Source organism: Zingiber officinale, chromosome 7A (genome assembly GCF_018446385.1).
Source record: "Zingiber officinale cultivar Zhangliang chromosome 7A, Zo_v1.1, whole genome shotgun sequence".
Classification (NCBI taxonomy): Eukaryota; Viridiplantae; Streptophyta; class Magnoliopsida; order Zingiberales; family Zingiberaceae; genus Zingiber; species Zingiber officinale.
In genome coordinates, this window is record NC_055998.1 from 8,565,664 (window position 1) to 8,636,654 (window position 70,991).

The 70,991-nt window shown below is 38.5% G+C and overlaps 5 protein-coding genes and 1 long non-coding RNA gene across 10 annotated transcripts; 3 read left to right on the forward strand and 3 right to left on the reverse strand.

Annotated features, from left to right (window-relative positions):
- Positions 1-5,274: 5,274 nt before the first annotated feature.
- On the forward strand, positions 5,275-8,076 carry LOC122000913 (autophagy-related protein 8f-like). Its single transcript, XM_042555413.1, has 6 exons — positions 5,275-5,461; positions 5,655-5,694; positions 5,788-5,843; positions 7,312-7,364; positions 7,547-7,665; positions 7,744-8,076. The coding sequence occupies exons 2-6, from the start codon at positions 5,655-5,657 to the stop codon at positions 7,848-7,850; spliced, it is 375 nt and encodes a 124-aa protein (XP_042411347.1). The 5' UTR covers positions 5,275-5,461; the 3' UTR covers positions 7,851-8,076.
- Positions 8,077-8,144: 68 nt separating this feature from the next.
- On the reverse strand, positions 8,145-19,642 carry LOC122000914 (oxysterol-binding protein-related protein 2A-like). Of its 3 annotated transcripts, XM_042555416.1 has the most exons (12): positions 18,735-19,006; positions 18,472-18,634; positions 18,300-18,379; positions 15,922-16,275; positions 15,178-15,268; positions 14,271-14,716; positions 11,662-11,817; positions 9,821-9,988; positions 9,515-9,655; positions 9,198-9,428; positions 8,991-9,104; positions 8,145-8,682 (listed from the first exon to the last, which is right to left on the reverse strand). In XM_042555416.1, the coding sequence occupies exons 4-12, from the start codon at positions 16,063-16,065 to the stop codon at positions 8,488-8,490; spliced, it is 1,686 nt and encodes a 561-aa protein (XP_042411350.1). In that variant the 5' UTR covers positions 16,066-16,275; positions 18,300-18,379; positions 18,472-18,634; positions 18,735-19,006; the 3' UTR covers positions 8,145-8,487. The 3 variants fall into 3 exon arrangements, with proteins under 3 accessions (XP_042411350.1, XP_042411349.1, XP_042411348.1); XM_042555415.1 differs by having other exon boundaries at positions 18,472-19,006; XM_042555414.1 differs by lacking the exons at positions 18,300-18,379; positions 18,472-18,634; positions 18,735-19,006 and adding an exon at positions 19,161-19,642.
- Positions 19,643-23,299: 3,657 nt separating this feature from the next.
- Positions 23,300-28,431, reverse strand: LOC122000916. Of its 3 annotated transcripts, none has more exons than XM_042555419.1 (7): positions 28,129-28,431; positions 27,954-28,046; positions 27,583-27,765; positions 27,364-27,450; positions 26,914-27,253; positions 24,243-25,717; positions 23,300-23,677 (listed from the first exon to the last, which is right to left on the reverse strand). In XM_042555419.1, the coding sequence occupies exons 3-6, from the start codon at positions 27,715-27,717 to the stop codon at positions 24,252-24,254; spliced, it is 2,028 nt and encodes a 675-aa protein (XP_042411353.1). In that variant the 5' UTR covers positions 27,718-27,765; positions 27,954-28,046; positions 28,129-28,431; the 3' UTR covers positions 23,300-23,677; positions 24,243-24,251. The 3 variants fall into 3 exon arrangements, with proteins under 3 accessions (XP_042411353.1, XP_042411352.1, XP_042411351.1); XM_042555418.1 differs by having other exon boundaries at positions 27,355-27,450; XM_042555417.1 differs by having other exon boundaries at positions 27,325-27,450.
- Positions 28,432-52,524: 24,093 nt separating this feature from the next.
- On the forward strand, positions 52,525-56,836 carry LOC122000917 (clathrin light chain 2-like). The gene is made up of 3 exons (XM_042555420.1): positions 52,525-53,098; positions 55,904-56,057; positions 56,144-56,836. The coding sequence occupies exons 1-3, from the start codon at positions 52,623-52,625 to the stop codon at positions 56,555-56,557; spliced, it is 1,044 nt and encodes a 347-aa protein (XP_042411354.1). The 5' UTR covers positions 52,525-52,622; the 3' UTR covers positions 56,558-56,836.
- A 955-nt stretch (positions 56,837-57,791) lies between these two features.
- LOC122000918 (sphingolipid delta(4)-desaturase DES1-like) lies at positions 57,792-60,935 on the forward strand. Its single transcript, XM_042555421.1, has 2 exons — positions 57,792-58,215; positions 59,722-60,935. Exons 1-2 carry the CDS (start codon positions 58,051-58,053, stop codon positions 60,559-60,561), a joined length of 1,005 nt encoding a protein of 334 aa, XP_042411355.1. The 5' UTR covers positions 57,792-58,050; the 3' UTR covers positions 60,562-60,935.
- Positions 60,936-62,575: 1,640 nt separating this feature from the next.
- Positions 62,576-67,245, reverse strand: LOC121999904. Its single transcript, XR_006116820.1, has 4 exons — positions 67,111-67,245; positions 66,958-67,030; positions 65,276-65,373; positions 62,576-63,086 (listed from the first exon to the last, which is right to left on the reverse strand). It is a non-coding gene; the product is annotated as an uncharacterized LOC121999904 (long non-coding RNA).
- Positions 67,246-70,991: the final 3,746 nt, after the last annotated feature.

Here is a 70,991-nt window from a genome sequence, read left to right on the forward strand (position 1 = left end):
GGAGACTAATACTACGTTAGCCAACCAGCTCGGGAACTGCACCTCGCATATATGGGCGGCCTCCAGAAGTTTTTCCACCTCCACTCGGATGATGGAATTCTGCTCGGCGCTGAAGTCCCTTTTTCTTTTCTTTACGGGCCGTGCGTCCGGTCGGACATGTAGCTCATGCTGCGCTATGCTCGGCGAAATTCCAGGCAGCTCATGCGTTGACCAGACGAAGACATCGTGATTCCTTTGGAGACATTGGATCACCTCCTCTTTTTGATTCGCCTCCAGATCGGACGCGATGAAGGTCGTAGCTTCTGATCGGGTCGGGTGTATCCGCACTTCCTCTTTTTCTTCATAAACTAAAGAGAGAGGCTTTTCTGTGATGGCGTTTACCTCAATCCGGGGCGTTTTCCGAGCGGAATTGGCTTCTGCTCGGGCCATCTCGATGTAGCATCGCCGAGCGGCCAGTTGATCTCCCCGTACTTCTCCCACTTTGTCTTCTACGGGGAACTTGATCTTCTGGTGGAAGGTGGAGACGACCGCTCGGAATTCGCTGAGCGCCGGTCGTCCCAAAATGACATTGTAGGACGAGGGAGAGTCGACCACCACGAAGTTTGTTGTCCTTGTCCTCCTGAGCGGCTCTTCTCCCAGCGAGGTAGCCAGCCGGATATGTCCGACCGGCTGAACTTCGTTACCCGTAAACCCGTATAGCGGAGTTGTCATGGGCAACAGCTCGGCTCGATCAATTTGCAGCTGATCGAACGCCTTCTTGAATATGATGTTGACTGAGCTCCCTGTGTCAACAAACACGCGGTGAATAGTGTAATTGGCGATTACCGCTTTGATGAGCAGAGCATCGTCGTGGGGTACTTCAACTCCTTCCAAGTCCCCGGGCCCGAAACTAATTTCGGGTCCTTCCGCTCGTTCTCGGCTACAGCCGACCGCATGAATCTGGAGCTGCCGGACGCTCGCCTTTCTAGCTCGGTTGGAGTCTCCTCCGGTCGGCCCGCCAGCAATAACGTTGATCTCGCCTCGGGAAGTATTGCTTCTATTTTCCTCTTCCCGAGCGGACGGTCGAGACCGTTCTCTAGACGCTCGGCGATTCTCCTGCCTTGGAGAACGATGCCGATCGGGAGTCTGTTGCCGTGGCCTATCAGCTCGCGTCCGATCGGCTTCATGAGTTCTCTGTTGCCTGTCGACTGAGGGAGACCGTCGTCCGGCATTCCGGGGCACAGGATGAGCCACGAAGGGAAGACTTCGACAATCCCTTGTGTTGTGCGTATCCGTCCGGTGGAAGGAGCAGAACATCGGGGTCCATCTCTTCTTTGGCTTGGGGCGGGCGGCAGCTACCTCTTGCACATGGGACATGGCGTGGGGGGATCGGATTGCTTCGGCCCTTGGTCCTCTAGGCGGTTGATGAGCGGCGTGCTGTTTCCGCTCGGCTGGAGTTTCCTTTTTCCTAGCCGCTTGCGCTTCTTCCACGTTGATGTATTCGTTAGCCCGGTGTAGCATGTGATCGTAATCTCGGGGCGGCTTTCGGGTGAGTGATCGGAAAAAATCCCCATCCACTAGGCCTTGTGTGAAGGCATTCATCATGGTTTCCGAAGTGGCCGTTGGAATATCCATCGCCACTTTGTTGAATCGCTGGATGTAAGCTCGGAGCGATTCACGGGCTTCTTGCTTGATGGCGAACAGGCTCACACTCGTTTTCTGGTAGCGTCGGCTGCTTGCAAAATGGTGGAGGAAGACCGTTCGGAAGTCCTTGAAGCTTGTGATGGATCCGTCCGGCAACCTCCGAAACCACCGTTGAGTCGATCCCGAGAGTGTGGTAAGAAAAACTCGGCACTTTACTCCATCTGTGTATTGATGGAGAGTAGCTGTGTTATCGAACTTACCCAGATAATCATCTGGGTCAGTTGTCCCATTATACTCGCCGATCGTCGGAGGCACATAGTGCTTCAGCAGAGGATCTCTCAGAATAGCCTCTGAAAATTGGCGATTAATCATCTCGGGTGATGCGTCCGCTCGGGGGGCTTTCCCCTTTCTGTCATCTCGTCTAGGCATCTCATCCGAAGAAGATCCCCTATCTCTATGAGCTGGTACGGCTTCAGGGGTGCGGAATAGGGCTAGATGAAATGCAACGGTGGTCGGTGGTGCTTCCGCTCGACCACCAGACGCTGATGTTGCTTGTTGCTCCGGCCGCTCGGCTGTGGCTTTCTGTTTTTTCTCCACGAGTTTGGCGGCCCTTATCTCTATCAGAGCGTCGAGTTCCTCGTTCAAAAGCGTCACCATGTGTTGTCGCCCAGCCTCGTCCATTGCTTCCGATCGGATGCAGGAGCGTTCCCACAGACGGCGTCAAATTGATCCTGTCCAAACGCTGAATCAACGGACGCTGGACACGTGGCGCTCTCCGGGTCGCCGATGTAGATCTCCGGCTAGTCTCACGAAGCTCCGGCGAACCTGCACAGAAGTCGGGCCGGGAAGGGGTTCCCGGCGGCGACCCTCCGACGCTCAAGTCAGGCAAGCAAGCAACAAAGCAGCGGCTCCAAAAATCGTAGAATGCGTACCTCCGGCGAAGTCTGCGGCTCTTTATATAGAGCGGTGAAAGAGCCTCTACACGCCCACCGAGGCGCGTACGTGTCCGCAGCCCATACCCCGGTATGTGTTTGTCAGAAAGCTTACCTGACGCCATACCGCTACAGTCCAACCATGTCTTCGATGGGACAACAGAACACCTCGTTGTCAGACTTGGAGTATGGCCTAGCCATAGGACTTGACGGCTGTCAGAAGATGTTCTTGTCGCTGGACGAAAAGCGTCGTCCGGACGGCCCTCATCCCCTGCGCCGGCCGGGCGGCACGCCCATCACGTCCCGCCTGTCATTTGCATTGATATGCTGGGGAGACTTCCGGGGGTGCTACGTAAGGACTGTTAGCAGTATGTCACCTTCTCTTAGGCCTTCCGCTCGGCTCTTAGCTATTGTTTCATTGAGCGTCGGAACCCCGATCCCTGTCAGGGTGCCTTTTACTATCAGATGTTTACTGGCAGACCGATCGGCTTGCCCTTTTCTCATGAGTCCGGTCAGCTCACCCTTCTTCGACGGACCACCTGACCTTTTGACCTCCACGTGGCGTTGACCCATCGTTAGGGGGTCCCGGGCTCTTACCACCGGATCAGAAGGGATGAATGGGAAATCGCAGACCAGCTGTGAACTGGTCGCGGAAAACACAAAAGGTTCCGCGCGGCGGTTTGTGTGGCCGAGCGGATGGAGTAGGTAAGATGATTTCAAAGTCAGATAGGATGTCAAAATTATCCATCAAAATATCGGCGTCGCGCCGATCGAAGCGCGACTCCATGGTAGTATACCATGGGCCGAGGCTTGGTCAAGAGGTTGGGAGGAGCTAGCCATTGTCCGAGCGGACGAAATCAAAAAAGGCAAAGGTAGAGGATAGGAGAAAGAAGACAACAAACGAAATGATGCCCCGAGGATCGAAACTCGGGAAAGAAATGCAAAGAAAACACAAGAACCAGAGAGGGAAAGAAGGAGAACCTTACAACGAAGAGGAAGATCGAGGAAAGCGCACCGGAGATTGCCGAAAACAGAAGAGCAAGATCGCCGGAAATCTGGAACGCGAGAAGCAGCGGTAAGCACGCGACAGCAGGAATGCGGCGAAGGTGGAGAAAGCGAAGGCTTTATAGGGTGGAACCCGAGCGGCCTCCACCGTCGGATTCAGGTCGCGAGAACCGAAGCACGCATCGGGCCGTCCATTTCAAAGCGCCTCGGTCTCGTCGCCTATGACGCCGCCGCCGTACGATGACGGCAGCAATGCCACGTGGCATTCCACCACGGGAAAGCATTTAATAAGCGCCTTATCGAGGCACAGAGCGCGTGCTTGGCTTTAATGACGGAGATTGGCGCGAATTCCGAGGAGATCCGAGGGATGGTGGCGTTGACTGAGGCCGTAGTTAGCACCACATCGCCCGAGCGGAGGATGGTTTCTTGGATGAGCCGCTCGGCGAAACAATCGTCCAGTCAGTCGGACTAATCGCCTCTTTCGACTAGACTTGAAGGGGAGGCAAGTGATCCGGTGGTAAGAACAGGGACCCCCCTCTGAGGGAAGTCGACGCCACGTGGAAGTCCAAGGGTCAAACGGCCGACCGGAGAAGGGGAGACCGGTCGGCCGAACGGGGTCTCAGCGGAATCAGAAACAACCCGACGGGGAGTCGGCAACCCGACGGGGAGCCGGGTCTCCGACGCTCATGGGGAACAGGGTTGTCGGGCTGATCGGGGAGCCCGCTCGGCCGAAGGCATTAAGTAGCAATACTGCGAACAGTCTACAGAGCACACGACCGGGAATATCCCGAGCGAGCTAGCACGTACGACCGGCCGGACGTGAGGTGATTGCCGACCGGCCGGATGCTCGGCATGGGATAAGAAGAGACAAAAGGACAAGGGAACATCTTCTGACAACGGGTATGTTCGACTACCAGGCCATACGCAGGATCTTACGACAGAGGGTTCCGCTGTCCCATCAGAGATGTGCTCGGACTGTAGCAGTATGGTGTCAGGTAAGCTCTTCTGACAAGCTCATACTGAGGTATGGTCAGAGGACACGTATTCGCCTCGGTATGTGTGCGTGAGCCTCTTTATAACTCTATATAAAGTGTCTCACACTTCGCCTGAGGTACGCGTTCTTGGAGATTGGAAGCCACCTCTTTGTTGTCCTCTTGCCTGACTTAAGCGTCAGAGGGTCGTCGCCGGGAACCCCCTCCCGGCCCCACTTCCTTGTAGGTTCGCCGGAGGTCCACACGATCGGTCGAAGATCTACGTCAGCAGTTCAGAGAGCGTCACGTGCCCAGCGTCCGTTGACTCAGCGTTCGGACAGGATTATATATATATATATATATATATATATATATATATATATATATATATATATATATATATGAATTTTCTTTGATTTTGTTTTCAATAGTATATACATTTTTGGTATTTATTTAAATTTTATAATTTAATTGTCCATACGAGTGTAATTATTATTGACTATGTACAAATTTGAATTAATCTCAAATGCATTACAATTTTGTATTTAAAAATGATGCAAAAAAAGGCCTGAAGGATTTTTTTTTTCTTTTTTTCTTTTTTTTTCCTTTTTCTAAAAAGTAAAGGCATTTTTAGACTCTTCCATTAAATCTCAAACTTTAAGTTGAGAATTATTGGTAATTGATGATCATACTTTCCGTAAAAGGCCTGAAATAGTCTACGTCAGTTTTAGTTATTAATTATGAATTGGTCATTAGGCTTCGCTTGTGTGCTTTTGCAAGGCATCGAATTAGGGTTTGCCATTGCCTCGCTCACACATAATATAGACAATATATAACAACCCGCAACCGATTGTCCTTCATAAAGTCGCCTCTTTCGGTTCCTAAAGCAATCGCCTCTCCGATCGCCGATCGCCGATCGTCGCGTACAAGGTTCTTTCTAATTCCAAATTCGGTGTTTTCCTCTTGTTTTCCCTCTCGTTTCTTGCTGTCGAACTTGTTTGGGGTTGCTTCTGTTTTTGTTCTCTGGCCAGAAATCCTGCTATCGCGTCGATAATTTTGATTCCGTTTTTCTATTTATATTGCGTTTATCTTGATTTTATTTTATGGTTGATCTTATGAGAAGATGTCGAGGCAGAGCAGTTACAAGCAGCAGCATGACCTCGGTGAGTACGCCGCCCTCTTGGTTTATTTACTGCCTTTTTTCCCCTCTACCTTACAAATATGTCTAAAGATCACTATTTGTCATATTCATGTAGAGAAGAGGAAAGCTGAATCTATGAGGATTAAGGAGAAGTACCCCGGTAGAGTGCCGGTATGGAATATCGTTTGTTTTTCCATATCATTCTTCTTTATTGTCTTTTTTGGTTACTACTATCGTCTTGACTTACCAAATTCGACAAAATTATGTGTATAATTTGCATGCTTGTCATTAATTCACATTCTAAAACATGAGATCTTTCATATGCAAGTTGTTAAACTGGTAACTTAATGATTGTAATTGAAAACTATCCTTAACTTCTAATGTTATATAAGTATATTTGAATTTGAGCTTGTATCTTCTATTTATTTTTATATGTTTAACATTTGAAAGGAAATGTAATGCAAAGTGACTAGAGAAGGCGAGAAAGAAAATATGTATGTAATTTTAAGAAAAAAGCATAATTAATCTGAGTTTAATTTAAACTAGATGATATTTATGAGAGATTTTCATATTTTAAAAATGTATATGCGCTATTGTAGATTTTGTGATGATAAAATATGCTATTTTATAAATTTAAAATGGTAAATAAGTGTTTATCCCTAAACAATATCCTTGTGATGATAAATATATGCTGTTTCATAAATTTAAAATGGTAAATAAGTGTTTGTCCGAGAAAAAAAATACTCTTTAAGTAGTGTAGACTAAATATGATAAGGTTAAAACTTTCTAGTTCTTTTTGTATGGCTCTCTTGTCAACTTAACCTTGTTCATGATTGATTGACAAAAAAACTCCAATTCTTATGTTTGAATTCAAATATCCATAAATAAGAACCACAATTCTCCTTACTATTTTTCATAAACTAGTTTGTCTGATATATTTGTTTGATTTGTGATATAATCTACCATTCTTAGCTCTAAAATATCATTAGTATTCTTCCTATCTAGTTTATTTGTAAAGATATTGAATAATGTTAAACTAATAAACTAGCATAGTTTGAATGATTCATTTGAAGATTGAGTCATTATTGATATTTAGAAATATGTTAGTATGATATGGAAATTTGTTTGTCTAAATGTACAGTTGGACATCGTCCCTTTATTTTCATTATCATTAAAAGGCCGTCCTATTTTTTTTAAAAAAAATATCAAAAGGGTGTCCCATATCCTAAATATACCCTTGTTACAATGCTATTAAGCAGTTTTGACTAAAGTTGCTCCAACATTGCTCAAAATTACCAAGTAATTATAGTTAAAATTGCTCAAATATTAGTAAAAACTACTTTAATTTGGTCAAAACTAATCCAACTTACTCCAAATAGTCAAATACTATTAGAGCATTTTTGATCAAAACTGCTACAATTATATTAGTTTTGACCAAAAATGCTACAATTATAATAGTTTTGATCAAAATTATTATAATATGGAGCAATTTTGATTGAAAATGCTACAACGAATAGCGGTTGACCAAAACAGTGTAACAAATTTCTATACATAAAATGGGGCATCCTTATGATATATTTTAAAAATGGGATGATAATAAAACAAGAGGTGCAGTTTCATGTTTGCTTTGGCTTTACAGGTAATTGTTGAAAAAGCAGAGAGAAGTGATGTGCCAAGCATTGACAAGAAAAAGTAAGTGACCTTCCCCGCATGGTTACAATTGCCATTAACTTATTTATTCTGGAGGAGATTTTTAATTTATTTTTTTTACCCACCATGAAAATTTTGAGTTTATGTGGAACCTGCTTTTGAACAAGAATTTTCTCTGTTTTTCTTACCATGGTCTGGTGAATGATGTGAATTGTTATTCTCAGGTATTTGGTCCCAGTGGATACTACCCTTGGGCAATTTGTATACGTCATTCGAAAGAGAATAAATTTAAGTTCTGAGAAGGCCATATTCATGTTCGTGGACAATGTGCTTCCACAGATCGGTACTTCACCTTAACCGTTAACATTCATAATACAGATCAAAGAACTGATTTTGATGTTACCATTTCTGATGTATTTAGGAGCTCTGATTGGGCAACTCTACGATGAGAAGAAAGATGAAGATGGATTCCTTTACTTTGTCTACAGTGGAGAGAACACCTTTGGCTCTCTGAAAACACTGACTTAACTAAGCCTTATGTGCTGCCGATCATCAGCATACTGTACATAATGGCATGAAGCAAGCTTTAGCAATAACGTAGAACCTTGGATTTCTTTCTACTTTTCTTTTGGAGATGGGTTTCTCCGTGTATTCTATTGTGGCAATAAATAAGGCTTCCACTCAAGCTAGGATGAGAGTAAATAACACTTAAAAATAAATTAAATTAAATTAAGCAGTCTTTTCAATAGTTTAATTTATTTTAGACTTGCCTTCACTCAATTACCTTTTCAAAGGTAACCCGATTTAGAAAGGATGCCATAATAAATAGAACACCAGGTATCATCCAGAGCATCTGATAATAGAGTCAGGACAATTTACAGAAATTACTTCTTTTTCTTAGCTTAACATAGAAATTCTTCGCCATCTCAAAAAGGTAAATCAAGCAACGACAAAAATATTTTACGTAGAAAAAATGAATATGCTTTGGTTCTTAATTGGTGCAAAATCAAACAAATGAATATGCAGTTGCCTATGCTCACCTATGACTGGCAACTCATACAACTAGCAGCAAAGGTTATGCGGATTACCAGTTCTACATGTTAAGTGCAACGAGCTACGGAGATAGCAGAAGAAAAACCTCGTAGAACATCGCACTTTCCAAACCTCATGGCATCAGTTCTGACTTGATGCAGGTTGCTGCAGTTGCATCATTCGAAAACTCACCGAAGATATTTATACAATCTTCCCATTTCTGTTGCTCCCTGGCTTCCCAATATCCACCGATATAACAGAAAGTACCATCTTCACTGTCCCTTTTAAACCATCTTGGTTGCCACCCACTTGCTTGCAATTTCCTTGACTGCACCAAAATCACAATTGCATGAATGCATGGTCAAAAAAAGTGATTATGCATAAAACCTACGGAAAGAGTTAGCCGATTCAAAATTCAATGAAAAAGAATGCTCATAATGCGGGAGGTACATTGATTATTGAGGGTGTTGAAAGAAATTTCATAATCCAGCAATTTTAAAAAAGAGAGAATTTGGGGGGAAACAATACTAAAAAGAGCAATTTTACTACTGCCTTGTCAAATTTTTGTTTTAATTACAACTACACTTCAAGCAATTTCACTATCGCCTTGTTAAAATTGTGATCTCAGAAAATTACCATTCGTTGCCGTTTCTCTAATCTCAACTTTTCTGCATTAGCCTTTCCATACTCTCCATTCTCAAGGTAGCGCTGATCCGGACGGAGTCGTGAATCAGTAGGTGGAAGTTTGCCCTTAATCAAAGACCATTTCACCATGAGAACACAAAAAATCAAGAGATACATATGAAAAAAAAATTAACAAGACAGTTGAAATGTGATGTCTACCTTCAGTTCTGATCTTAACTCATTTAGCGTAATAGCAAATGAGGTCAAGTTGTACCGTGTGGGTTCAGGAGGAGGCTTGTTCTTTTTCCATAATAAGTCAGCATTTTCGGTCGAAACAAATCTCTTGGTCTTTGCGATTTCATCACCTAGCAAATAGTACATGCTATCATCCCATTTTCCTACCAAACTGGCAACTTTTGTTCCCTCAATGTCCTCAACATAGCCTTGCACCTATGCAGAAAATTGCAGTTCCAGTGATGAGAAGAACTTGATAAATTTGGATCAAACACTAAAACCTAATCAAATTCATTCTGTACCTGGCGAGGATTCCAGTCAAGAAGCGACTGCTCTTTGAATTTTAGTTTACAAGAATACTGTCTGTTTCCTCGTATGTTCATTGTACCATGGTGATTGCAGTATAGCTTACCAAGGATCAAGTTATTGATAGTTGTAGTCACCTAAACAGATATCAGATGATGATTCTTTAATGGGATACAAAGTATTTTCAATTCTAAGGATGATGGTAATTACTGATGGCCTTTATGAATGTTTAGCGACACATGCAAAGTTGTTGTTCATACTAGATTGTCAGCTTATAAGTGATTTCACATTGCAAAGATTACCTTACTCCATTGAAATATTTCACCATCATCAAATTCCAATGTCAATAAACCAACAGGGTCTAGTTGTATGGATTGCCCCCAAAATTTATTCTTGAGATTACTGTCCCCCCAGAATTTCCAATTTTTGCCTTCACAATGGCAGGCAACGAGCATAGGATGGTGGCTAACCTAGTAAGGAGATAATAAACAATCGAAATTTCAGGTAATTTGCATACCAATGAATAAATAATGCAAGTACGTAAAAAAGAGTAGACCAAAACCGAGAGGTGATACAAATACATTAAGGCATAGCAAAAGTTTGCATCTCAATTAAGTAAATTGCACACAAGAAATAAGCACAATGGCATCTTACAAAAATCTTTTCATTTTCAAAATTTCAATTTCATTATCCTAAGTAGAAGTGTCATAATACCAAAGTTCTTTTGCATTGTGTATAAAAGTAATTAGATTTTCTTAAGATATGTTTTTCAAGATAAAATAAATGCCAGGAATAAGAATATTTATTATACAAGCAACAAAGTCTGACAAAGTAAAGAAAGTCATGTTGAAATGATTAATGAATAAGTGCAATTGTTTTAACGTAGTTAATTTTAAGTCCAGCAAATCTTGTTTCATACCTTATCCCTATCAGAGGAAGTGCCTCCAATAATCACTTATCCAAAGCTTATCAGACTATGCAGGCACAGAACAATTGGGCCCCAAAACATCATAGAGATATATAGCTACCCACATTTTTTACTAGCTCACACATGAATCGTCTGAATAGACAATATGTGAGTACAAATCCAGACATTGGCCAGGTGGATCACTAAAGCAGAACCCACATCAACATGGCAATGTAACTATTTAATGGCTTAGGCAACATAAATAGCTCACAGTATGAACCAAAAACTGTACATTTTTTCATTCGGACATTTCTTATCACTTTTACTAAGTTTTATGATGGAATAAGGTTTGATCCTATTCATGGGGATCCTGTAATATCACTCTTAGTTGGGCCAACTTAAGTATTGGAAGAGGTAACTTGAACAAAAGCTCATGAGTTCTCATTTCTGCAGAACTTTGTACAAATTATCTTAAGAAACCCCACCAATAGCACTATTGATCATAGCCGCACCACAAGAAGGATTCATTTCATCTATTAACTTCATCACTGGAAAGCTATAAGAATTTCCCCTGGGTGTTGTCTCTACTTTGGTAGACTCAACATCACTCCAAGTTCTATGACCATTATTTGACATCATCAGGCAGGTCTGGGTGTTTATACACTCCTAGTGATAACACTTTTGTTCTTACGGACTTCATTGAGTAAGTAGTATCTTGAACAAGACTTGGACTTCAATCACCTAGGTTTATATAATCTCATATGCTTCCCATGAGCAATATAAGATTGCAGTGGCTTAAAGAATCAAACCACATTGGAGTCACACCTGCATTATGCAATGCAATCCATTACTGCATTCATTTATGTCACCTCTTATGTTGCTGCTTTCTGAAATAATGCTCAAATCATTTTAAAACAGTAGCCGACCAAATCAACTACATGCAGTTAACAACGAAAGTTTTAACTAAATGTAGCATTACTATCTTGGATGGATTCGGACTACAAGAGAGAGGTGGAGGAAGGAAGAGCCCTCAAGTGTGTAGTAAGTCAAGTGTTTGGTACACATAAATCATAGTGTTACGAAGAGTTTTGCTGCGAGCAACTGCTCATAATTAGAGGTGTTAAAAAGACTGGGTCACCCAACAACTGATTGATGAAGCAAAAATCATAGATGATGAAGATACTGATGTCACAAGGGCTAGACCAATGCTAACACTTCCATATTTCAGAAATCTACCTTTTCAGAGAAGAAGCGGATTCCTTTTTCAGGGTAATCTGCTTCATAGGTCTCTCCTAGCAAAGGATTGAAAGGTTTGCAAAGGCGACCATCACAAGAAGAATATCCAGAGACTGCAAAGGCAGCTACTTTCAGAATTCTCAGGAGACTGTTTCCCTGAATTAAAAATTTCAGCAAAGAAGCAATGTTAGAATAATTCAGAATTGTGAAGATACAAGCAGCGCGCATGCCAACTTTCTTTCTAGAACAAAAAACTATATGCAAAAATTATTGTACCACTTGGAAAGTCACAAACAAGAAACACATCCTTAACTCGGTTATTTCATGCATATGAACTACATGGAGTTACTCCATGAAATAAAGGTGAAAAGATGCTATCAACTTAGTCACAGAGACACAGATAATTATAAATTTCTAACTTAGTCAACAATCAACAGTCATATATTACATATATGTTTGTCAAACTTATTTCCTTTAAAAAAAAGGCCTAACTTCATGTTAAACCTTCACATCATAGACTCCTAAGTGCTGCTTGCACACTCATCTGGGTCCTCTTTAGTTAGACTTAACCTTTTACCTATTCTCTCAATGACATTACTCATCTAAATGCTCTCCTATGTATAATCAGTATCTTGTATTTTGATTCCCAAGTTCATCATTGGCACAGTTAATTTTTGCCAACTACAGTTTATCAAATGCAAAATGCAAATATTTTCTAAGTCAGTAGCTGCTTTGCATGCATATGTTAATGGAATGGTGACATCGAATGTATGATGGTCTTTATCCCATTTCAGTTCCATCAAAATGCTCGATGGCCTTTATCAGTATCACTTCCACTTTTGTTTCTCTTCAGCGATCAGCTACATTGATTTATGTTGATGCATCACCTAAAAATTATCCGATTATTAGATTGGCAGCAAATTTTTCTTGCATCAAATGATCAATTCTGCTAATAAAAATTATTTGAACTTTCACTTTTTAGCAAGACAGACCTGATTGGTTTTACATGTTACACAAGTTCATCATGTGAGCTTGTTTAAATTCTCTTCAGCAAACAAAAAAAGGTTCATTGTATCAACAAAAGATTAATCAACACAAAACATCATGATCATCATATTGACGTTAATCCTTGATATATGATGAATCTTAACCAACAACATATAATGCATGAACCATACTTCCATAATTCTTATTTCTAGTATCATGGAGTCTGTTCAATTCATATTGGAACTGTTCTAACCCCCTTCCCTATTGGAACTGTTCTAACCCCCTTTCCTGACAATATAACAATTCTCACTTAATTTCTTATTGTGCACCCTACTCTTGTTCAAATGGCCGGATCTGAGTGCTTCGATCCACATTGCCTCCAAAGACTCACTGTCTCCAATAATTGCATGTAACACATGTAGAGTAATGGTCGGAAAGGAGAGCCTTGGCGCAACAATAATGTTGCTTCCATGTGACCTTGAGGTCACGGGTTCAAGTCGCGGAAACAGTCTCTTATAAAATGCAAGGTAAGGCGGCATACAATTGACCTAATGTGGGATCCCGCATAGGCAGGAGCTTCGTGGACTGGGTTGACCTTTAGAGTACCTGATTGGGTCAAAATAGAGCAGAGCTATCATTCATCGGGACACAATTTCACAACCTCAATTTATGGGATCTATAGTTTTTCCCTTTTTTTCTTTTATCCTAACTTTGCTTTATTTTTCTCAAACCTTTAGGGAGGCACCATCCTATATTAAGCATCAGTTGCTACTTCTAAAGAATCAGAGAGCATGAAAGATCACAGGATTTCTGTCAAAGATTTTTTGGATCCTCAATATCAGCCAACTGATTCATCATGGTCTTTGTTAGAGACATAGAGGTATTAGGTTAAAGGAGTCAGTGGAATAACGGGTTTAGTCCATCACTGACAAATTGAAATGCCTGGATCATCCAGTACTCCTCAACCAGTTAGTAGTCTATGGACACAAAACTTAAAAGATCTTGCAGAGAAAATGAACACTATCATGTAAAGAGATTAACCCAAAAAAAAAAAAAAGAGAACTGTTGCTCAGTAATGAAAACTGACATCACTGGCAGAGATGGCATCTATCACAAAGCTAATTAGGTTCTATTACAAAATTGATAACACCTTTCCAGCGAACAATCAAAAGTGAATAAAAAATAGACCTCACATCTAACAAGGGAGGGACCAATGTCTATAAAGATGAATTTTCTAAATTTGAAATAATGTATGAAATAACTTTTCTAGTTCCATAGGTGAGAAATATTTATATTGAGAACACACACAGAATAAAAAAAACAAAACAAAAAATCAAGATAATACACACACAAAGAATAAAACACACACAGAATAAAAAAACAAAAAAAAAAACAAAGATAATACACACACAGAATAAAAAAAACAAAACAAAAAATAAAGATAATAGTGGGACAAAATTGGACAAAATAGTAAACCCCTTTCTCTGTGAGACAATTTCTATTGATTTTAAAGATTGCTCTATCTTGCAAGATATTAATCAAATTAGGTATAGTATATCCTTGGCATTAAGAGCTAGAGAAAATGAAAAGTTTTGCTTCACTCAGAAAATGTGGTACAATACCTTTTTCCCATATTCATATGCTTCATCCAATAAAGATGAATATTCCAAATCTTCAAAACACTTCTGAAGTGAGGATAATGGCTCATTAAAGTAAACAGGAAGGCAAACCCTCGTAAGATCTTTTCCAACATTATCTTTAATCATTGACCAAAGGCTCACAGACTTCTCCTTCTCAATAGGATCTGGTAACTTTGTTCGCCGTCTGAGATCTAGAAACATGTTCTGAAATTCAGGATTTGCATCAAAATCCATTATGTTTGCATCATTAAGATTATCCTCAATTCTAGATGTTATATCAGAATTTTCTGCAGTTACAAGAGATGAACAGGCCAATATAGAATCATTGAAGCTCTCATTTGTATCAAAGAAGGGAAGTTCATCTTCGTCTGACAATTCATCAAACTCTTGCTTTTCCACATCATCTGATGACTCAGTTGTACTGTACTCTGATCAAGAAAGAGAATCATTAGTTAAGAAAAAAAAATACATTTCTAGAATTTGGAGAATCAAAAAGGACTCATGGCCATGGAGAACAAAAATCTGCATTTTGAAAATGCAGTATAGATAAGAAAAAGCTCAGTTAAGAGCCAGATTGAAAGTGAACTCAGTTAACGATTACAATTGAAGATAAATACATGCTAATGGGGCTAACTGTCACTTTGATAGCTTTATGAGAGTGAAGTATTGAAGGTAAAGGAGTAGGAAAAACAGTTGCACATTTTCGATATAGCATCAAGAAATGAATATGACCTCTCTTCCAAAGTTAAGCTAGCAGGAAACCTCAAAGCAAACATCTAAGCATTAGGATGCTAATGAATAATTAGAAAATAGAACTGATGATAAAAAGAACAACTTTTGCATAATTCTTTCATAGGAATGATACCAACAAAAATAACATAGGGAGTACCAATGAATTTTTCATGTCCGGAGCTTGAAAGGTCATACTTGGATAGATGCAATCGACCTTCACAACTTACCACATCTTCTGCATCAACTTCCTGCATATACAATAGATTATTCACAGAAACAGTGTATTTAACAATTCCTGGAATAAGCAAATTTCTTGTACAACCATTCTCTCTCTCTCTCTCTCTCAAATTGTAAATACCTTGAACATATTGTTGACATTTTTTCATCAAATTTCAATTACTATTATTCTATATTAAATAGTTCTATATGAAATATCAAATAGTTTTGGTAATTTCTACTTAATATATCAACAAGGAACCAATATGAGAGCTACAAGAAATTGATATTTCATACAAGGTTTACAGTACAAAACACATGAAATCTGGCATACAAATGTTTGCATTTCAAGTGCCGTGTGGATGCTATACCTTCATCAGTTTTTGGTCATTACTGCATTTAATCTCTGATATAGCATTCTATACAAAAACAAAATGGTGAAATTGGTAACAATGCAGTGGTCAATGTTTGACAATATCGATGATCATGTGGAAATTACATCCTAGTTATGGAACTACCAGAACATTATCATATTTTATTTATATAATGATAATTTGATCTGTTCATATGTATCACTTGCCTAACTAGACAGTCTCTAGATTTAACTCAAATCAACATTCAATTTGTAAAAGCATGCAAGTGAATGTATTCACTAAATTTGCAGGAGATCTGTTGTAAAAAGTACCTCTATCTGTTGATGAAATATATGGATAGAATTCAGATGGTCTTCCAATTGATGCTTCAGTAATCTATGGTACTCGGCAAACTCTGAATGCATAATCTGCTCACAGTCGCTGATGAGTGCTTCATCTAATCCTTCATCATGCATGTGATTTCTAAGCTTTTGAGTTGAAATCAGCACATCGTTTTGCAAGAAAGGTGCTCCTTTAACTATGGAAGTTTCTTTTATTGCACAAACCAACGCATGAATCCAGACAACACGATCTATGCTGGAATCAGTCCTCAAATGAAGTGTTTTTGTTGGACAAAATATATAAAATCTTCGGCCGTCAGTCTTACTTTCACGAAATGAAGAGATCTAAGAGGTGTTCAAAATAATATTAATTAGAATATTAGAGAGGATTTGCTTCTTATTAACATAGCATGCTCAAGACACTGTTACTATAACAAGTTGATATAGCTTTAAATCACATAAATGCCTATCAGCAGACATGGTATATTGTCTCCATGTTGCACTTCATTTAACGGAGATATAATCACATGTTCCATCGAATAATTCAGCATGCACTCCTTGACTATTCACAATCTGAGCCACGATATATGCAACAAAGAATTCTATGAATTTAGAAAAAGGGAATAGCTATTGCAAATGATATAAAGGTCAAAAAGATATCAAAGATAGCAGTTCACAATAATTGTAAATCACACACACAAAAAAAAAGATAGCTTTACAACATATGAATCTAAAAACATGTCCTATCAACTTCTACAAATTAAGCCATATGCAGCACTCCATCTGACAAAGCTGGAACATGACCAGAGAAACAAATGCTTAATAGACCATGAAAAAAATAATACATGACACTAGGTTATCAGTATCAGATAGATTGTAAGAACATGATCAGATGAACAGTCATCATTAGAATATCTTTCTAAAGAGAATTTAAATTCCCACCAACTCCAACTTTTGTGAAACATGCAAGAAATGATAATAAATAGAGGATATACAATCATGACAATGGTCCTAAATAAAACTCAAAGTCAACAGGTCTGGCATGCAACAACTGCTACACCCGGTTGACTCACAATTCAGTTGCAAACAGTACACATATTAGGAATTCAAAAGAGAAGAAAATGTATATTTAATTATATGCAACTGCAAGAATCTGGCTGAACATGCAAAATAAGCAGATAGATGCAAAGCATATACATTTACACAGTCTATGCTTAACCACAGAAGCACCATGTATGTTAGCACATTCCAATAAGAACAACTAAGTGGGCATGTATTGTATTGGTTAAACTGCAGAAACATCAAATATTCTAGCATATTCTTATAAATAATTCAAGCAGTTTAACGATAAAGTGATTTAGCATCCATAGACATCTCATAGTTTATTATTCATTCCCTAGTACAATTGATCGATCCAATATAAAATATGAATGTTTTGTGCAATAGTGTTATCATATAAATTAATACGATAAAACAACTTCACAGTAAACTAAATGGAATAAGTATCTTAACTGCCCATCCAATTGTGTAAGGAGTAAAAAAACAAAGAACTCCCAAACACTTCAGCATCCCATCCATCACTAATACCTATCTAAATCTCATAATGGAAAATTTTTAGTAGATTCAAAAAGAAAGTCATGAGAGATAACATGATAAAGCGCAAGGTTCCTTATTTTAATTTCAATAAAATACAGGTAAAAATGGGCCAGAAAAATTTGAATTTCCAACTGGAAAGATCAAGCAAATTAATGTTACTTTCAGATGTCAGCATGAAGATTATAATTCTAGACCTTGGACCAGAACTGGCATACCACTCTAATTTTCCAAGTTACAGAACAGAAGTACTTGGACTTCAAATCCCCCTCATGAAACGATTTCTAGCTCCTCTCAATCATGAAAGTTAATGTTACCAAGAGTTGGTACCCTAAAGTCCCGGGATTGCTAAAACTATCAGTCATATGCTACAATCGCAGTCAAAAAAAATTTAAAAGAATAAATGCTGGAACGCCCAGCCCCCCATGACGTATATTGAGACATTAATCTACAAGAAAGGGAGACAGCTACAGCTGGTAGAGTAGTCGTACTGCGCACCGCGAAGAAAGCAGCGAGCTGTTTAGGTGTACTAATAAGGGATCGTTTCAAAGTTCAGGTCACGCCCCTGTGCCGTCTACAGAAGAATAAAAATGAAGCATAATGGCAAAAAATTGATACGCGTTTGTCGCAGGTGAAAATTTTCGCAGTGGGAAGACACCTCAAGGTCGTTTTTTTTTCCTCTTCCAAAACACCAAAAACAAAGAAGGCAAAGTATACAAGAGGAAAATTATGAAATCAAAGCATAAAGATCAAACGATGAGAAAGAAGCAACTCACTTAACCAATAACGAAAAGGAAGACAAGTCTTTACTCTCATCAGCTACTCGATTGACAACACATGGATGAGCAAGGAACAGCTATAAGAATCAGAGAAAGCCATGAGATAAAGGAAAATACGAGAACGGAGTAACAACGCATGAGAAGACACAAAAGCAAAGCAGAACCGTACATCTGCTCCCAAACTTCAAAGAATCCAACTACTGGAACCTAAATCCAGCTGTCTTCCGAGGGTTCTGGCAAGAACAGAAGCCGTGTGGGGGGTCGCAGCGGCTCGCCCGCTCACCAAGTATTCGTAAATAACCCCGCGGTGCCGCAAAAAATCCCTCTTTGACCTACATAAGAAGAAAAGAACCAGCCATCGCCTCACACAAGCAAACAAAATCGCGCGTTAGTGTTCGCGCCCTTCTATCCGCTCCCTCTTCTCCTACTCACCCTCTTCTTCCTCATCCAGGTCCATCAACTTCTCAAAAATCAAAGTTCCTCCTGGTTAACGATGCACCGAGAGAGCAACAGTGACACAGACGACAGCGTACTCGAGCGGGCAACTAGTGCCCAAGAGTCCTGGTTTCTCACCGATTCTGTGCCCACGAAGATTGTAATTTATGTAGGCATCATCTTCACCGTCTGTTTAGCTAACATTTCCATGTGTTTAATTTTTATATTTAATAAGTCGACGCCGTAAGATATGGTCAAAAGAAAAACATCAATTACAAAATTAAACTGATAATCTAGTCAATTGAGCTCAACGAATTTAAATTCTTTGAGATCAAATTCAAACGATAAAAACAATAATATATGGAAGAACAGCTTTCTGAAACTCTGAAAATTTTATAGCGAAATCCAATGGCTTTTGCTCACCATAAGACGAACGACGCGAACCGGCTTTTGGGCCTTCCGGCACCCAGTAGAAGCGGCTGCGGCGGCGCTACCGATGAGGCGGACGCCTCGGCCCGCAGGGACCCAGGTCGGATCCCGCCGCCGGATCTTCGAGTAAGTGAGGACGCCGCCCTCGAGCGAGAACCACCGGTGCCTCCATCCCTTTCCTATGTTGGTCCACTTGCAGAGCACCCCGGCGACGGCGTCATACGATGAGGGCGACTCGCATCCCTTGGAGTCTTCCTGCTGGAACGACGGCCCAGGCGATCGGCCGCCGAAGCTGGGCCAGTCAATGGAGATGCAGCAGAGGGGGTGGCGCAGCTCAGCGATCCCCATCGCCAACACCCGGAATCGCCCCGGTCGCCGATCGAAACGAGCCTTTTGCGAGCGGCTTCGGGCGCGACGCTACTTATAGCGCCAGCGGCTGCGGTGACGCGCTGAAGTGCGATAGGTACACCGTGCGCGTGGAAGTTTGCTATGTGGCACGGAATTAGGGATCAAAATAATGGAAACATTGCAATTCCGTCCATAATTTCTATAATTGCGAAAAGTACCCTTATAAAATTCTAATATCACCAAATACCATCTGAATATCTCATTCTTTTATCTTTTCAATCCCACCCCCCAAAAGCATTCAGCATGAGAGACGGCCAATTCAACGTACGTAGGAAACTTCCGGTGCCGAGACAGATGCCCGGGGCAGTGACACAGGCCAATTAAAAACCCCACTGTTTGCTTTAATTTAACTTGGGCAGCCACGGGAGGGATGAGAGAAAAAGTGTCCCTTGTTGCTTTGCCGCATGACACATATAAATACAGCTCCATCTTCCCCAACCCGACCCATGTGCCATTGTCATCATTTTTTAAAATTTTATTTTTACTTTGCTCAACTCTAGTTCAGTCGATAGCTTGCATTGTCCTGCTGCGAGATGCAAAGGGCCCTGTGTGTTTGGTACTCCAAAACCTCCCAAAGCTTCTCTCTTTCAGAATTAATTAAATATGTTTAGGATTGCACATGAGTATGTGTAGGCTCAGTTTAATCATAATCAATCATATACATTTTGGGGCAGAGACGACAGCTCCGCGTGGGTTGCATGGACTTGGCCATGCTCGTGCCTTGGAAATATATGCCTACGAGTTTGATTATCTTTGTCAATCACGTTGAGTAATGGCTTCACGCTCGGCGCCCTAATTGTCTTTCTTGTTCAGGGAGCGCCGCACCCTGATTATATTATATCATCTTCAGCTTGTCATCCATCTGAACAGTGAGTGGACTATTGCGAGATTAGCTTTAGTAATTAATTAGATCCCACTGCATAGTTTAGTAGTACTGCCCTCAGACGCAGTGGTGGTGGATGGTCATGTCATGTTTAATGTAAAGGTGTCTGTGATCTATAGAAGTCATTTGAAGCGGCACAAATTTCTTGCAAAAAGTTAAGCTTGAAAGTTGTCTGATAATGGATGGTTCTGCATGCACGTATAGCTGATGCTACTAGCTATTCATGTTGCATGCTCCTAATTATTGAGGATTGACTAGCATTGCAGCCACCATGTTAGCTAGGGATACAACAAAAACCGGCCTTGTAGATCTATGGGGCAACTACATTGCATCTTCGCTGTCATGGACGGCTTCTCCTTCACTAGCTGCCATTCTCGGGTCCTTGGCTGCTGTTACACCAAAAGCAACGATGTGCCAAACTAAACATGATAGATAGCTCGCCAATTACTTTCAGTTCTTAGGAACGCAAGCAAGCTATACTGCTATAGCTAGCTAAATAACTTAATTGAGATATAATGTTACAACTAATTAAGTCTAGTTTCGTTAATTAATTATTTCTTTTCCAATTAATAATTACAGTTGTCAATTATTAGGGATTGGATTAATGAGTTTAGTCTTATGTAAATTAATTAAATCAATAGTTCTAGTAGTCTTAATTAGACTACTGTAGATACTTGTAATGCATGGTTATCTATCTCATTGATGAGAACTACCTTTTAAGGGTTATAGTTTTCGAAGAATGCTGCTCCTCGTCCACATCATCGTCAACTTATCCTCATGGGATGTTGGTCGCGGTAGTCGCACCTTCATGCAAGCAATAGACCTCATGACGGTGCCTGCCGACCAAGTTCACTGTCATGTTCTCACATGATTAGTCGCCTCCCCCCCGCAATGGCGACTTCAAACTTTATGTTCATCTATTTGGCCCTTAGCTAGTGGACTCGCACCATATATACTTCTTTGCGCACAATCAAAATCAACACGTATAGTACCGCTCTATCCCTTACCAACTTAGGCACCATTTAAAGAGTCACCTACATTCATTCATTGCCACCCACAACCTTCGCAAGTTCTTGCAAAATGCATGCGTAATTAATTACTTAAGCGTTTTAGATATCATAACAAATACAATTTCTTCCTAAATTGATTTCTAAAGTAGCACGTACAAGTTTGTCACTCGGAGCTTCTCCCATATCAATTTCCAAAATGACTACTTAGCACTCCACCCAACCCAACACTGGCATCATGCACCCAACCTCTGCCTATAATTTTACCATGCATGTTCCAACTATTTTCAAGATCTGTCTATTCCTCTGTCGTGTGCTTTATTTATTAACTCATTAAACTTTATTTTACTTGTGTGAATATTATATTTTGGTTTTATTATTGTTTTGCTCATGGGAATTTTACATACTTTATATATTCATGTAATAATAATCTCATTAAACAAAAGAAAAGTATTGAATACCAATGGGTCCTACAATGAATCGATCCTAACTGATCAGAGACTACAACAATCATTTGTACAGTTCGTTAAACAGAGCATTGAAGAATCAAACTGTGTCAGCAGGAGCTCAAATGTTGCCATTATTTACCTACGGAAATTGACAGGTCGTAGAAGCCATAAAGCAAAATAGTAAGATACCATGCCGGATAGTGTTTACCTTGACGCAGCGCCTGGAATCAATCGGCTAAAAAGGCAAATTGATTGATTAATTACCCTTTCTCTGATGAAGATGGATGGATGAACATATGCAACCTCTTTCTCGCTCTTTTTTTTTTTTTCTTTTGTTTTCTTTTCTTTTTTCTTAGTGAAATTTCTCCTTAATTATCTGCAATCTGCATTGGATGCTTTCCTGGAAACATGACACCAGCGACTACATCAAGTTTGCATGTCAGGAATCTGAAAAGGAGGATGCTCGAGGGGCACTTTACAGCACCGACTATAGTGTGACATGGATCATCAACAATAGCTGAAAAGGAGACGTTGAACGGCAATTCCTCGGCCGCCTATTCCATTGGTTCATCACCACCCCTATGAACACACACAGCTGATATTTCTAGACGTATTTGGAATCTACAAAATGTTTATTTAATATGGATTTAATATGTCATTGATCATATGATAATTTAGTTAACCTTGATAGCAAATGAATGACATATTTAAGAGAGGAATAATTGTTAGGTGTTTGTTTCGATTAGTATATAGACTTGTTAAAATCAAAACTGAGGAAAAGAGCTACAAGTAAATTGACCGTTTGCTAATAAACTCAGTATCATTCATTTATATTCATTCGATAATGAAAAATATATAATACAAATAAAGTTGAAACCATGATCACTAATGAGCTCGAATCATTGATGTTCATGAATAAATCGAGTGAACAATTCATAAATAAACACACTCTTTAACTTGTCCAAATTTTAATTATAAATTTATTTGTTTTATTTTTATTCAAATGCATGAAAATAATAATATATAAATCTTTATAATATTAAATTATATGAATTATTAAAAATTAGGACATAATTATATACTCATATATTAAATTAATATTTTACCTAAATTATAAAAACAAAAATATCATTAATTAACTAGATAAAACACTCTAGCTCAATAGACTTTTAATAAACAAACCTAAAAAGAAAATGAACAAACCAAAACCAGTCAAGCTCAGGCTCAGTTCATTTATAACCCTATAAAGGAATATAAATTTATTAAAAATAATAGAGCTTGAAAATCATTTAGCAATTAAAAAAAAGGAAAGAATGGTGATACGTATCTGCCTTCATGAAATCAAAATTGTGAATTTATAGTCTCATACCAGCGTGATGCTAATCTGCATACTCGGCGAATGCTCTTGTTCAAGATCAACAATCATCTAGTTAGTATATTATAACTTCACAGTAGGAAACATGTTAGAGGCCTTCACACTAACTCGACAGAATTTTGAGATTTTATATATCAAAGATCATATCTGGTTCAATTAATATGATATGTTGATGCAATTTAAGATCGTGACCGAAGGCTACACTTAGAAAGCAAATTCCAGCCACCTCAAGTTTCTTCTACAAGGATCTCATTAGCTCCCCTCTAAAGCAGGTCTTGATCTCGTTAGTCATTAATAAGATGTTCCTGTGTAATGTTGAATCATAAACCTTGGCGCATATGGGGGTAGCAACAACTATATATGCTACTCGTATCTTCACTTCTAACTTTCTGTGAAACATTAATTAGCATGAATCAATAAAAATACATAGCAACTGTGAAATCATTATATTTTCTAAAAAAAGAATAAAAAATCGTTATTTACTACAAACTAAATTTCACATTGCATGTATGGTTCACAAAACAGTAGCTAAATGTGTCATAAGTTTTGCATGTGAGAAGCTGCTGGATTGTTTGGCCTAATAGTTAGCCTACAATACAACAAATATTTATCATGATGTATCCCTATTATGTTGAATAGTTTCTAGGCTACTGCCTGTTTCTCTTATGAATAGGGGATCCAAAAGCATACTACTAGATAGAACAAACAAAATGTGGGCGAAGAAATTGTTGGAAGTCTGTCAACAAGTCCTCCGAGGTTTTGAGATAGGCATACTATGCTAAACTAACCAAAGGATTTGCAAATAGCATGTTGCAGTTTTCTACTAACAAATGTCATAAGAATCTTCACCACTACATATAACTGCGTAGAAGAGAGAAGAGAAAAATATAAATCAGAACTTGAGTCGACTATAGTTTTGAAATAAAAAATCCATAATTGCAAGTTCATAAATACCTGAAACCATCAACACCCTCTACCTATGTTATAAGGCCTTGAACGTCTACTTCTAATAGGAATTAAACAATTTCCCTCTGAAATTCTGCTAGACTGATTCAGTTCATACTTAATGGCATAAAGATCTTCACATATTTCATGCCTTGAAAGAGATACAATTCCTGGCAATATATCCTTCTGAAAATCCCTTAGTCCCCTTCGTAGCCTATACCCACTTCCATCCTTCCTACTATCTTTGTCTATTAGTTTGTCACAGACTGAGCTTCCATCATCTCTGATTTCCTTTAGCTTCAAAGTTATTGTCTCAAAAGAATCAGAAGACTGTGGTTGATCCATGCCTTGTTCAGACTCAGATTCAATCTTTCTGTTACTCATTAGACGGTCCACAGTGTATAATGGTTTCTTTGAAGAAATAGATACAAGAGTCTTTGCTGCTTTGGCAACAATATGATCCATCAGTGGCACTTGAGTTAGTCTTTGATCTAAATACTCTTTAGGTTGGGATGTACAGAAATGACATGTTCTATCCTCTATGCCCAAGAATGGTTCAGACTCTTCAAAAGGTGGAATTTCATTGCTGGGAATATTTTCAGGAACTACCAAATCTAATTCAATTGCAGAATTTGCTGAATTGGAGACAACTACATGCTTTGCTACACATCCATTCTCTGAGGTGCATTCAAAGTGATTGTTCTCGGTCACATCACGGGACTCGGGTTCATCTTGTTGCTCTCCATGTGCAACTTTGGCGTGACTTGATAAGGTATCTTCTTCACTTTCTTCTTTATGTAACATTTTCTCTTCCAAACGTCCTGTATTTGGTGGCAAATTGGTACTCTCAGCTGGTGCATGTAAGCAATCATTTTCAAAATAACTGCAGGAAATAGGAACCATACTTCTGCTATCAGAAATAATTGGCTGGTCCAATAATGAAAAAGTACTTCCTTTTCCAGGTTTACATAACTCTTCAATTATTGGTACATCTGCAGCGTGCTGAGTTATGATCCCGTGGGCATTAGAAATACTTTCAACCAAATCATTGCAACATGCCTCAGGACTCTTGATGCTGGATCTGAGAAATTCATCATCTACACCTTGGTAATTCATATGATATATGGCATCACTAGTCTGTACAGAAGTTTGTGCTGAACAAGGACGAGAGACTTTAATATCATGATGCAATGAGCTGGCATTCCTTTGACTTGAATTTCTCAAATCAGGTGATAGAAACCCGGGCTGCACCATGCTGGTCAATCCTTTCGAGTATTCAACATTTGATACACTCAAATCAGCTCCAGGGAGAATAATTGTAGATTTTGGGGATGGTGAAGTTGATGATTCCACAGAATCTGGAAAACCATTAACAAACTCATCATCTTGGGCTATATTCAGGTCTATAAAAGTAAGTTTGTATTTTGATCGTTGCTTCTCAGTTGACGAATTAACAAATTGAGATCCTCCATGTTCTTCTAATCCTGATTATGCCAAGAAGAGCTGGATTAATATACAGAACACTGACAGTTAATTTTCAAAGCAAAGAAACTTCAATGGTCATCTTGAAAATGAAAATCCTTCTGGATGCCCATAAAAAATTCACAAACTATATTTGATTTCCAAAACATAAAAAATGAAAACTAGGAAACTATCTGCTAGAAAATTGATAGATGACTCCACAACAGATATGCCATGACAAACATATCTTTCCAAAACAGTATGTTGATCAACCTTCAAGTAAGCAGAAAACCAGCTAATGCTTGCAAACACAAATGAAAAAGCATCAAACAGCATGATCTTTTCCAGATAATTCTTTTCTTTCTCAAAAGCAATTCAAAAGGAGTAGTCTTGTTACACCTAAAGATCATATTAAACCATGTAAATTTTTTATTAACAACTGCAAACAGAAACTTCCATAGTTTATTAAACTTGAAGTTTTTGTGTAACAACATAGATTCTCATACTTCGAAGTGCATGCATCAAATAAATATTACATAATGCATTACCTAATGTTTGTCACATGTCCTAGACTCATGTTGGATATATAAAGAAGTAGATATAAATTTATTCAAGCGATTAATCACATCTATCAAGCACAAGTTTTAGCCAATAGACAGGGAAACTAAGGGAAATGAAAGAGAAGAGAGAAAGGAAAGAATAAATGGAAGATTTCAAGAAATAAAAGAGTTAATTTCAAGCTTATATAGAGCACTTAGATAACCATACATTGGTAGAGCTTAATGAGAGCAGAGTTAATTCTATCACTATACTAAACTCCTTTTAAGATATTACATCTATCCAACAAATTGACTCACATTAGTACTTCTTTGACCCCCACCAAATTCAAACTGAAATTCCTCTCCTACTAGTTGACTCGGATGAACAAGCTGAATGAAAATTTAACCCAAGTACTGTTACCAAATTCTACAACAGCTTTTGCCACAACTAATCAATGAGATTTGCTCCTTAGGTTGGTGGCTTATTTAGTGTTAGGAATTATAATCAACATCAAACAGAGCATAAGCATATAGTTTCAGTCCGTAGCTATAACTAGAATGAGTGCCATATGAATAACAAGAGATGACATCTAGCCTCCTAATGCTAGATCTAGTCATTCATTGATACAACTAACTCAAATTCAATCCTTCATTGAACTAGCTCAAATTGAATGACTCACCTACATCTGAGTTGATGAATTTAATGTTTCTCCATTTGTTAGTCAAATTTTCTGTATGTAAAAACTTCTCCAACGGCGTACAACCAGACTCATTCAACATTCTAATTTTCAAAGATGGGATATATGAAGCAGTAGCTTGAGAATGAGTCTTCTTCTTCTTATTTGCATCTTCCACCACTTTTAACTCTGATGCCTTATTGACCTTAGCCTCTGTAGTACTGAAGTTGACTTTGACATGCCTTGTACTAAAAGCATATTGATAGGTACCAGACCTAGTTTCTTCTGTCGACGCATTTACAATTTCATCGGAAGAATCGCTAACAAACTCAACTAAATCTACCTGCACAACAGAATCCAATCAGGAATAATTCAAGAATTTACTAACAGATATCTCAGATAAGGCGTTCAGACTGTGTAGATGTCATAGCCCGCAGATCTCACCACAGGCACCTCATCATGAACTGAATTGGTTCGACTCCAGCGAACCTCATTCATCAATCTTTTCTGAGTCCAATAGAGGCGATGAAGTTCCCGCACCTACGGATCAAAAACCACGCAACCGTCCATAATTTAACAATCAACAACAAAAAAAAGGGAGGGGGGAGGAGGTGGGTATTATACTCGCGATGAATCGTATCTATAACCCAAAAGGATAGCAAAACTTAAAACCTGATGCTTGAAGAGGATCTCGTGCTGAAGCATGGCGTACTTCAATCCCTCCTTCACGTGTTCTCCGTACTCCGGAGGTGGAGTGAGGTTTAGGTTTAAATCTCCTCTCCTTGACGCCATCGCCATCGCCGTCATGCCACCAATGTTCACTCCTTGACGCCTAATTCACGACTTCTCACAAACCTAGGCACAAAGACCACGTACATTAATCAAACGACAGACTCTGACATAACATTCTTCAAACAAAACAAGCAACCACCGACCATGGAAGGAGTCCAAGATTCGCATATAAATGGGATTACAGAACTAGAAAAAAATGAAGTTGGTAGAGAAAAAAACAAAAGGAGTTGTGGAAACTAAACTAGTGTTACCTCTCTTCCCCCTTTTGAATTTGATTGTCATCCTTCTGAAACTAATGTTCTTTCTGGCCCAACTGCCTCGACCTCGGCATCTTCTGCTCTAATCTAATGTCGAGATCATTGCCAAAAGCAACGTCAAACAGACAGAAAGCATACAGACAGAAGGAGCGAGAGAGTGGATACAAACATGACAAGATTGTCCGGCGGCGGCAGCAAGCTCGTCTACATCTGCTGCCGTTGTGCTCGCTGCAATTCCACTTCCACTCCAGAGACTCAAGAGAGGGGCATTGTCGGCTCTTTGGAACAGTGTGTAGCAGCGACTGGGTTCGTCGTGCCCTCGCCGTCCGCACGCCTCGGCCCCGCCCCGCCCCGCCCTTTCTCAGGGGGATTTGGATCGGGATCTCCTTCTAATCGCGATATTATCGCTGCTGATATCGAGAAGGGCGGAGCATCTTGTAATTAAAACGAACGTTGCTCTTTCGCAATCTCACACTGTGGCACACACCCAAGTATTAAAAAAAAAAGAAGAAGAAGAAGAGGTGAATGGACAATTATACCCTTCAGACATGTTTGTTGCCGACTTCATTCGGCGATCGATGTTTAGTCAGACAAAAGCCTTGAAACTTTAAGATTCGTCCAGACATTAATCGAATCAGGCGGATAACGACAAAGATATTTCGAACCCAAATTCCATAGGGAGGCTTCTCCTCGGACCGCCCCGTCGACCGTTTGACTGACCTTCAACGGTTCAGATTGCAAGACCGATAGAACATCTTTGTACATGGCAAATATTTGCAATAGGTTCGTGTCATGTTCCGTTAGGATCAAATTATTATTATTCTTAAGCAAGTTGCAACTGAAATCTAAGAAAAGTCCCCATAAGCAAATGAGAGGACCGGTCTCAGGCGCAAAATGTAGTACGGGCAGAGTTCAGGCCCTATCAAAATAAAAAATAAAATAAATACTCAATCCTAAATGTTCCTTTCGCTCTCCACAGCAAGCTATGCTAAATAAGGAAGCTCAATCAAAATTAATCATAAACTCTATTTTATCTATTTTCATAAAAACAGATGGCATGACCGACAAGCACATAGTGATTGTATTTAGCTAGGCGACATGAACACGCAAGGGCAGAGCCACATCTTACGGTCTATTGGAAAGAGATTATTAGAGTTTACTTAAAAAATTACATATATTTTATGATAAAATATACCGCGAAAGTGAAAAAGATTTTACGCATCCCATATCAATAAGATTATATACGTGGAAGATATAATCATAAATCAAAATAAATTTACAAGTAATATATTTCTTATGACGTTTAGAAGAAAAGATATTAATTATCAAGTTTCATAAGACTTGTCTCTATTTTTAGCGTCCACATTGAGTTATCTTCAAGACGACTTTACAAGTAACAAGTTGTCTCTCTATTTTTAGCGTCCACATTGAGTTATCTTCAAGATGACTTTACAAGTAACAAGTTGTCTCTCTACTTAGTATTAGCCAAATCAAGGAGACAATGCAAGAGAAGAAATAGAGTCGGCAGCACAAGATGAAATCGGCAACACAAGGTGGATGGCTGGCCAACTATTGGACGACACATGAAGATCCGACAACACACGAGAGAAGCCAGAGGAAAAATGAACCGACCAACAATTTTGGCCAGCAGTAGAAGGAGAGGGTAGCGGGTTTGGTTAGGCAATGACATAAGCAAGAGGAGAAAAAAACTAAAAAACTCTCACTACAAGAAAAAAGCTAATAGACAACGCTTTTAAAACATTGTCTTTGTGTCTGAAAAAACGTTGTTAAAGGCACTGTTGTTAAAAGTCTGCTCAACGACAACGCTTTTAAAGTGTTGTCATTTGTAGCGAAGACGACGTTTTAAAAGTGTTGTACATTTTTTGCAAAAACATCATCTTTGCAACGCTTTAAAAGCGTTGTTGTTTTTGGCAACGACAACATTTGTGCGACGCTTTAAAAGCGTTATCTTTTTAAAATAAAAATAAAAAAAATCTATTTATAAAATTATTTTTTTTATATTTTTACAAACTATTTATTTTCTTTTACCATGTCTAGATTTGAATTTGACATATAAAATAATATTAATTAGCTCAGCTAATGATTTCAAACTCGTACCAAAACAATAGAATTCAATTACAAAGTATTAGTATTTACAGGAGAATTCAACTATACACAAACACTAAATAGTTCTGTTTCAAAGTAGATAATGACATTCGAATTTAAAACAAAAAAAAGCACAAAATAGCTAATCGGCCTCGAAGACAACGATCTGCATGCTTACTTCTACTAGATATACTGATCAAAAAGGATTGTCGGCTTGAGACTGGGACAAAACACCTACCACTGTGTATCTGCCACAGAAAACAATACCATCAGTATTATGCAAAAGAAAATTTCACTCTTAAAGTTGAAAACAAAGGTCACAGTTCACACCATACAATAATGAGAAAATTTGGATTGAGAAAGACAGAAGAAAAAAATGGATCTTTGGTAAGTAAATTAGTGCACAAGAAAAAAAGGCAACCATAGCCACACATGATTCTATACATAGAACCAAGAATGATATCTTGGATTGGTTTTATATTTACTGGCTACATTTCTTTAACAGACATATTAATGCTATAAATCACATAGATATATTCTTCTTGCATTACTGAAATTCCTTCTCATTGTCAAATGTTTGACAAGATAATAAGTAGTCCTCGTCTATTGAAAAAGCAACAGTAAGATACATCTACAGAATATATTATTTGTCATTCATTGCATATCATTCTTTGTTTGGCAAATCATATAGCATAAAACACATTCTAGTACATTCACCAGTCATGCTCACCAGGCATCCATCAATACAAATTGTTCTAAACATATGGTAAGATCTCACAATGCATAAAAAAGCGTTGTTTTCTTAGTAGAAGATAAGAAGTTTAAACTATTGTCTTTTAATACCAAAGACAAATAAAAGATAAATGAAAATAAATTTAGCATATATGTTGGATGCAGTGCCACATAGCATGTAGTTGTTGCTCCTATAATGTTGGAAAAGAAAAGAATATATGAACAAAGAAAATTCAAGTATCAGATAATACACATGAAATATGAAATAGGAGAAAAAATAAGATTCAAAATATAAACTAATTCAGCATGCTTACACAACTTCTAGAAAATAAAAGAACTAACATATTCAAGATAAGAAGAATTTGAGCAGACTGAATTCTTAAAAGAATTATTACAGATGAGATAATCATCCAATGACAAACTATATATGCATGTCAACAATTTGCAAGAAAAAGTAGGAAACTCACTTGTTTGTAGTCTGGATTTTTGATCCAATCTAACCTAGAGCATGGAAAGTAAAAACACATCAAGTAAACATCTAGTGAAACAAAAACTAGAGCATGTAACAAAACCTAACCTAATTGCATTATATAAAAAACAAACATCATAGGAACATAAATCACTAAACTAACAAGCATTACATGGAATTAAACTAAAGAAAATGTATTAACTAAAATCTATATAATGGAAGAGACATTTAATCAAACACTTGATGGGCATGAGTCAATGAAATCATAATGTGTGCAAATTGAAACATAGGAGGTCAAATTAATACAAGCACTTAACATTCGCATAAAACATTACTCAATATGAAAGACAACATGAAGAAAAACATAGAACGAAACCTAAAGCATGAAATGAAATCTATATGAAGCTCTAAAATAGCAAAGACTCAATTAGCTAACCTATCAGCATTCAAAGGATTTTCCTATGAACAATAACATTTCACTTTTCAGCTATCCTTACCCCTGATAGACTATTGCGTGGTTTGATGGAAAGAGCTTGACAGATGTTAAGAATTCACAACAGGTTTATGTTTATTTCTTGTTATGACCGATGATCTCGGCTAGAGAGGGGGGTGTGAATAGCCGCCCTAAATCCTTCGCGTTTCTTCCTACGATTAGGGTTAGCGCAGCGGAAATGAAACGTAGAAACGAAAAGGAAGAAAACAAACCTCAAACTCGATGGATGTAACGAGGTTCGGAGGTGATACTCCTACTCCTCGACGTGTCCGTAAGGTGGACGAGCCCTATCAATCCGTCAGTGGATGAGTCCCCGGAGAACCGGCTAATAAGTACTCCTTGTGGGTGGAGAAACCTCGCCACAATAACTTGCAACAGCAATATGGAAATACAAAGAAGAGCAAGAACAAAATACACAATGAATGTACAAATACTCGCTTGCCTTCTCGTCGACTGAAGTCCCGGATGAAGCACCAACTTCACGGACGAATGCCAACAAGCAACTCAGTCGAAGAAGCTCACCCGAAGCTTCGGAGCTCAGCAAAGCTCAAGAGCACAGTAGTGAAGAAACAGAAGCTTCGGACCAGAAGAAGAGTGAGAGTATTATCCACACTGTAGAAGCCCTCAGCCCTCTTATACCTGCATCCACCTGCGAAGAAGAAGCCGAAGACCGTTGGCTCACAACGGATAGTTCTGGACCGATCAGGCTGAAGCCTGATCGGTCTAGGATACCTCTGATCGGTCCTGGGGACCGATCAGAGCTTCCTCTGATCGGTCCAGGGACCGATCAGCATGCATTCCCTTCCTTTTCTCCCGAACTTTTTGCCTTCTAATCGTTGTTTCCTGATCGGTCTGCAGACCGATCAGATAACACTCAGTAGGCTACTGTTTGGTTACTGATCGGTCACCAGACCGATCCAGATACCCAGTGTATCACTGGATCGATCCACTGATCGATCCAGAGCTTGGTTTTTGCCCAAACCAAGTCCCAAACCTTCCAAACCAACATCCGGTCAACCTTGACCTATTGGTACATCATGCTTAGCATCCGGTCACTCCCTTGACCTGCTAAGACTCCCCACCAAGTGTCCGGTCAATCCCTTTGACCCACTTGGACTTTTCTCTTCGTGCCAAGTATCCGGTCACTCCCTTGACCTACTTGACCTTCACAATACCAGATGTCTGATCACCCTTGATCCATCTGGATTTTCCCTTGCCCGGCTTCACTCACCAGGACTTTCACCTAGCTTCACTCACTAGGGTTTTCACCTGGCTTCACTCACCAGGTTTTCCAATCTGCCCGGCTTCACTCACCAGGACTTTCCAACTGTCTGGCTTCACTCACCAGGACTTTCCCACTGCCTGGCTTCACTCACCAGGACTTTCCGAACTTCCTGGCTTCACTCACCAGGACTTTTCCAACTGCCTGGCTTCACTCACCAGGACTTTCCCTTTCACCTAGCTTCACTCACTAGGATTTTCATTCTGCCTAACATCCCAGTTAGGACTTCCCAGTCAAGTATCCGGTCAACCTTGACCTACTTGACTCTTCTTCATTCAACCTGATCAGACCTTGATCAGTATCTCTCCGTATGAACAACTGCACCTGCATTGTCCATGTCTACATGTATTTCTGTATTGTCAAACATCGAAACCATGACCAAGGTTTATGCTTGGTCAACTAGGTCAACCTTGACCTACTGGAAATTGCACCAACAATCTCCCCCTTTTTGATGTTTGACAATACCTTTAAGTTAGGCTAATCCAATAGCCTCAACTTTCCTCATGCCACTAGGTAATGAAACATAAGTTACAACCTTACATTCTCCTTCTAAGAAGGCAACCTCCTTCTTAGATAATGAAGGCCTAACTTAAACCCTTCATTCTCCCCCTATTGGCACACATCAACAAACTCTCCCCCTGAAGAGTAAGTTATCGTTGTTCACAACTTCACTCGTCGTGATCAACAAACTCTCCCACTAACTCCAATGTTCTTCCTTGAACATTCTCTAGACATTCTTCCCCTTTTTAACACACATCAAAAAGAGTGAATCAAGGTCAAGAGTTTCTTCCTAATGAAAGTCTCATACCTTTCATTGAAACCCTTAATTTCCCCCTTGATACTAAATTCAACAATCAACTTAGTGATAATCCCATATCACTCATCCTCAAAAATTTCGACGAGTAAAAACTCCCCCTAAAAGTCAACTCCTCCTTGACTAATAGGTAAAACTCCCCCTAAAGGTCAACTCCCCCTTTGACCATTGCACCAACAATGTCTTGGAGAGTTTCAAACCTTTAGAAATCCAAAACACCAACTCCCAGCTGAAATTTCAGACAAAACAGTCGAAAATCAGCAAGTTGGCACGCGCTGATCGGTCACCAGACCGATCAGCCTTCACTGGATCAGTCACCAGACCGATCCACACTCTCCTGGATCGATCCTAGTGACCGATCCACACTTTCCTGGACCGATCAGAATCCTCTCTGATCGGTCCACAAGTCTGATATCAGAATTTCTGATTTTCCTCCCGAAATTCAGAAACTCCTAGAAAATTACAAAAAATTCCAAAAATTATGAAATTTTGAGGATACATTCCTCATAACATATACTATCAAGGAAAAATAGTTTTCTATGAAAATAACTTCCCTTTTCAAATCTTGATACAAAGTTCAAAAGTCTTTGAAATAGCTCAAAGTTAACTCATTTTGTATCACTTTGCTCAATGATGAATGCTATCACTAGAAAAGCTTCATCAATGTTTTTCAAATCAATTTTGAAATGATTTTAAACCATTTAATTTAGGACCACAATCTTTGGGCTAAATGTACATGACTTGTACATAAGCTTTCCCTATGATCCCCAATTTTAAATTAGGCTCATCTAGGTACAAGAACTATGCACCTTGTTCCTAACTCATCATCCTAATATCTCACACACATCTAAGGTGTATCAAACACATGCAAGTCAATTTTGATGTGAGATATGGGTTTAGGTTATCTTAGGCTAAGGTCTCATGCATTTTCTAAACATCAATTTGATCTCCATATCAAATTGTGTTTTTAACCTTAAATCAATTTCATTGATTATAAATGCAAGAGAAGATGACATGGCATAAAATGATATCATACATAATAACATGTGCCAGTGTCATGATGTCATGGCATAAAGTATGAAACTTAAATAAAGCATGACATTTAAACAACCTAAACATTATCATGACATTTTAAATGATCATAAAATAAATATGATGTCATGACATGGCATATGACAAACAATATATGGCAAATAACATGTAAAGGTATAGGAAATACCTAATTCTAGCCTTAGTTGCCATTTTTGACAGTTTTGATCATTTTGCCATAGGTTCTATATTCCTAAGAGTAATAGACCTAAAATCATATACCAAAGATTTTTAGATCACTATGTGCCAATTGACTCTAGAGAACTCCTCAAATGTTATTGGCACATCCTAATCACCTTAGGAATAGCTTTCCATTTCATTTTCAAGGCTTGATTACACCTTGAAAATTCCTAAAGTGCCACCTTTTGCCATGATTAGATTAACTACCTATTCAAGTAAGGTTGACACACCCTAACTCATCTAGCGTGATGAAATCACGCTCCTAGGAACCCAATACCTATTGGAGCTCATTGGGTTCACTAAATATTCACTAGGGATGACTTCCCTAGCAACCCTCCTAATGACCCTCCTAGGCTTTAAAGCCTTGGTCATTTGGGACTCATCAAGATCCACTCTAGGGGTGACTCCCCTAGTGACCTTGGTGATGGTCTTTCTAGTCCTAGGTCTTGTTCCATAATCGAATGGAACATTGTGATAAGTGGGCTTGACCACTTGGGACTTAGGTTTGTGACCCAAACCTTTTTTGTCCTTGGACATTGGTTTTTGACCCTTAAACCCTAGAGATGACTTCTCCAAGTTCTTAAGAGCCTTTTCCAAAGTATCAAGTCTTGACCTCAATACTTGATTCTCCTTCTCTAATACCTTAATTTTTAATTTTTCATTTTTCTTTGAGGTATTCCTAGGCATGTGTCTAGTTGATTTGGGATTTCTACCTAGGTTCTCCCTAACCTTAGATGAGTTAATTCTAGGGTTGGCTTTCCTAGTGTTATCCTTATCTAGGCTCACATGTTTGGCACCTAAGCATGTGTATAGATTTCTAATGTTATCATGCTTACCATTATTAACAATAGCAATAAAGCTACTAGCATGTGTCTTATTATTATTGCAATAATGTGCCTTAGAGATTACCTTAGGGTTTGCCTTAGCTCCCCCTATCGATGTGCTCGATCTCTTGTCCTTGTGAGGTTGCCTCCCCCTCGGACATTGGCTCTTATAGTGTCCCCTTCGCTTGCATTGGAAGCACACCACGTGCTCCTTGCTCTTGCGTGTTGGGACTCCGGCTTCCTTGACCTTTGGCGTCGGTGGAGTCTTCCTAACCCTCTTTGGACACTTACTCTTGTAATGCCCAAATTCCCTACACTCAAAGCACATTATGTGTAATTTATTTGAAATTAAATGGCTTGAGTTACCTAGGGTTGAGGATGGATGTGAGCTCTCTTCTTCATCCCTTCCGGAGATAGAAGCTTCTTCCTCTTGCTCCATTCTTGAAGAAGAACTCTCCTCCTCTTCTTCCTTAGATGTTGAGTAGCCATCAACTTCTAATTCCTCTCCTCCATGATGTGAGCTACTTGGCTCACTTGAGTCCTCTTTATGACTTGAAATGGAGCTTCCCTCATGGAGCTTGGCCAAGTTGTTCCACAATTCCTTGGCATTGTTATATCCACCTACCTTACACAAAATGTCATTAGGTAATGAAAATTCAAGAGTTTTCGTTACCTCATAGTTGATTGTGGATTGGTGGATTTGCTCCTTGGTCCACTCCTTCTTCTCTAGGGTTTCTCCTTTCTTGTCCATCGGAGGCTTGAAACCTAATTGAACACAACTCCAATTTTCAAGGTTAGTCATAAGGAAGTACTTCATCCTTACCTTCCAAAACGCGAAGTCGTCGCGATCGTAGAAGGGTGGAATTGTGACGTCTTCTCTAAATAACTCCATTCTCTAGCTTGTGCTCCCTTGGGTGTTAATCCGTCGAAGAGCAACCTTGCTCTGATACCACTTGTTATGACCGATGATCTCGGCTAGAGAGGGGGGTGTGAATAGCCGCCCCAAATCCTTCGCGTTTATTCCTACGATTAGGGTTAGCGCAGCGGAAATGAAACGTAGAAACGAAAAGGAAGAAAACAAACCTCAAACTCGATGGATGTAACGAGGTTCGGAGGTGATACTCCTACTCCTCGGCGTGTCCGTAAGGTGGACGAGCCCTATCAATCCGTCGATGGATGAGTCCCCGGAGAACCGGCTAATAAGTACTCCTTGTGGGTGGAGAAACCTCGCCACAATAACTTACAACAGCAATATGGAAATACAAAGAAGAGCAAGAACAAAATACACAATGAATGTACAAATACTCGCTTGCCTTCTCGTCGACTGAAGTCCCGGATGAAGCACCAACTTCACGGACGAATGCCAACAAGCAACTCAGTCGAAGAAGCTCACCCGAAGCTTCGGAGCTCAGCAAAGCTCAAGAGCACAGCAGTGAAGAAGCAGAAGCTTCGGACCAGAAGAAGAGTGAGAGAGTTACCGCACTGTAGAAGCCCTCAGCCCTCTTATACCTGCATCCACCTGCGAAGAAGAAGCCAGAAGACAGAAGACCGTTGGCTCTGGCGGATAGTTATAGACCGATCGGTGGCTGATCGGTCAGATACTCGATCGGTCCGGGACCGATCGAAGCTCTGATCGGTCCGAGGACCGATCAGATGTTCCTTCCTTTTCTCCCGAACTTTTTGTCTTTTGATCGTTGTTTCCTGATCGGTCTGTAGACCGATCAGATAACACTCAGTAGGCTACTGTTTGGTTACTGATCGGTCACCAGACCGATCCAGATACCCAGTGTATCACTGGATCGATCCACTGATCGATCCAGAGCTTGGTTTTTGCCCAAACCAAGTCCCAAACCTTCCAAACCAACATCCGGTCAACCTTGACCTATTGGTACATCATGCTTAGCATCCGGTCACTCCCTTGACCTGCTAAGACTCCCCACCAAGTGTCCGGTCAATCCCTTTGACCCACTTGGACTTTTCTCTTCGTGCCAAGTATCCGGTCACTCCCTTGACCTACTTGACCTTCACAATACTAGATGTCTGATCACCCTTGATCCATCTGGATTTTCCCTTGCCCGGCTTCACTCACCAGGACTTTCACCTAGCTTCACTCACTAGGGTTTTCACCTAGCTTCACTCACCAGGTTTTCCAATCTGCCCGGCTTCACTCACCGGGACTTTCCCACTGCCTGGCTTCACTCACCAGGACTTTCCGAACACCTTCACCCATCGGACTTTCCCTTCCTGGCTTCACTCCCCAGGACTTCTCCAACTGCCTGGCTTCACTCACCAGGACTTTCCCTTTCACCTAGCTTCACTCACTAGGATTTTCATTCTGCCTAACATCCCAATTAGGACTTCCCAGTCAAGTATCCGGTCAACCTTGACCTACTTGACTCTTCTTCATTCAACCTGATCAGACCTTGATCAGTATCTCTCCGTATGGACAACTGCACCTGCATTGTTCATGTCTACATGTATTTCTGTATTGTCAAACATCGAAACCATGACCAAGGTTTACGCTTGGTCAACTAGGTCAACCTTGACCTACTGGAAATTGCACCAACATTTCTCACTCAGGAAAATAATTGAGTCAGACATCTAGGAAAGAAATGGATGAATATCATGGCAGTTGTTAGACAAAAGGTTTCAAATTAAGACACAAGTAATCTTCAACCAGACCTCGGATAGCTATAACATCATAAGATGAGTCCTATGCTATCATATATAGTTCTTCCTCTACCTGGAACCTTCTAATTTTCATTGATTTAGTTTGTCTAACGACAAAGTCAATGATCTTCCTTGAACATGAACTAGTATCTCTCATATTCCTTGTTTATTGAAGCTACATCTAATTGATGCCAGATAGTAGTATTTCTTTATTTTATCTTTTCTAATCATCCTACTTGATATTACTAACTTTTCATTCATGATATTCCAAACTCTAACCTGTATAGTCTTACAGAATTAGCCAAGGATGACAGGAAAATGGACGAGGAAGCAACAACCTAGCTTCTAGCTTAGCTTACAATCACCTTAACAAAATCCTTTTTTCTAGAATAGTTGAGAACTGCCCAAAACATACAAAAAAATTTGGGGAAAAAACACACATATCTGAGTGATATGACCACATATCTGAGTAATTTAACTTACGACATTTCCATCTATCTCATGAAGTACTACATTCCCTCCATCAGAAATAAGATATGGTCTTACTTTATCCAATACTAACTCAACATTTTCAGCAGTTAGGGGAAACTCTACTAATCGATTTGGTGCAGCAACTGATTTAACCACTGCAGCAAACATTGGCAACAAAGACTGTCAGCTTTATCACAGAAATCAACTAAATAAGAGAAAGAACAAACATCCTTTCATTTTGGAAAATATGATCAATGGGTGAACCTTAAGATATTTAACATGAATTCATGGAATTATGGTAGGTGTAGAATATCTTCTAAGCAAAACAACAAAACACGGGAAAAAACCAACCTTGAGGCGGAGAGGATAGAGCGGTACAAAAGAGGCAGCGGCAGAAGAGCATGCGGCTTCCATGAAAGGTGAGGGATTCGTCAACATCGAGGCTCACATCATATTAACCAAAAATCCAACTCCTCTGTTCTCTTCTTTGTCCTTCTCTTTACTAGGTAACCTCCTGAAGAAGTTAAAAGCGGCGGAGGGCGTCGTCGTCGTCGTCGTCGGTGCTTGCTGTTGTCGCCGCTGGAATCAAGAAGAAGGGTGGGCTATGGAGGTCTGGCCGGCGGCAGTGAAGAGAAGAAAGAGCTGTCGACCGGTGGTGAGGAAGAAGAGACGGCCGACAGTGGGAGGTCGCGTGCCCTAGCCGCGCGAGAGGAGATGTCGTGAACAGAAATGAATCACCAGCACTATGTCGTCGCATGGGTAAAAGGAAACGAAGTTTTCTCCTCCTTTAATCTGGGTCGTCCATATTGTGATGAAGATGGATGAAGATCCAGCCGTCAGATCTTGACATAAGCGGTCTAAATCACTTAAGATTGAGATGATAACTTGACAGTAGACAACGTTTTTTAAAAATCGTTGTCGTAAACATTAAAAAAAGGCTAATAGACAACGCTTTTTACGAAGCGTTGTCTTTAACCCATAAAAATCACTAATAGACAACGATTTTCTTATTAATACACAACGCTTTTCACTAAAAGCATTGTTAAAAAAAATAGACAACGCTTTTTTAAAAAAGCGTTGTCGTTTAAGTGTTGTAGAATCACAATTTTCTTGTAGTGTCTTAACCTTTTGCTCCATACAGAGGTCTTTTATATCCCTTCATTAAGGCTAGAGGTTCAAGCTCAAACCCAACCCACATCACATGTGTTGTTCCAATTTGCCTCCAAGAAGCATGGACATAAGACCCAAACTCATGTCACATGAGTAGGCCCAACTCATCCACAAAAGGCATGGCCTATTAGCGCTTTTGTCATGACAAATACTTTTCATATTTGTCATTCACCTGATCTAATCAGACTTAATTTCTCTCTCTTTAAAAATCTCATTGTCTAACTTATTTTTATATCTTTAAGATATACTTGTAGTATGTGTAATCCAATAGATTTTCAGTTATGTTGGTCATTCATAATCAACCATTAATTGTGAATCAATCATGAATAACACCTAGTAGTATATTATAATTTCAAATTGACCTTAAAGTTACAGTTGATTTTAGAACATATTTTGAACCATAAGCAACTATAATTATCAATGTGTATATTCCTTTCACTCATCTTATATTTACTTGGTTTAGGACATTGTCTATATGTTAGTCCTCACTAGACTGACTATGTCAGACCTAACTCAAGTTGTAGGTCCTTGTCATATGAATTTAAATTACTCAAGAACATACATACAAGAATATCTTCTTCTCAATGTATTTACTTTGGCTAAAGATTTATTAGTAACAATCTTGATAATAAACCATAGGGTATACGTCTTTTTATAGGAGTGGTGAATCATCTTTTAACTATTCAAATATCTTTGAGTATATTGACTTATACTAATCGTCTCAGACCTACCTCTTTTAGGAGCTATTATGCTAAGATGTCAAAGTATAAATCTCTATAACTAAGATGACTTAAACACCTTAAGTCTAAGAAAACTTACACTCGAGATGTAATGAAATCTTCATAGACATGTAAACAACCACATGAAGTCTCATAGCAGATCATATCTTATGAACTAGTTACCCTTAACTAACATCCACATGTTAACTCTCAACGTCCCTATATTTTCAGTTAGAGAGCATTAGCTGCTTGGATAAATCAAGCAATATAAGATGTGTTAGTCTCATAGAATTGATGATTTCTAATTCATCAATTCATCAACTAAGAAAGATTTTAATACATATATAATTACATATGATGAAATACTCACTAATTGTGATTCAATCATAATTTCTCTCATTGCTATATATTGTATTATGAACTTCATTAATTAAGTTTAAAATTGAATCACATATATATAAATGCATATCCAAATAGTAAATTTTATATATCAAATAAATAAGACAACATTTAAGGTGATTGTCTTTAGGACATCTCTCAAATATAATAGAGGTGAGAAAAGGGAAGGGAAGGGTAAATAAGGGGAGGGAAACTGTTAATCTCATTTAGGAAAGAGTGAGTTAAGGAGGTGAAGGGGACAAAAGGGTAAGCTTTAACCTTGTGATCTGGAAAAGAGGTAGAATTCCTTACATGCCAATTTGGGGTGTAAGGATGGGGAAGGGGAAAAATATTTTATTCTAATTTTACCCCCTATTTAAAATATTAATTCCCAAATGTGCTCATCTATTTTAGGTGTCTTGTCTGTTTGTGTTATTGCTCCTCATGCAGTGTGCTTCGTTCGACGAAACCGCTCATATTCCATGACATTGGCATCAACCCTCGCCACATATCTCTTTGAGGATGGGACTCAGGAGGATAGGGGCAAATAACCCTAATATTTGGAGATAACCAAATTCATTTCAAGAATTCTCTACTTGGCTATATGTTGATTGCCTCTTATGCATTTTTTGTATTGACTAACATTAGAGATGACAATTTCTAATCCGACACGAAAACACGACCCGAAGCAAACATGAAAAAAAATCATATTAGAGTCAAGTCTTATTGTGTTCAGGTGGGGTTCGGGTCAACATGATTAACATAATTAATAAATGTGTTAGGTTCGGGTCAACCTGAAATGACCCGATTACAATCAGTGAATTCGTTTATAAATATTTCCGAGTCAAGTTTAAGTCAGATTCTGATTGAGTTCGAGTTAAAATAAGTATATTTTTATAAAATGAGTCTTTTCAGGTCAGATTCAGGTTGAGTTCAGATTAAGATGAACATGTTCTTATAAATGGATCATTTTGGATCAGGTTGGATTCGGATTGTGGGTCATTTCAGGTCTGGTTCAGGTCAAATATAGATAAATGGATCGGATTCGGGTCAAACAATTTGACTCCAAATATTAATCAGGTCGGATTTGGATTTCGATATTCTAACTGGTCAATTTACTAGTCTGAAGCCCGCCAATTCAAATTTGACCCAAATTGCCACCCCTAACTAACATAATGGGTTTCTATGCTTGCTTCTGGTAAGAAGCGGTCCCATTTTCTGGAGGGCCTATTTTTTATATATATATTTTATAGCAAAGTTAACCCATGTACAAAATTTAATTAAAAGGACCTGCTTATAAATTATAAAATATTATGGACTTTTTTTTTATAAAAGTGTCAAAAAAATAACCACGCAGTGGATATTTCTTCCTCCACCGTCTTCGCTAAACCTAATGGTTCCGCCTTTTGCTCTTCGCTGAAGGATCGACAAGGACGTTCTCTTTGAACCTTCCCTATGTTGGTGCAATATCCCTTAGGTCAAGGTTGACTGGTTTGACCAAGCTTGAGTCTTGGTCATAGTTTCGATGTTTGACAATACATGTAGACACATGGACAATGCAGGTGCAGTTGTTCATATGGGGAGATTCTGATCAGGGACTGATCAGTGTGAATGAAGAAGAGTCAAGTAGGTATACCTGACTGGATGGAAATCCTGGTGAGTGAAGCCAGGTGAAAGTCCTAGTGAGTGAAGCTAGGCAGTATGAAAATCCTGGTGAGTGAAGCCAGGTGAAAGTCCTAGTGAGTGAAGCTAGGCAGTATGAAAATCCTGGTGAGTGAAGCTAGGCAGTATGAAAATCCTAGTGAGTGAAGCTAGGCAGATTGAAAACCCTAGTAAGTGAAGCTAGGTGAAAGTCCAAGTAGGACAAGAGAGTGACCGAATACTTGGCATGAAAGAAAAGTCCAAGTGGGTCAAAGGGATTGACCGGACACTTGGTGAGGAAGTCCTAGCAGGTCAAGGGAGTGACTAGACGCTAGGCATGACGTACCAACAGGTTAAGTTTGACCGGATGTTGGTTTGGGAGGTTTGGGACTTGGTTTTGGGGAAAAACCAAGCTCTGGATCGATCAGTGGATCGATCCAGGCTCTGGATCGATCAGTGGATCGATCCAGACCTTTCTCAGCGAACAGAAAGCCTCTGGATCGATCAGTGGATCGATCCAGAGGTCCCAATCGATCAGTGGATCGATTGGGACGCTGCTGCTTCGCGCGATAAGCGCTAGATCGATCCGTGGATCGATCCAGGCATTTTTCCAGAGCATAGAGGCACTCTGGATCGATCCGTGGATCGATCCAAAGCCTCCCCGATCGATTGGGAGCAATCCAATCGATTGGGATTCGACCGTTGGCGTCGTTTATAGCTGTTGGCGTGCGATTCCTTCAGCATCTCTTCACCGATTCATTTCAGATCTTCACCAGCTCCTCCACAACTCTTCTCAAGCTCGAGATCGCCAGTTCTTGAAGGTTCTTGGAGGCTCTTCCAAGTCAAGAGGCGGATCAAAGCAAGAAGAAGAAACTAGGGTTAGGGTTTGTGCACTCATTGTAAGCTTGTAAGCTTGTATTTCTTTACTACCCTTTCTTCTTCTTGTATTGAGTCTTGTAGGGCTTCTCCGCCCTTGGTAGTTACCATAAAGAAGAGTTTCATTAGTGGAGGGTGCGTGCGTTGTGTGGATCCTTGGATTAGTCACCTCCCTTGGAGGTGGATACCAAGTAAAATCCAAGTGTTAGCGTGTTTGTATTTGTTTCTTTGTATTTCCGCTGCGCATCCTTGAAGAAACAAGCAACGCCGAGCAACGAGAACGCGAAGAGCTATTCACCCCCCCTCTAGCTACTTTTCGGTCCTAACACCCTAAACTGCTAAACTTTAAGAATTTCCACAAGAGAATCAAGGTAAATTCTCTGGTCTTCAATTCTTCCAGTTTCCCCTCTAATTGGACTATCGTATCTTCATATATATGAATCATATTCCTTCTTTTCCTTCTCATATGTTTTACTCAGCATGTTGTTTTCTTCCATGATAAATGTTATCTGCAAAGTTGCTTCTCATTTTATAAAATGAAGTCCCTATTGCAAGATTTCTAATTGTACAAATGTGAAATACAAGATATCATACTCTTAACTTGCAACTTATCAGCTTGTTGAATTTTACCTATCTACCTTACATTCATGTGCATATATGATTAAGTTATTCATACTAACCTGTGATTGGAGTTTGTCTCTGTCAAAGTAAAACAATTTCTCAAGGTACTTTACTTCTTTCTTAGAGTGTTGAAGCTGCATAGATATAGCCTCTTTCTCTGAAGTATCTGCAATAGGTTGTATCTTTAAATGATTCATTTTATGCTCATGTGTTGCAAGCTCCTCAGAGAGTATAAGATTGATTCTGATTATATCTTCGTTCTCATTTTTAAATTGATCAGATTTGTTTTTCAATTGCTCAATAATTCCTTCTGGAACTTGTACTATAGAAAGTATTTCTTCCAATTGGCTCTTTTGAGTTGTTACAACGATAACTGAATCAGTAGCTTCTTCCAATTAGCCCCTTTCTCTCTGCTTGTGTTTCTCAATAGCTTCATGGAGCAGGGATTCATTTTCATAGAAAATTACTTTATAGAAAATTGAGTTGCAAAATTAACATTTTATAATACATGCTTGTCTAATATCTATAATAAGTGGTTGTTTGAGAGTTTTTTTTTTTTTGTAGAAAACTAGAATGTCTCATACTAGGAAGAATAAGTGGAAAAAAATAAAAAGAGTTGAAGAATTTATTGAGTCTCAAAGAGGGGCAATTACAGATTTGTTGTCAAAGAATCAAAAAATTCATCACTTGAAGATTTTGTTAATGAAGAAAAACAAGAAAACAATGGTAATGAATTACATGAAGGCTTAGCCATTGAAAATGATATAGAGGGAGATGTGAATGAGATTGAAGGCAATGAAAGCGGTATTGACTTAGACTTTAAAAATAATTATTCTGAAAGTGATGATGATGCTATTAATGAAGTGAATGAAGAACCAAGTTCATCAATTCCACTTGACATTTTTTATCCTAAAAATTAGGAGAATTTAGATCCCAAGTGGAAGGATCAATTAGTGGAAAAGAGCCCTATAAGAGATGTATTAATAGGGAAAGGTCCCAAAGATAGATCAAATAGACGATTCTCTTCAGATTTCTATATTCGGATTTTGCCAAATGGTCAAAAACACCATAGAGATTGGTTGGTCTATTCAAAAGCACTTGATAAAGTATTTTATTTTTGTTGCAAGTTGTTCAAAAGGGGGCCTCAACCAAGTCAACTAGCAAATGAGGGATAATGTGATTGGGGGCATCTTAGTAGCAGACTGAAAGAACATGAGACAAGTATCAAGCATATCAATTATTATACTAGTTGATTTGAGTTGCGTATTAGGTTAATGAAGGGTACAACAATTGATCATGTTATTCAAGATCAAATCAAGAAGGCAAAAGAGCAGTGGAGGAAGGTATTACACCGATTAATTTCACTTGTGAAATTTTTGGCTAAACAAAATATAACATTTTGTGGTAGTAATGAGAAACTTTATGATGATAACAATGGAAATTTTATGGCTACTGTTGAGATGATTGCTGAGTGAGACTCAATGATGAGGGAACATATTAAAAGAAATACGCTATCATTATCTTAGCCATAAAATTTAGAATGAATTGATATGTTTGTTAACTTCTCATATAAAGAGTTCTATTCTTGAAAACATTAAAAAAGCTAAGTTCTTTCCTATAATATTTGATTGCACTCCTAATGTTAGTAACCATGAGTAAATGACTTTAGTTATAAGATGTGTTGATGTTTCTACAAGCCCAATAAAAGTAGAAGAATACTTTTTGGGATTTTTAAAAGTGGATGATACAACATGACAAAGCTTGTTTGAAGAACTGCAAAATGTGTTGAAAAGTTTTGATCTTGATATTGATAATATGAGAGGGTAGAGATATGATAATTGGGCAAATATGAAGGGAGCCACCAAGGCATATAAAAAAAATTGTTGGATATAAATCCTACAGCATTATATACTCCATGTGATTATCATTGTTTGAATTTAACACTTTGTGATATTGCAAATTCCTGTGGAAAAGCAAAAGACTTTTTTGGAATAGTACAATAGATTTATATAATATTTTTTTCATTCTATAAAGAGATGGAAGATTTTGATAGATCATGTAACGATAAAAGGTTTAACTCTCAAGCCATTGTCAATCACTCGATGGGAAAGTCGTACTGAAAGTGTAAAAGTAGTGGTACTTCAAGCTCAACAAATCATAGAAGCTTTACTTCAAGTTGTAGAAGAAAAATACATTGACTCTAAAATAAGAAGTGAAGTTAAGTCTTTAGCAACATTTGAACGTAGAAATTTTGAGTTTTTAGTGGGTATGATTATTTGGTATGACATATTGGGTAAAGTTAATATTGTTAGCAAAAGCATACAATATGAAAACATGGACGTTGCTATGACCAAAATTAAGGGGTTAATTACTTCTTTTGAAGAGTATAGAAAATATGGATTTGGACAAACTATCAATACAGCAAAAGTACTTGCTTCAACAATGGAGATTGATCCTGTTTTTCCTGAAAAAAGGACAAATATATAGAAAAAGATATTTTGATGAGATTACATGTGAGTCTTCGAAACTACCTCAAGAATCTGGCGAGGAAGCTTTTAGAGTTCATTATTTCTTGTTCATAGTAGATCAAACAATTGGGTTTTGAAGAAAATGTTTGAGCAATATGAGGAATATGAAGATCTTTTTGAATTTCTTTTCATAGCTGAAAAGTTGAGTTCATTAATTGATGAGGACTTGAAAGCTCGTTGCAAGAATCTTGAAAGAAAACTATAAAGAAAAAATGGTACAAGACAAGATGTTTCAGATTTGGATGAAGATGACTTATATCAAGAATTGAAAATAATACAATATATTCTACCAAAAAAACAAGTGAAATACTAATTTTTTTTTGCAAAGAATGAATTATTTCCTAAATTCATTCATTGCATACAAAATATTATTAACTATTCCGGTGGTTGTCGCATCTGCAGAAAGATGTTTTTTCTAAATTGAAGTTGTTGAAATCTTGTTTGAGATCGACCATGACCCAAACAAGATTGAATGTATTAGCTATGATTTCGATTGAGAGTGAGTTTTTAGAAAAATTTAATTATGAAAAATTGATCAATGACTTTATAAATAAAACTGTAAAATACCGAAAATAGGCAAATATTGATAAGGGAATTTTCTGGAATTTTTAGAAATTTTTCGAGAATTTTTCGGAACTCGTATGGATGAGTTTACGGGGATAAAAATGGGGTCCAGGAAAGCCTGTTTGGGCTACTCCATTTAAGTGAGGAAACGTTGATTTTTCCTTTTTATTTTCCTTTTATTTTTCTTTATTTCTTTTTCCCCATTTTCCCCTACCGTGCGGTTCCCTACTCCCTCGCCGATCTCTCTTCCTTCTTCTCGATCCTTCTCATGTTCTCTCCCGATCCAGACGAGGATCTCCCTTCCCCTTCCCATTTTTTTTTACTCCCGAGCCGCATCTAGGTGCCGCCGTCATCTGAGGTGATCGGAGCAGCTCCGATCCACTGCCGGCGCACCTGTGCCCTAGCACCCACCGTGATTTCTTCAGCCTTAGTGCTGGTCGCCGGGCAAAGTTTCCTTTCCACTGCCCTAGCGACAACGGCCGGCCGAAACCCTTGTGCGCCGACACCGACTCCTTTCGATCGGCCGACCTCCCTTCTCTTCTTCGAGCGCCGGCCACCGGATTCCCCGAGCCACTGCCGGCCGAGCTCGTCCCTCTGCCTAGCACTGGTGCCCTAGCCGTCTTCACAGCCGCTCTTCTCACTGCCCGAGCCGAGATTACGGTGACAAGATGAGGCTGAGCGCCGCTGTCTATGAGCCCTAGCCGGCCAACCGCGACTCCCTCCTTTTTCCTCCTTCCACCTCGTGCCTCTGAATTGGAGCGATGGTGATGTTCCTCTCTGCACTAGTGCCGGTAGTCGTTCTCTTCGCTTCTGCCAAGTGCCACCGACCCCTCTTGTGACCTAGGCTCCATCTCCTCTTCAGAGTAAGGGGTTTAAGTAAGGTAACGGTAAGGTGAGTTGGGTTGATGTTTGATCCGTAAACTCCATTGCTTGGTCTTGTTCTTGATTCATTTAATTCCAACAATAAGGTTCTTTTCTGCAGGGTTGTGTGATGTGGATCAACTAGCAAGGTTGGGAAGAAGGAAGTTGGATGTTTGTTTGGGTAAGGAACTGAATCCGATTAGACATCTAGTTGATAATCTTTAATTGATTTTGAATTTATTAATCTGTTGAGATTGGAGATTTGATTTCATTTCCAGTTGTGGATTTAACTAGAGTTTAGTTACAGATTTAGATTCATTAGTAATCATTTATTTGAGGAATTGTTAAGGTGGATTATGTTAACAGAAAATGATTATCAGGTGTTGGATAAGTTTTGGAAGAAAAGGGTGAGGTCATAAGATTGGATTTATTGAGGTTTCGGCTTGCATTATCCGATCTACGATAAACCTAAGTGTTGATTGTATATTTATTTAAGGGTTTTGATTTGAGACAAGAGCTCTGATTAGAGGACATACAACACGATCTACATTGGAGGCGGGTACCTCTTGACTTATCTTTTATGATATTGTCATCTGGATATGCATAGTATTTATAACTACAAGCAATGAACATGTTTACCTTTGGTATGTCACTGTTTGATATCCATAGCATGTTAGGTTTGTTGTCTGTGATGTATCCGTGCTTATATCTCGTGATTTGTTGCCATGAGAATCTTAGTTTCTAGAGTGACATACCATGCTTTACTGAGGTTAGGATTAGGCTCTGGATTTTTGTTTCTGACATGTGTATCCAAATTATTTGATACTTAGGTTTTTATGTCATACCTGGATTGTGTATTTCTATTGGTATATCATATATGATTCGTGTACCTAGACTTTGTGGCTTTGATCTGTGCATATTGTTGGTACATATGCTATGGAAGGGGGATATGTTTAGGATCTAGGTTGTTATACCAAAGAGGACCTGTATACCCTAGATCCGTGGATTTGACCTATTGATACTGTGGTACCCATATTATGTATATATGGATTTTTCTATGCTGATCAGGATATTCCATACTTATTATGTTCAGGACATAGGTTTTTGATATTTTATCTGACCTGTGTACTCTAGATTTTGGTATGTGACCATCGATTTTACAGTACTCATTTTATATATATGTATATGGTTATGTTGATCAGTTTTTGCTATGCTTAGTGTCATGCATCATGATTGCATGCTGGGAGATTGTCGGCTCCACTATGGTTGAGCCCATCGCCAGTTACATGTACTGCACACACCACTACTCATGGATTAGTGGTTTATCAGGCAGGTGTGTGGCGGTTCTGCTGTTTGGCTCCGTTGGTCCGGTGACTCAGCGTGGTTCCGCTCTGTTTGGCTCGCTGGCATTTAGTGTAGCAACGTAGTAGCCGGCAGATGGTGGACTCTGTTTGGCTCCGTTGGTCAACGTGGTAGCCGGCAGAGATATCCTCCCCGTCATTGTGTACCGGGAGATGAGAGCATTGAGCTCCCCCATTTATGATTTGGGGTCAGAGGACAGGAGTACTCCGACAGCATTCCGTCCACTCGGTCACTGTTCAGGAGTAGTGATGTTAGAGTGCACGGTCATCACATGCATTGATTGTATTTATTTGCTTGTGTTTGCTGCACTTATATGCTGCATTTTTGTGGATGCATTTGTTTGACATGCATACAGGAGACATACTGCGTATCGGTTTGATGACCCTTTAGTTCAGGATAGGAGTTCCTGGTACCAGGTTATTTATGGTGTCGCTTGGAGCATCCTGTTTGCTGGTCCCCACGTCACATCAGAAGACATGTCGCTGTCTTTTTGCTGTTTTATCATGGTATATGATATGTGAGTTTTTGGTTCTGTGTTCCGGTTTTGTTTCTGGAAATGTTGCTTTGCTTATTGTGTAAGCCTAGCCGGCTAGCAGTTTTCGTTTTGGGTTGTATGTGTTGTTTTTTTTTTCCGCTGTGTTTTTAGTTTTAGTACAGCTGTGTAGGCTGTTAAATATATATATAACTGCGTAGTTGTGTGTATATTCCAGCCGCTTGTGGCTGATGTATATTTTGTATGTAGAATTGCTTCAGATTGTCACCCGTACAGGGGAGGTGCTGCCGAAATTTCTTCGGACAGGGACTCCCTCGAGGCGTGACAAAAACTACAAGAAGATTAATTTTTCATAATTAATTTTAATAATTCTTTTTCATTTTCTAATACTGAGTATTAACAACATTGAATATAATATTTTTAGGCTGTGTTTGGTTTGGATGATAGTGATTGATTAAGGTAAAATTCATGGGTTTGTCCCATGTTTGGTTCGATTTTAGATAAACTGATTCACTCCTTCCAAGAAAGGATAAAGTTGTGTTAAAGCTGTATAATTAAACCCACAAAAAAAACAATGACTAATAATCCACACTTTATATCACCTCTTTTATTCCCAAAATAACCTTTGCCCTACCCAAAAAGTTGAGGGTATTTTGATCATATTAAGAAATCTCATTCACTTAATCCTAGACATAAAAATCAAACGAAACACAACAAAATTTTATCACACATATTACACATTCTCATCTATCATTATTTTAGTCACACATTTACTTATCATTCAATAATCTTATCATTCGTACCAAACGTAGCCTTATTATTATAGATTTTAGTTTATGTGTTCTGTTGATGAATTATTATATAGTAACAATTTTATTATTTTTTTATCTAAATTTAAAGGACCCATTTTTTTTACATCAGACCTTTCACAGTCTAGGACCGATCATGCTTCTAATTTGTCCGTAAGATATACTACTATGTGTAAATTGACTGATAGAGTGATGGAGAACAGGAGTTTAAAGCAGTCTTATCAGTAATTGAGAAGTTATCTGTTTCAGTTGTGGTAAAAGATCTTCGTCACAGTGAAATCAGGCTACTGATAATGTTTAAGACACGTATAACTTTGTGTAAGACTTGCTATTTATTGTATTTCACTCTTACTATTTTTGAACATGTTCTATGTATATTTGTTCACTCAGACTTCAAAAGAATGCATATTGATTATTATTCTCTTCTCAATGTGAATTTTTTTATTTAAAAAAAATCTAATTTATATTTATAAAATAAATATTAATATAAACAAAATCAAATCAATGGGTAAGTGAGGATATTTTTTTATAACTTTATATATTTAATTTTGTTCTTCTTCCTTTTCTTTCCAAACATGATAATACATATTATTTTAATAAATCTTCTCTTCCTCCTAAATAAGAAAAAAATAAATATTTTTCTATCCTTTCTTTCCCTAATCTTCCTCTCATCCCGACCAAACAAAACTTTAAATTATTCGGGGCCCGATAGTATTAAGAAGAAGCTGCAGCTCGGATTTATGATAGGAGAAAGAAAAAAATATGAGGAAAAAAACACGGGCAAAACCAATTAATTACTTGTAAAATTTTAGTTTTTTAAAATATTTTCTCAAATGCTATTTTTTTCAATAATAAAATTAACAGATTTATTATTTTTTATATATTTTAGATTAAAATGAGTAAAATATAATTATATTTAAAATTTTAAAATAATTTAAACAAAGATAAAAAAATGAAATAAAACACTTAAAATAACGTACTATTTAATAATAAGAATAATAAACAATCAAAACTTCGAACAAAACATGTCTACATTTATAAAAATGAATAGGTCTAAGAAAAATTAACAGTATTAAATTTATATGAAGAAATTAAATACAAATTGGAATAGCAGAATTGTTAAAAATCCTTTTACTCCATCATTTTTTAAAATATGTTGACAGATGACATACGCATGACATAACAAAAGATTAAAAAATAGCATTAACTCTAAATTAACATACGCCTAATAAATTATTATTTTTATTCTAGTGATAATTTTAATAATGCTCTCTTGCTTTTTATTGGATATACTATTTTATTATATTAACTTTTGGCCCAAGTATTAAAGTTGAATACAGATAATTCAATTTTATGGGTAAAATTTGAAGGCAGACGATTTGGGAGGATATATTTGCAACTTTGCCCAAGAAAATTCTAGGACTAATTCCTCACTCTAGGCCCAAGGAGAGAATGATCTCGGTGGAGAGAGAAGGGGCGTGGAGAGGAGCAACAGTCTTCCGGTTCCCGGCATGACGTCTTCCTTGGACAACTTCGGCATCGATGGTGATGACATCTCTGCCTCGGTAGCAGGAGGATCCGGAATCGCCCGCCCCTTCGATGATGGCTATCTGGGTTACGACCCCCGCCTCCCCTCCCAGCGCTTCGACGCCTTCTCCACCTTCTCCCCCTCCGACGACGCCGACCCCTCCGTCGATCACCTACCACTGGGTTCCCAAGGCTTCCCCGCCGATGTAGCCTCCAGCGCAGGCTTCGGACTCCAGCCCGAAGACGTCCCCATCCATCACCACCCGGCCTTCGGCGGCGGCGGTGACAGTATCCCCCCTTCCCCTGAAGGTTACGGCTTCTCCGCGGAGGCGGCCCCCTTCGCCAACGGAATGTCATACGGAGTTGAGAACGGCGAGATCTTCACTTCGGATGGACCGATTCTTCCAGATCCGGACGAGATGCAGCTCGAGGAGGGTTTCATCCTGCGGGAGTGGCGCCGGTAAGTCAGTTTTCTTCTAGATCTAGCCAAACTTTGTTTCACTTGCACTTGTTTCTTGGTGCTTAGCTTCCTGAGGTCGTTTATACTTATTCCGATGTTCATAGATCGGTTCTTTTGACGAATAGATATGTTGTTACTCGTATTTCAATGTTTTATGCGATTCTCTAGATTCTTTATATCTTACTAGAGTGGATCTGCATTATTATTATGCGACTGAAGGATGCTGTGATATATCGTGCCAATTGCTTGCTTAATTTAATTCTATGTTATACTTCCTGGCTTCATCCTAGCAGGTGCACTTTTTTGTCGATATGGTCATAAAACATATCTGCACAACTATAAACGTTATGTATAGCGAGTGAGCTACAATCCAATATGTTTAATAACTCTTCCCGGATTTCCCCATGGTGCGATGAGATTGACACAAAATTTTATCGAGTATGTGCAACACCAGTCGGATCCTGGTAACCTGGATGAAATCCTAGTCTGTCTGTCTTATAGTCGAAACAATGAATTTAGCAAACTGTCATTCATGTAATAAATTACTGAAGTTATTTGTGATCAAAACTTAAGTTATCTGTTTGCCCAAGTTTCTGGTCTGAACGTTCTCTAAGGTTAATTCTGTCCATAATACAGATGGAAACACGAGTTATTAACATGGCTCAGTTGATTTGGAGTTATATGACATCAAGGTTAATCTTTAGCTTCTCTCATGTGCATACTTGCTTTTGAGTGTTCCAACGTTCAAGCGTAGCTGTGTAGGGTGTGATTCTACTTTCTGACCTTCGGAGGAAAAGTTGGGTTTTTGAATTGATTCGCTCTTATTTTTGAGTCTGGTCACCTGCTGATTACAGCAACAACACCGTTGTTAGAGAAGAAAACAAGAAACTATTGCTCAGCACTTGGTGAAGTTCGGGTTCATAGTACTGTAAAATCTTTGGATGTGACTGCCTACCAGTTCAGCTGTCTCTATTTCTTTTTGTTAACAAGAAATCACTTGATAACTGCACAGACCGATAAGGAATTCTTATTATATCCTTTTGGGTTCATCATTATGAAATATTTAAGGATTAGTTATTATGATATGCTTCAAATGTAACCTAGACGTGGAGAAATTGTGACATTTGTAATACTTAGGTATGGTTGGTTGGTTGGTTGAACATAGGCATTGAGCTGTTCTATATTTGACAGAACCCTGCAAAAAACTTGATAGGATTTCAAAGAGTAACTGTTGGTCAAACATTGTATTTTATGGCATTTGACACACGAGGCACTTATGATTCTCTATAGCACTTGTGATGGTAAGCGCTTGGCACAGATGGTGAACGTATGGTATTCTATCCGAACTGGGCAGGGGTTGATCCTAGGGTTTCACCGCCTGTGGAGGCTCACCATGCGCTTACCACCTGTGCTCTTGTTGAATCTCCCTCCATTCGACGTGGGCCGTTGTAGAGGGGCATTAATGTGGTGCTTCCACATTTTTTTCCCCTTTCTATAGCACTTGTGATGTTTAAGATTTCCATTGTTCTCTATCACTGTCATGGAAGTGGGGAAGCAGATCGAAAAAGAGGGATTTTAGAGTTAAGAAATTTAGTGAAACCATAGTTGCAATTGTGATCTCCAAAGAGAAATTGATATCCTGAGTTTCCTTTTTTAAGTACTGTTTAAAATTAAAATGAGGATTTCCCTGATTATAAAGATAAAAAATGCTTGTTAACAAATTGATTATACAACATGGCATTCAAGTCGTTGACAAAGCAGCAAAGGCAGGCAATCAGATGCCCACTTGTTTATTGACCTTTTCAATTACATGCTGTACAAGGGTACTTGTAAAACTGGTACTTTTTGATGGTTGTCCAATTTTTTATTTATATGGAATTAATTTTCATCACAACTCTGCGACCAATGATGTGATAGTATAAAATAATCTCTGTAGAAGTTATGCAGTGAAATTTCCTGTTAGAGTTTTTAAGTACACTAACACTAAAAACAGGCTGCCCATGACTTCTCTCTCAATTCTGTCTTGAGTATTGGGTATGTCGCTCCAGCCTCTTTTACATATGACTTGAATTAGCCTTTATTTATTACATATTTCTTCAGTCATCCAACATGGTAATTTAGGAGACGTGTAGTGACCAATGATGCATACTTTTTAAGACCTTCATAATCTACTCAAGGCAATAATCATTTGCTTATGGCATTAACCAGGTCTTGAGAGTTTTTTCCTTTTACCCTTACTAGGTGAACACAAAATGCATATTCTATTTTGTTGGTATACGCTGATATCTATTAAAACTTCTACTTGGCATTTGTTTCTGACGCATTATTTCCCAATAATATTGTGAATTTTTTCACATATTTTTTTTTGCAGTGACTGTCTGGTAATAAGTTAGATAACATCACATTTTTTTTTTCGCTAGCTTTCATTCGAGGCACCTACTATAATAATGCATCACCATGATTTTATCATCTTGAAAGCTGAATCCATTCTGCTAATTACTTTTGTCATAGATCTATCAGTTTCGTGAATTTAGAATATAGTATTCCATTGAAATAAAGCTATTAGTTCCTTTACAATAATGTTTTGTGCTAAATTTGCATCACTGTTACGAGCTTTAATGCATTTGAAGTGTATATATCATCTTTTAGAAAATTTATGCAAACTTTTTTAAAAAATAACCAGACTAGGAATTTTTTATGTCAATAATCAATAGTTCTTTAGTTAATCAGCTACTTTTTTACCCTATCTTGGTGATCCTGATTCCTGAGCATTTTTCTACTTTCAATTGATATGTTAAACATCAGCCAAAATGCCATCCTTCTCGAGGAGAAGGAAAGGAAAGAAAAAGAGCTGAGAAATGAGATCTTCATTGAAGCTGAAAATTTCAAGAAAGCTTTTTATGAGAAAAGGAAACTAAACTGCGAAACAAACAAGGTCCAGAACAGAGAAAAGGAGAAGGTAAGCAGTTTTATTCATCTGCTCCAACGCCTTGCATCCAAAAATATAGTCTGAAGCTTGCATTAAGCATTTACGGTAATTGGCAGCTGTATATTGCCAACCAGGAGAAGTTCCACGCAAATGCTGATAAACAATACTGGAAATCAATTGCGGAACTTATCCCTCATGAGATAGCTAACATCGAGAAAAGAGGGAAGAAAGACAAGGATAAGAAGCCTTCAATTGTCGTGATTCAGGGACCAAAACCTGGAAAACCCACTGATCTTTCAAGATTACGCCAAATCTTGGTAAAGCTGAAGCATAATCCCCCACCTCACATGAAACCCCCAACACCGCCGGCTTCAACAGAAGCCAAAGATGGAACTTCAGCTGCAGGGAAAAAGCCAGCTTCTTCTGCTAGTGATGCCGAAGCTAATGGTCCTTCAGTTTCAGCAAAGATAGATACATCTGCAGCTGAAGGGCAAGCAGTCAAAACACCTGAGCTAGTGGCCACTGCCTGACCTTCACTTTAACTGCTCCACGTCTTGAGTGTCAATTAGTGGCAAGCAAGGAGTACATAATTCATATATTTGTCTATCTTTGCCTATTCATGAGGGTTGCACAAAAGATAATCTCCTTGCTCCTTTATTATGATATTTTGTCTATGATCAGGTTTCTAGGACTTCAAACTTCACTCGTTGTCATCACTGTCCATGTCTGCATTTTGGTGTATTAGATTTTATTAAGCCGAACATGTTGATGTTGCAACAAAATTTATCAATCTGATTATGTAATCGTAATTCGACCATGTTCTACTTACTAGGTTAGCATTTGGACAAACCGAAGTTAGACCAATTTATTAGCGATCATTCTTATCACTACTAAAAGTCATCAGTCACTAGAGCCATCAATTTGAGTTGGATCCGTCGGGTTGACCCGTCCCGTCAAACAATTTAAGCAGATTGGGTTGAAATTTTATCAACCCAAGTCCGTCGTGGACCGACCTGCCTAGGCCCGCGACCCGCGCGGGTCGGCCTGCTCGGGCTTGAGTTGGTCCGCGGGTTGAAAAACACATGTAAGTTAAGTTTTAGACCAATTTATTGTCTTTCTTTGTTATAATTTTGAAATAAAAATAGTACTTTTCATCCAATATAAGTACTTGTTTGTGTTCATTTATATTTAAAATACATGTTTATATATATACATTTAATTGTAGAAAATTTTTTCGAAGTAAAATGTTGAAGATATGAAATATTTTTTAATTTTTTTAAAAAATTTCGATGGGTCCGCGGGTTGGCCCGCCAAACCCGCAACCCGTCTTAGAATAGGTTGGATTGGAAATTTCCCAACCCGCCAAGTTGACAGGTTGGCCCGCCTCGTCCCGCCCCGCCAAATGATTAGCCCGCCATGGGCCGACCCGCCTCGCCACGGGTCAGTTGGCGGGTTGACCCGCCCCGCCCCTGTCCTGCCAAATAGTTAGTCCATCATGAGCCAACTCGTCTCACCATAAATTGGTCCGTCTGACAGCTCTATCAGTCACGACCCTTTTTCAATTTACGACAATAGAAAAATATACCTGGTTCAACATTTATTTTCTGCGCGCACACAGACACAGCACATGGCACACCGAATGCTTCCAGAAGATAACGAATCAATTAAAACATCAGAATATTTTATAAAAACAGTTCGCTACAATTTGTAATATTTTTGTTTAACGAACGGGAAACCCTAGAATTGGTTCAGTTTCAAAATAGCAGCAGGGAGAAGTTTCTGATTTTTTTTTTAATTTTTAATTTTTCTATTCTTATATTTTTTTCCCAAACGTCGACCGGTAGTAATTAAGAGTGATCTCATTGCGTCCAAAAACCACGCCAATCGAGTCTAATAACAACCTTCCATACTATAAATACACGAAACAAACAGAGAAGTCAGATTGCATAGTAAATAAAGGTCCATCCTTCCTCTCCGAGTCTCTTCTCTGAAATCTTAGGCCATCGGAGAGAGACACAGGGAAATGGGTAGGGGAGGGAGTGCAGCGGACGCCGGGGAAGGAGTAATGGCCACGGATTTCTTGTGGTCGTACACGGACGAACCCCACGCCTCGCGCAGAAAGGAGATCCTCGCCCGATACCCTCAGATCCGGCAGCTCTTCGGCCCCGATCCCCTCGCCTTCCTCAAGGTCACCACCACATTCATCTCTTCTCGCGCTCTACAACCTTTGGATCTCGCTTTTTTATAGTTTTCTTTTTCGAGCAGAAGCTAGATTTTGGAGTTTTCTTTTTCTTTTTCTGTTGAGTGCATTTTTTGGGACTTTATATGAGATTTTTTCTGGGACTCTATATTATTCTTTAAAAGATGAGAGTTTTTTTTAGCACTTTTTATTAATAGTTTGTCTAGGTTGATTACGACGTTAACTTTGAGAACCTATAGAAAGTTTCTTTTCATGCTTTACCAAAATTCTGATTATTTCTCCAATAATTCCTACTGTTCACAAAAATAAAACTGATCGCGACTTGTTTGCTGAAGATTTGAGGTGGTTGATTTTTTTTTTTATCGAGTAGAGTTGTTGTCATCAAGGAAATAGCTCTTGCAGTCACTTCATTTGTTGTTTTTATCTTACATGGTTTTTTGATAACCTCTCCTTTCGTGTCGTTCTCCCCATTACAATATGTATAATCATAGCCTCTTTTTTGTCTATCAGAGAATGGAAGTTATGGTATTTTGTTCTGGAACTTCTTTATTCATATAATCCTGCGATTTACTTACCTTGAAAAGAAACGATTGTTGGTTTGATGCAATGAAGACCCTGGATTTAGGTTTGGGGACAGTTTTAATACACTGTAGTGTACAACTTTTCTTTGCTAGTTGTGTTCAGACAATTTTCATCTTTCTTCTTTTCTTTACACCTAATTTAGTTACTTCTATACCTATGATCAGCCTGTTGGCTTCTAGCAATATCTGAGTGTTATAGGAAATTTGAGTTTCTTTTCACTACATGAACTTTGCTATGAGTAGTCTTTGACATATTAATATTCATGCCCCTTTAGGGGCCTTTCAATACCATTTCTGTTTCTCTCCGATTTGGATCATTTTAGAATCTAAGTGATACAGTTTGTTAAATCGAATAATAACAGCTTATTGATTATTACATGCAGTCTTTTCCCTTATCTTCATTCTTTAGCGAATTCTCATGAAAAAGTTGAATATTTCACAATGATAACGGACGATAGAATAGAACCACTTGATGCCTCAGTGTGTATTAGATATATCTTATACAGTTAGACATTTTCATTTGGTGTTTAACAAGAACTATAACTATATGTTAATGCTTGATCTTGTCGCATCTAGTCTATTTTTTATTCTTCTGTACTCCCTTTTTTCAACAGCTAAAATTTTGTTTCATCAGTGAAAAACAATTTTGCTAGTGTAATACTTGTCAAACCCATCATCTGATTGCAGCTCCTAGAAAATCCAAAGTTATAAGCATACAAAGATTTTTCTAATGCTCATAGAATGTGAATAAATATTAACAGAAACTTCTTTCCAATAGCAGTTTTAAACATCATGTGACAGTCACCTCTGATGGTTCTGAAAACTTTTTCAATTTTAGTGTTCCACATTTCCCTTCTATCCATGGCACATTGTTTAAGATGGTTCTCTCGTTTTCGCTGTCAACAATTTGCAGATAAGTGCAGTTGTTCTTCTTCAGCTATGGACTGCTATCTACCTTCACAATGCCAGCTGGCTCAAGATCCTAACAGTTGCATACTTCTTTGGTTCTTTTCTCAACCACAACCTATTTCTGGCCATCCATGAGCTCAGCCACAACCTAGCCTTCTCAATTCCATCGTACAACCGTTGGCTAGGGATATTTGCCAATCTTCCAATTGGTGTTCCTATGTCGATTACATTCCAAAAGTATCATTTGGAGCACCATAGGTACCAAGGCGTTGACGGGATGGATATGGATATTCCTAGCAGTGTTGAGGCTCTTGCAGTCACCAATGCAATCACCAAGTCCATATGGGTTATTTTCCAGCTTTTCTTCTATGCTTTACGACCAGTATTCCTCAAGCCCAAACCTCCTGGCTTATGGGAATTCACCAATCTGATAATCCAGCTTTCTCTCGACGCTTCCCTGGCTTATTTCTGGGGATGGAAATCCCTTGCGTATCTGATACTAGCAACTTTTGTTGGAGGGGGAATGCACCCAATGGCAGGTCATTTCATTTCTGAACACTACGTCTTCAACCCTGATCAGGAAACATACTCCTACTATGGACCTCTGAATCTGATGACTTGGAGTGTGGGATATCACAACGAGCACCACGATTTCCCTAGAATTCCTGGCAGCAGGCTCTATAAGTTGAAAGAAATTGCCCCTGAGTACTATGACAACTTGAAATCATACAAATCGTGGAGCCAGGTGATCTTCATGTACACAATGGACCACACCATTGGACCCTTCAGCAGGATGAAGAGGAAGGCATCAAAGGGTACTGAGACAATCAAGAAAGAAGAGTAGAACTGCTGGTCTTTTTTTCGATTGTTTGGGATTCAGAAAACCAATTTTCAGCAGATCATTTGATTATTTCTCCTAGTCATTGTTGATGCCTGCCCTGTACCACTTTGGATTGCTGTCCGCACAATTTAGTTGATTTTGATGCTGGAATTCATTTTCTCCATATAAATGCTTCATTAGTGTCAATGTAGTCTGATGCAATTTGTATTACGAAATATTACAATTCTAATCCTCATTCAGCATTACATGTTTGATATCCACATCTGGACATGAACACTTCGAGTAGACATTCGATCATGTATAAAAATTTATTAGAAACAATTGTGAGATACTTGATATGTCCATATCCATGTTAGAGAGTATTCATTTCTGGGTAACACTGCATTTTTGTGTTTGATGTGCATCTTAACAAAGAGTTAATATGTGATTTACTTTCTTTCACATCATTTGAAGATGTACTATAAAAGATGGTTGGAGTGAGCGTAATTATTTTTTGCTATAATATTTCTACTTATCAAAAGTATTTGTCTCTATTTGAAAGAATCATTGATCATTTAGTTATAATGTATTGTTGCTTATATGTGTACAGAGGAGTCTTATCCTTCTTGATCGTCTGTTCGTGACACATATCCGTGATTTACCAGTCAGAATATCTGGAAGTGGTCTGGACATTCCGAGTGCATTCACTTCAGGGCGTTGGATCATTTTCAAGCGTCCTGATCACTCAGTCACCAACACGCATTGCGGTTGAGCGGTCTGGTAGAATACCAATTTCCTATGTGTGTGCATATATATATATCTCAAAAAAGTCATCATAAAATTCTCTTTTAAAATAAGATAAAAATAGTTGCAGTATATAAAAATCAACAATTGCGAAAAACAATTGTCATTAGAAATAACATTAATATCATATTAATTTTAAATATTAACTAAAATATACAATATAAGAAAATAAGAAAATTTAGGCATATATAATCTTAATCTTTTTTACGTATTCAAATTTACTTTTATTTTACACATTTACTATAATCAAACTAAACTACTTTTAAATTTTACACGGTCAATTTATTCGCTATTTTCATTGTACACTTCAATTTATATTTATATTTATATTTATATTCTTTTACAATTTAATTGAATGATAAAATAGATTTGATTTTTAAACTCAAACAATAGTATATTAATATTCTAAAGTTATACTCATTTTAAAAATTTGTAGATTAATTCCAAATGGTTATTTTTTTAATGCAAAATTTCTAATAATTGTGTAATGGATGAAACGAAGCCACAATTCAATTCAATAAATACAATTTATAAAAGGTAGGCATGCGATCCCTTGGGACGTAAATGAGAATTTGATTTGTGTTCAATGTTTTTCTATTTGTCTCATCAATTTTCTTTGAGTTTTATTAAAAAACACATCGTTTTCTTTAAAATTTATTTAAAATAATAATTAAAGAATGAATTTACTCATTTATAATATGCATACATAAACTTCTAAAATTTGTGAGATTTATATTATACTCTTTATAAAATTTTAAAAAATAAAATGAATTAAAATTTAAATAAATTTAGCCATAAATTATTCATGAGATTAATCTTTTGAATATCAAATAAACATAAATATATTCTTGTTAAATAAATAACATTTGTCCATTCACAGCCTTGCCAATCCTGAGTAATTTTTTTTCCTTTAAAAAAATTGTCTTATTAGATTGTCTTTAAACCCAAATTCACTCCATCTCCCTATTAAATAAGTAGAATTAGACAGGCCAGTTTGGAAATGCAATTCTGATAGTTGAGTTCTTCTTTATTTTTTGTTTTCAATGATTATATAACTAAATTTTAAGATTTAACCGGCAGCATTTAAGCAAGTCTTGTGCAAAATGATATATATTTTCCTTATGTCATTTTTTCCTTAAAATTTGAAGAGTTTTGAGATATCTGCAGGTTCTTAAACCAAGGTAGCAAACTGCTCTTCAACTTTTGGAATGCAATTTTCATTGAGGATGTTAGCAGACTTCACGTCTCCATGAATGATTGGAGGCGAAGCTTAAGTGCGTAGATAAGCAAGAGCATCAGCAGAATCAGGAGCAATGTTTAAACGCACTGCCAGAGGGAGGTTATCTAGGTTCCTGCTGTGGATTAGATCAAACAAGTTGCCATTAGGGACAAACTCATAGACTAACATGGGAGCCTCCACTTTTTCAAACAACAGCCCAAGAGCTTGACTATGTTCCTATACAAGACTTTGTTTTTTTCACCTCTTCCTAATAATTGCATGCCTCCATGTTCACTGGAATACTTTCTCCTAGACCGGATAAGTTTTCTTCTCTGATAAATCATAATAGTTCGTCCAAAATAAAACTAGCAACAGCCACCGTACTCAGCAGCTTATCTAATTAAGATTTCAGGTCAAGAAAATCCAATGAAGGATAGGTTGTTGGTCCAGTCATTGTTGACAAACCGCGCCCGCCCAGTAGCAACCATTCCATGATGGCCAGCATCTGACTCTTCATCTCCAATGTCTGTTATTGATAAATAGATAAGTGCAGAATCAAAACAACTAGATACTAGAAAAGTACTTGAAAGTAATATCCGTTGGACAAAACAATCTATCGGAGATATACAAAACAATCTATCAGAGATATTTAGAACTTTGTCGAATTTAAATAACCAAAATTAAATTTAACTTAACTATTGAAATGACCTGAGCTAATAATCTAAGACTATCAGTAAAGATTGATTTTTACCAAGTGTTGTCCGTGGAGTGGTTGAGCGAGCAAAGCGTCTACGCAGTAAAGTTCGAACGATCGAGTCCGAGTGGCTGAGACCGAGTGTCCAAGGGTCAACCAGATAGTGCGGTCGGACAGACTGAGAGTCCGACCGGACAGAGCAACCGAGCAAGCTGAGCGGCTGGGCAGTTAGGCTGACTGAGCAGTTAGGCCGACCGGGCAAAGTATCCGAACAAGTGATCGGTTGGGTAGGCGTACAACTGAACGTACCAAGCGAGCGACCGAGTGAGTGACGCGAGCGGCTCGGCGAGCAAAGAAACCGAGCTGCTAAGCGAGCTAGTGAGCAGCCAAGCGAGTGACGCAAACGACCGAGCGAGTTGAGCGATCAAGCGAACCGAGCAAGCTGCTGGGTGGGCGTGTAGCCGGATGGACTCATGACCGAGCGGACAAAGAGGCCGAGTGAGTGAATGATCAAGCGAATGAGTGGTTGTATGGGTATTCAGCCGACCCAACGGAAAAGACCGACAGCGACCGAGCGAACTTGAGGCTGACCGGGTAGATAAGCCGAGTGAAATTGAGGTCAGCCAGGCAAAGAAGCCAAGTGAGCTAGTTTGACGAGCAAGAGGCCGAGTGAGCTTCTTCGGGACGGATGAACAAAACGACCTGACGGGTGAAGCATAGAAATCGGTCGGGCGATCACACTAAGAGAGTGGTCAGGCGGGCGCTGCGAGTTGGCGAGTGATGCGAGCGGTCGGACATGCAAACTGAGGCTTGCGATACGCAGTTTCCTTGAAACAAATTCGCCCCACCTCTAGCTGTGTTTTAAGGTTTCCTCGGGTCGTGTATTTCCCAGGATACAACCTCCTTAATGTTACCTGTACCTCCGACACTTTATAACCTTTTGTCTGTGGTCGCAGCCTCCTTATATATAAGCTCAAACCAATGGACAACATTAATGATTGTTATTCGCTAGCTGTAAAACACCAACATTTTACTCGGCTGCATTAATCTTTCTTTAATGCATCTGTTACGCACCTTCGGCACCTCCTTAATGTTGCCTGTACCTCCAGTAGTTTGCCTGTGGTTACAGTCTCCTTATATAGGAGCTCAGACCAATGGGCTGTGAAACACCACCGTTTCACGCGGCTGCACTAATCTTTCTTTAATGCATCCGTTATGCAAGCAGTAAAAGGTTTATGTGACAAAATATTGATTATTCCACTTGGGTAAATTTTGCCCCGACCGGTCCAACATTCAACGCGGGTAGGTCGTGCTCGTACACGAGTCAACATAGTTCAGTGCAATCCAGACCCTAGATTTACACCCCCCCGTGCACCCATGCATGAGAGAGAGAGTCTCTCCCCATGCATTTGTTCACATCATCAAAGCATGTGAATCAATACAAACCAACCAATTTACCTTGAAGTTCCCAATGTGCGACTAAAGTCTCAATCATAATGGAGCTTCATGCCTCTTCCACCTCTTCTTCATCCACGTATATCCAACAATATACTGGTCCATAAGAATCACACTAAATGGAATTAACTAGAAATAGAATTACCCCTCTTAAGACAAATTATTAGCCATGGGAAAGCAGTAGTACATTCCATAAAACATAGGTACCACCATCTTTTGAATCTTTGTAATCAGTTACATGGATACAAACTACTATTCTTTTAACTTCATACGCAACAACAGTATACTATAAACCAAGTCCTAGATAAAGTGATAGTGTACCTCCGTGACTACCAAGGAACCTTTAGCCTTAATGTTTCAAACTAGAAGTGATTTGGGGCGCTATGAAGTGAAGTATGAGCCTTAACAAACACGTCACTTCTTAAATGGTGGGAGACCAAAAAAAGAAAGACAAATAAAAAAAAAGAAGGAATGATCTTTCATATCATTCAACTTAAATCAATTCCTTAAAAAGGCACACCTTCAACAATAAACTTGAGGGAAGTATATGCAGCATTTGACCTTACCTTGGAATAGATGGAGTTTGAAGGTGGGTCATTAATCCCAGCCAGTAAGCACTTGACTTAGTTTCAGCCTCATGCCTCATCAAAAGAGCCCTCTTCGCCTGCCATCAAAGTTAAGTTGTTAATTATCTCTACAACACCTATTCAGTGTCAAAGGCATACTACGAGAAGTACAACTGAAGTAAATTTAGCAGCCTACACAAAAACTCTTCCAATGATCAAAGTCACAAGCATATATGTACAAGTTAAGCAAATAATTGAAATACAAAACCAAGCTGTGATAACAAAATGAAAGTATGAGTTGGATGGTTATATTTGGATGGTAACAAGTGCAATAACCCCTAGGTCTTATTTCTCTATTAATTCAATAAGAACAACTAGACATATGGGAAATATGTCCCATAGATGGGTGGAATACCGTTTCAAATAGAGGGCAAGTGATAATGCACGTAACTTCCAGAGCAATTTGAGACACTATTATGTGATTCCATTTTCCAATGAAGCCAATTGCAGACTCATTCTAACAGGAAGTTGATTTCTATGAGCTGGCATGCAATGATAACATAGTCTAAATAGAGAATATAACAAGAAATTAAGTCAAATTTAAGCTTAGAGCTAGGATTATGATCCAAGATTCAAGCACACCATGTATTCGGCAACATCAAGTTGAAGCATTCATGCATTGGTAATAGTCCACAATGAGTGTCATGAGTGGACTTCAAATTAACAATTTATATTTAATAAATCCCTCAACTTGTATAATGTTGTAATAAAGAGTTCATGGTCAAATCTCTCGAGGAACTAACAATCGGTTGTTTGTCTTACATGTAGAGCTATTTTCGAGATTTTCATCATAAAAATGGGGATTGTTTGGTTTTTGGATTTAAACCTAGCTTAAGGTATGAAAATGCAATCAAATAATCTGATCTAAAATAGTAATTAAATCCTAGCTAAAAGAAAACTATACCACTCAACATAGCCGAAATCTAAGCTAAGCAAGAATGCAAGATTAACAACTACTTGAGACTCAATTGAACTAAATTACCAACTACAATGCAAACATTTACTTAAACGATTCACTAAGCTACTTAACAATGACACTAATGTAAACTACTCCTTAACAGAATTTTAACTAATGGGCACTTAAGAAACAAATTACAACTTAACACAACTTAAACTAAACAAGTAATGCTAGATTACGAAATCAACTAATCAACTTACAAGGATTTTCCAAAATAGGTTAACAGAAATCAGATTCTAAGAACTAAATTGCAGAAATAAGGAGCTCGGAATCTGAAAAATACAGAATTGAAATTGCTGGAACAAGAAATTCAGAAACCCAAGGAAAAACAGAACTAAATTACAGTAACAAAGATAGTAGAAACTGAGAACAAAATTGAAATTGCTGGAATAAAAACTGTAGAACAGAATTGCATCAACAAGAATTCAGAAACTTAAAGAACAAAAACATCCATAATCCCTAATCACACTCCAACACTTCTTCCCCTTGTCGTCACACAAGGAACCGCAATGACCACTTCATGCGGTGTTGGAGAAGAAAACCTTAGCTAGAAGCTCAGTCCTGAAGAGCTCAGCACTCCCAAGAAACCTCCCAAGAAAGCGAAGATCAATTGGGATCGTCAACAAACGAAAAACTAGAATTCTGCAAATCGGAATCGTTGAACCTGAATGAAACTGTGGATGATGGATTGTCATCGGAGGGAGCTTAGTGACACCGGAGGAACGCCACCCATGTTGCTGAGGTGAAGATGGCCCACTAGATCAGAGGAATGCCTCCAATCAAAGGTAGAAATAGAGAATTGGAGAAACTGAATTACCACCGGGGAACCGGTTCCAGATGATCAGAAACTGGTCGTCGGTTGCTGAAGACCTCAACGCCGATGAAGTCGTGCTGAGATGCAGATATGGAAGAGGAATGGGGTTGTGCAATCGTGCGAAGAAGAATGGCACAGTGAACAATAGTGCAAGCCACTGTTCACCATGCCAACCGGGGTTTAATACCCGGGTTGAACCGGCTGTGAACAGTTACTTTGGGTCTGGTTCAATTGGGGATTTTAGGGATTTGTTAAGGGGATTGAACTTGAGTTGAGCTCAATGGGTTTGCTCCTTGAAATGGGTTGAAATCGAATTGGACCAAAGTAGGGTTTTGGGCTTCTTCACTTAGCAATCTAAAATGTCCTACAAGACCAAATTCAAATTGAGAGGAATATATCATGAATTAAGAGAAGAAATATAATTTAGCTCAAAATAATTCTCAATTTATAAACAATCTAAAATGTGTCAATTAGTAAATGTAATTAATTCAAAATCATCCAATATCAACCAAACGGATGGGTAAGATAATTAATTATCACCCATCACTTTTTAATTTCTTATTCATCACAAAGGTATTTAGAACATATTAGGAAGCAGTTATTTATATACTTGCAAGAGCATCAATGAAACAACTAAGCAAAATAAATCAATAAAATAAAAGCCAAAAGTAAACCTAAAAAATAACTGTTTTTCCTTAAAATTTGATGGTTGAGATGGCAATTCCAGAAGGAACAAAGAAACATAGTTAAAGTGTTAAAGCAGCCTCCCAGAAAGAATGAAACATTGACCAAGAGTCTACCTGGAATTTATAAGCTCAGCTAGCAGACCCAAGGTAATGCTGAAGAATAGAGGATGACTTTGAAGACCTGATTCAACATTCTTTTCAATGACTTCCTCTTCCAGAAGAATTGTTTCATTCGTCTTGGCCTTTTCTCCTGCATTTGAATGAGTGAGTCATCAGCTGTGCAGCAGAAGAAATTCACTATATGATAGCAAATATCATTGCATGAGAAGCACCTCAATAATTTCTAAGATATCATTATTTCTCTTTTTTCCAAGCAAAAGTTACTTACAGCGACACTGGCAAAGAATTATTGTTTTTTGAGGAGAAAATGGAAGTTACTGAGTAGTCAATAGTTCAGGGGAACTAGGAATTATCCAAACTAATTTTGACAAGCATCCTTTTGTTAATTCTTTTCTCATTAGTTTGTTTTATTAAATAAACATCTATAAACCACATTAAATTTTGAAACATTTGTCTCAACTCTTATTTCTTTTCAATGACCTTGTCCAAAGTTGAATGTTATGGCCCATTGACTTGATTGTATCAATGTATACTGCCTTTACTCATAAATTGGCAACAATAACTTTGCCTCTATTTCTAGGCATCTTAGTTGTTAAAGTTCTATTGAATAACTTAGTCGACCATATTATACCTGATCTCCTAAATTCTTCAAAGCTCAAAGATGAATCTCACCTAGATCTACATTTACACCTATTTTGATAATTAAAACAAGTAAGCTGTCTTTACCAGCAACTTTCTTTAAACAACAATTAATTCTATACAAAGCACATAAGCTATCTTTACCAGAAACCCATCTATTTGTCATCGAAATATCGCATGCTTAAAAAACTATACAAGTAGCAATGAATTTCTGAAAAAATCTCAATCAGAATCATCAAAAAATGCATCACAATTCCCAAGTCAGAGACTGCTACAAATTCTTAAATCTGAAACTTGCCATGTCCACGCGCAATAACATTTTCTTGTGCTCATAATTTTTGAAGGAATTAAGCATATAACCTGATCAGGACAGCTTAAATCCATCTTACATTTAAACATGTAGATGTTAGATTTGCATTTACACTTTTCACATTCACACTGCCCGTGCTGCCCTTAATAATAAACACATTATTTTTAATGTTAATATACAAAATTCAAGAAGTATGTGAATTATAGTTACAGTAGCCAGAAAAATATATATAGATAATAGTACCAGATAAGATTTGAAGAAATTCAAAGTAAGGCTGTTTAGAATGATATAAATATGTAAGAGATAAGTGAGAAATTAAACAGTAGCCAATCGTACAGATGATCATAGATATCCATTAGCATTGACCAAGGATCATATTTATCCAAAGACTACTGATCAGTTTGACTAATTATTCATGTTCTCTTCCTTTTGGAAGAATGCATGGTCTGTCGTAGTTATCATAGGTTGAACAATGAACAAAAAATTGGAAGTTCTAATAAAAAATACAAGGAAATCGGCAATATATGCCTGGAGAAATTTTTAGTTCCCACTTTCAAACAAAACTAAGCACTATTCCCAGTTTTGCGGCATTTCTACACATGCTTCTAAGAAAGGATGTGCAATCTAGTTGAGAAGGGAAAACATGAAACCAAGAAACTTAAGACGGGGATAGGTAGACATAGTTCCTTATGAGCATAGGAAGTGTGGCTTGATGAAAGTAACATATAACAAAGTGCAATTACTCTAACTTCATTATAATTATGATGAAAATTAAACAACCTTTTTCAGATCACTTTCTTATAATTATCAATATGGGTTTAAACTTGAGATCCTTTTCATGGAAATAGAATAACTTCAAATTAAATTATGATAATAGCATTTAAATTATCATGTAGAGTACATACCACAGAAAAAACTGATCAGATACTTGATTCAATTCCAGGTAAGATAGGAAATGATATACCTCAGGTTCAGCATATTATGGGTTCCCTCAAACCTACTATTATAGCAACAGTGATTTCATGAGGATGGATTTTAAATTCTGATTCTCCCACCCCATCAGTATGTGCTTTGGCGGGAACACATACAACAATAGCTGCAGGAAGTGGTGCAGTAGGTTTACCAAAATCTGAAATGAACTTGTCATCTTGTTATGAATGATTTAGTCAAGGAGGCAGGTTCATTAAAGCAATTGCAAAGAATTGTAAAATATATACACCAGGATATTGATGGAATCTCTAAGAAAATTAGACAAAAATGAGGAAATTTGAATGTTTATACATGTAGTACCTAATAGAATAGGATCGATATGAGAGATCCTAAATCTGAAACTTAATCAGTTTCTAGTCACATATGGTGAAAGTTTTATTATGCTGAGTTTTCTAAAGCTTGGTGTTTAATGGTCCTTAACTTCTCCATCACTCTTTGAATCCTATCGGATACGTTATTGTATAACCATTGCTGCGCGACCTCACCCAGGCCATCTGCACAAATTTTTGGTCATCCTAAACTATGGAAAGGTGCATCTTGAGTAGCTTTCCTAGCCTCCTACTTTAACCTTCCTACATTGAACTTGATTGGTTTGCCAATTACAATCCTAATGCTCGTTACATAGAGGTACTGGGGTCGCCTTCCAAAGAATGATTTCTCTAGCATGACTTGTAAGTTCGATTTTTGCAAAATGGATAATATGAGAGACGATAATATACTGATTTAGCAAGTCATCTGAATAGTCTTTGATCCCGTCCGGAAGCTAAGTCGGATGAAGGCGGGCCTTGTTGTGCGAAAAATTGACGGAGAGTCGTTGGAGTGTTGAATCTACCTGGTACCCCCCTGAATCTGTTCACAAGGGCGGCTGACGACCATAGATGATCAAAACAACGACGTTGTTACCCTGCGCACACTCAGACGGATCCACCAGTCGTTAGAGACCAGAAACCAGAGAAAAAGTCCTCGGGTCAGGTCCTCCGACGCTCAAGTCAGGTACTTTTTCCCCAGAAATCACAGAGAAAGGACGAAAAGTAGAGAGTAGTGAGAAATGATGAGTGAGCGTACCTGCATAAGGGACAAGGTATCCCTTTTTATACTGCAACGGAAGTTTCTGGGTCTAACGGGTGTCAGGGAATGTC

What these genes read in the sequence shown, in the direction of transcription:
- LOC122000913 (XM_042555413.1), top strand. Translation starts at nt 5,655, where the DNA reads ATGTCGAGGCAGAGCAGTTACAAGCAGCAGCATGACCTCG. An exon ending in AGTACCCCGGTAGAGTGCCG is followed by an intron (nt 5,844 to 7,311) that starts GTATGGAATATC and finishes TTGGCTTTACAG; the next exon opens with GTAATTGTTGAAAAAGCAGA. An exon ending in CAATGTGCTTCCACAGATCG is followed by an intron (nt 7,666 to 7,743) that starts GTACTTCACCTT and finishes TGATGTATTTAG; the next exon opens with GAGCTCTGATTGGGCAACTC.
- LOC122000914 (XM_042555414.1), bottom strand. Translation starts at nt 19,514, where the DNA reads ATGGGGATCGCTGAGCTGCGCCACCCCCTCTGCTGCATCTCCATTGAC. An exon ending in TTGACTGGAATCCTCGCCAG is followed by an intron (nt 9,429 to 9,514) that starts GTACAGAATGAA and finishes TTTTCTGCATAG; the next exon opens with GTGCAAGGCTATGTTGAGGA. An exon ending in AGTTAAGATCAGAACTGAAG is followed by an intron (nt 9,105 to 9,197) that starts GTAGACATCACA and finishes TCTTTGATTAAG; the next exon opens with GGCAAACTTCCACCTACTGA.
- LOC122000916 (XM_042555417.1), bottom strand. Translation starts at nt 27,717, where the DNA reads ATGACGGCGATGGCGATGGCGTCAAGGAGAGGAGATTTAAACCTAAAC. An exon ending in AGATCCTCTTCAAGCATCAG is followed by an intron (nt 27,451 to 27,582) that starts GTTTTAAGTTTT and finishes TTTGATCCGTAG; the next exon opens with GTGCGGGAACTTCATCGCCT. An exon ending in CGGGCTATGACATCTACACA is followed by an intron (nt 27,254 to 27,324) that starts GTCTGAACGCCT and finishes TCTGTTGTGCAG; the next exon opens with GTAGATTTAGTTGAGTTTGT.
- LOC122000917 (XM_042555420.1), top strand. Translation starts at nt 52,623, where the DNA reads ATGACGTCTTCCTTGGACAACTTCGGCATCGATGGTGATGACATCTCT. An exon ending in ATCCTGCGGGAGTGGCGCCG is followed by an intron (nt 53,099 to 55,903) that starts GTAAGTCAGTTT and finishes GTTAAACATCAG; the next exon opens with CCAAAATGCCATCCTTCTCG. An exon ending in AGAACAGAGAAAAGGAGAAG is followed by an intron (nt 56,058 to 56,143) that starts GTAAGCAGTTTT and finishes GGTAATTGGCAG; the next exon opens with CTGTATATTGCCAACCAGGA.
- LOC122000918 (XM_042555421.1), top strand. Translation starts at nt 58,051, where the DNA reads ATGGGTAGGGGAGGGAGTGCAGCGGACGCCGGGGAAGGAGTAATGGCC. An exon ending in ATCCCCTCGCCTTCCTCAAG is followed by an intron (nt 58,216 to 59,721) that starts GTCACCACCACA and finishes AACAATTTGCAG; the next exon opens with ATAAGTGCAGTTGTTCTTCT.